General features: G+C 51.2%; 3 protein-coding genes across 9 annotated transcripts in view; 2 read left to right on the top strand and 1 right to left on the bottom strand.

The window, feature by feature from the left end:
- Positions 1-11756: 11756 nt before the first annotated feature.
- Positions 11757-36708, bottom strand: CNTROB (centrobin, centriole duplication and spindle assembly protein). 4 transcript variants are annotated; one of them, XM_066627750.1, is made up of 20 exons: positions 36655-36708; positions 35441-35915; positions 35262-35355; positions 34463-34541; positions 32559-32730; positions 28668-28784; positions 27351-27467; positions 27058-27156; positions 25969-26184; positions 21724-21870; positions 21230-21363; positions 19932-20057; positions 19354-19534; positions 18348-18705; positions 17591-17754; positions 15550-15643; positions 13783-13962; positions 13539-13674; positions 13017-13095; positions 11757-12213 (listed from the first exon to the last, which is right to left on the bottom strand). In XM_066627750.1, exons 2-20 carry the CDS (start codon positions 35780-35782, stop codon positions 12082-12084), a joined length of 2967 nt encoding a protein of 988 aa, XP_066483847.1. In that variant the 5' UTR covers positions 35783-35915; positions 36655-36708; the 3' UTR covers positions 11757-12081. The 4 variants fall into 4 exon arrangements, with proteins under 4 accessions (XP_066483847.1, XP_066483848.1, XP_066483849.1 ...); XM_066627751.1 differs by having other exon boundaries at positions 18348-18702; XM_066627752.1 differs by having other exon boundaries at positions 35286-35355.
- Positions 36709-36851: 143 nt separating this feature from the next.
- Positions 36852-44462, top strand: TRAPPC1 (trafficking protein particle complex subunit 1). 3 transcript variants are annotated; one of them, XM_066628475.1, is made up of 5 exons: positions 36852-36911; positions 38024-38122; positions 40511-40581; positions 40772-40910; positions 42364-44462. In XM_066628475.1, exons 2-5 carry the CDS (start codon positions 38024-38026, stop codon positions 42490-42492), a joined length of 438 nt encoding a protein of 145 aa, XP_066484572.1. In that variant the 5' UTR covers positions 36852-36911; the 3' UTR covers positions 42493-44462. The 3 variants fall into 3 exon arrangements, with proteins under 3 accessions (XP_066484572.1, XP_066484571.1, XP_066484573.1); XM_066628474.1 differs by having other exon boundaries at positions 36906-36978; XM_066628476.1 differs by lacking the exon at positions 36852-36911 and adding an exon at positions 37232-37298.
- A 17182-nt stretch (positions 44463-61644) lies between these two features.
- The window catches only part of KCNAB3 (potassium voltage-gated channel subfamily A regulatory beta subunit 3), a 25700-nt gene continuing 18023 nt past the window's right edge, over positions 61645-69321 (top strand). For both annotated transcript variants that reach the window (XM_066627680.1, XM_066627679.1), the window contains exons 1-3: positions 61645-61917; positions 67540-67583; positions 67861-67898. In XM_066627680.1, coding sequence (XP_066483777.1) covers positions 61682-61917; positions 67540-67583; positions 67861-67898 — 318 coding nt within the window. In that variant the 5' untranslated portion in view covers positions 61645-61681. The remainder of the gene's footprint in view (positions 61918-67539; positions 67584-67860; positions 67899-69321) is intronic.

The raw sequence follows: 69321 nt of genomic DNA, 5'->3' as shown, positions 1-69321 counted from the left end.
CACTGAGGTCCTGGACTAAGCCCTGCAACTCCACATTTGGGGGTTGGGAATATTTGGGATTTTGAGTACTCCCAAGTCCAGCTTACTGGCACCCCTTCCCTGAGAGCTATTTCACATGCCAACGTACTCTACCACACACCTCCCACGTGTGTTCAGATAAATGGGAATCCTTTCCGGGAGATGCAACAGGCTAGTCCCCACACCCACCCACACACACCCCTAGCAATTCTTGTTTTACCAAACCATCATACTGGTGATACCATCACCCTCTACCTGCAAAAACGTCCCCTCTTTCCTCTCTGCTGAGCAGGCAATGAAAAACTGGACCTGCTTCATGGAAGTCCAATTCCATAACTTCCAGGCAGACGAAAGGTATCAAGGCCCCTGAAGAGGGCTGCAAAATATTTAGCCTCCTTCTAGCACTTTCCCACCTTGAGAACAGACGTGCACTTTTGAGGATGTCAGAGTCCGGCAGCCCCTATTCCAGGCACAAAAGATCCACAGGCAGGAAAGAAGCAGCACTTTGAATTAACCATTTTACTTTGAAAATTCCCACAATTCCCACAATTTCATATTTTCCCACCACTGCCGTACTGCTCCGTTTTGCCTCCCCCCCAACTGGGAATGACTCCGAAGGGAGGGGCTGCTTGCCCGCCGCGCTGAGCCTCCCTGACAGGCTGAGTGCTCCGCCCCCCCCTCAGCTACACCACCTCCAGTGCCACCTGGAGGGCCCTGGGGCAACACAGTGCGGAACAGGATACCCAAATGGGGAAAACAGATTCTCTGGGCTGCAAAAAAACAAAGAGGCAAAAAAATCCATTTTAAACATCCTTGGGCAAGGCCTGCCATTACATCCCACGGAAGCAGGTGGCTGTGTGCAACTTGGCCACTATCCTTGCACTAATTTCCATCAGGCGTGGGAGACTCCGCCTTTGGGGAACAGGCAAGCCCCAGAGACACTCCACCCCATCACTCTCTGCTGCTTCCATGATTGTGACTGCTGTGATGCCAGGACTCCCTTGCTCTGCTCCAGGGGCTGCTGTGGGGCGGGGAAGAGAGATCTTCTCTGGTTCCTGCCAAGCAACAACCAGACTCTGAAAGGAATTGCTCCGTACCTCTCTCTGCTGAACAGCTCAGCAAGGAAAAGGGGGCATTCCCTGTAATTTTAGGGTCCAGCTAAGGAATTCCCAAGAATCTGCCTGCCTTTTCAAGGGTTCAAGGGCAGGAGGTCTGGTCTAGAGGGTAGAGCCTCCGTCTGCCTGAAGATAACATCCACAAGGTCGCCAGTTCGAGGCCACCGGCACCGTGCGACCTTGAAGCAGCTGACAAGCTGAAGCCGAGCTATTCCATCTGCTCTGAGTGTGGGAGGATGGAGGCCAGAATGTGAAGCCAGATCGGAATGAAACACCTGAATGTAGTGGTTCTTGAAAGAAAGAACCTTCTTTCAAATTGTAAAAATCCCTATTTAATAAGGGATTTAAATAAAGCCTGCCTATGTAAACCGCCTTGAATAAAGTCTTGAATAAAGACCAAGAAAGGCGGTATATAAATACCTGTTATTATTATTATTATTATTATTCTGGTTCAACCCATCAATAGTGTTATTTGGTGTAGAAATATGGGACAAATGCAGGCCTTGCTGACATACCTTGAGCTCTCTCTCTCTCTCTCTCTCTCTGTCTCTTACAACATTAATTGGCTCTTCTCCCCACCTTTCTTAATGTTTTAGCAAAGCATTTGGTGGTGGTAGGTAGAGGTGGTAGAACAGGGGGAGGCTAACAGAGGAGAAAGGTGGAAAGCGATAGAAAGGGCAACAAGAAAATGCCGAGTTTATATTCTGCCTGACAGCAAGGATGAACAGCAAACAAATTCAAGGCTACTGGTAGTAATAAAATTCTTCCAATTTTAGAACAAGTCACGGATCAATCCTTCCAGACTTAAGATCCCACTTATTAAGTATCTTGGGCTGATAATTTTTGGTCCAATACAACAAGCAAAAAGTCAAGATGACCCAAAGGAATGGCTTGGAGACAGGATGAGAGCAAGGAGATAGAAGTTTAGGGACACATACAAGAAGATGTCTCTTCAAGGTCCTCTGCTCACTGTGGCTACAGAACTACCAATCGACCTGTGAGAACAGAAGCAAACAAGGCACCTCTCCCGCATCTCGATGCGCATGTGCGCACGCACGCACACACACACGCACACTTTTCTCTTGCGATGATTTCCCACTGTTTGATTTTATTTAAGCCACACTTAGATTTGTCAGCTAATGAGAGGAAAACAAATGCAATAAATGAGGAAGACCAACAATTCTTGAGACTTCCAAGAATAAAACAGATTGCAAGTTTGCTTATGGCTGAGAGGACTGGTCACCTGGCCCGCTCTGTGTTTGGCTTCACACACACTACTAATGCATACTAGATCCTACAAGGGGAGGCAAGGGCTGACTAGAGCAGAGCCTCATATTTAGCAGCTGGAGCTCGCCTCCCTGGTCCCATGTCTCTCTTTAAATGGGACAAACTGGGAAAAATTGGGAAAGAAATTACTGCCGTCACCCCAAACTGAAAAGTCAGACAGGGCGTGGGTGCCTTAAGAAAGCCCCTCTGGCTGGAGAACCAGTCACCCTGGTTGGAGAAGTCAGGGGCTCTCAGCACCAACAGTAGCAGAGTGTAACTATCAGAGAGGCACTGAGTCTGTCCCAAGGGCACCCAGGCCAGGAGGGTGACACAGTAACATTTATTTGAGACAGTGATACGGGATATCAGGACAAAGTGTGAAGAACAGGTTAGTCACCGACTTAAGCCTGACTCCATCTCAGAAGCCTGGAGCCATTTTGTAGCAGCTGTGGGAACAGAGCTAGTTAAGAAGGCTGGGAAGAAGCCCTTTATCTTGAATCTCACTTTGGCCACGTGAGAGGCCTGATAATGGACTGGGAGACAGTAGTTGGCAACCTTCAGTCTCGAAAGACTCTGGTATCGTGCTCTGAAAGGTGGTTCTGGAACAGCGTCTAGTGTGGCTGAAAAGGCCGATTCGGGAGTGACAATCCCTTCCACACCGGGAGCAAGTGCAGTCTGTCCCTGGTCTGTCTCCCTGGCTATGGGCCTTCCTTCTTTGCCTCTTAGCCTCAGACTGTTGGCCAAGTGTCTCTTCAAACGGGGAAAGGCCATGTTGCACAGCCTGCCTCCAAGCGGGCCGCTCAGAGGCCAGGGTTTCCCACTTGTTGAGGTCCATTCCTAAGGCCTTCAGATCCCTCTTGCAGATGTCCTTGTATCGCAGCTGTGGTCTACCTGTAGGGCGCTTTCCTTGCACGAGTTCTCCATAGAGGAGATCCTTTGGGATCCGGCCATCATCCATTCTCACGACATGACCGAGCCAACGCAGGCGTCTCTGTTTCAGCAGTGCATACATGCTAGGGATCTTCTTTGGTCCAAGTTGGAAAACATGGGGATTGATAAAAGATTGTTGCTACTGATTAGGTCCCTCCATCTAAATACTTCATGCAGGGTTAGACGCTCCTGGAGTGGGAATCTAACTCATTCCATCGCTACCAACAAAGGGGTCAAACAGGGCTGTGTCTTGGCCCCCATGCTTTTCAATCTGTTTCTAAACGACCTTGCCCCATCCCTGAAGGAAATAGATAGCCATTGCCCGAAGCTTGGCGCAAGCCAAGTGCCGCTACTTCTGTATGCGGATGATGCAGTACTGATATCCCGTACTAGGATTGGCCTAAAACGTCTGCTGAATCGCACTGAAGAGTATCTTCTGTCCAACAAATTGCAAATCAACTATGCTAAATCTAAGATAATGATATTTGCCAATAGATGGAAGGCTTTTAAGTGGTCTTGTAATGGCAATAAAATGGAGCAGGTTAAGCATTTCAAGTACCTGGGAATCAACTTCCATTACAGGCTCACTTGGGCTTTTCATCGTAAGGCAGTGCAGAACGCATCCAAACTGGCGTCCTCAGCTATTTCCCGTTTCTTTTTTACCTGCGGCAATGGTTATGTTCCAGCTGCTCTGGAGGCATTTAAGGGAAAGATTCTTTCCCTGGTCCTTTATGGCTCTCCCATCTGGTATAAGGCTATTACCCAACCATTAGAACGCATTCAAGCCTCCTTTCTGCGGAGATTTTGGGTTTACCCAGGTGCGTTCCCTACTCGGTTCTGTGTCTTGAGGTGGGGTTAATTCGGCTAAAGACGACTGCTTGGCTTAGATTATTGAAATTTTGGTTTAGGACTTTATTTAACCCTACCCCCTCTGGTCTAATGCTCCAATTATTGTCGGATTCAGTCCTGCCATTAGAGATCACTGATCTTCTAACCAAGCTCAAGTCAATAGGGCTGGACACTGCAGAGCTAGGCATGATTGGGTGTGATGCTGCTTACAGAATCGTCAAAGAAAGAATTCTTGACATCGAACAACAAGAGCTGTTTAGTGCCGCCAGAACCACATGCTCTCCACTCTATCTCCATGTTCCAATCAGTTTTGGGAAACTGGCCTCCTTCTTTTATCACTTGGAGTGCCCACAGGCTCGGAGAGCATTCACACTTGCAAGATGTAATGCTCTTCCATCAGCCGTGTTATCGGGCAGGTTCAGTGGTATTCCCTACTCGGAGAGGAAATGCAAGTGTGGTAGGGATTGTATTGAGACCATAACACATACCCTTTTCTACTGCCCACTTCATGATGTCTCACGCAAGAAATATCTAGGCCCTTTGCTAACTAGGATGCAGGGCTGGGAGGACTCAATCATGCTTCAGTCTCTCCTTTCCACATCTGACTCTGAGACCCTTGATAGGGTCGCTGCCTTTTTATCTGGGGTAATTGCCAGGCAGAGCTCTGGAACTCTGGGCAGTATGTGAGGAAAAGACTGATGTCTATGTTGTGGTGTCTTTGTATATTTTTGTTTTGTTTTGTTCTTTCTCTGTATTTTATGCCAATAAAGGTCTACTGAACTGAACTGAACTGAACATGCTAGGGATCCAGCACGTTCCAGGACTGTGTTGTTTGGAACTTTGTCCTGCCAGGTGATGCCGAGAATACGTCGGAGGCAGCGCATGTGGAAAGCATTCAGTTTCCTCTCCTGTTGTGAGTGAAGAGTCCATGACTCGCTGCAGTACAGAAGTGTACTCAGGACGCAAGCTCTGTAGACCTGGATCTTGGTATGTTCCGTCAGCTTCTTGTTGGACCAGACTCTCTTTGTGAGTCTGGAAAACGTGGTAGCTGCTTTACCGATGCATTTGTTTAGCTCGGTATCGAGAGAAAGAGTGTCGGAGATCGTTGAAAGTTGTTTGCCCAAGTTGCACTAAAGAGACTCCAGGTACTTGCAGAGAGCGTTTATCCAGAATCACAGTGCGGATTCCGAGCCAACAGGTCCACCACTGATATGGTATTCTCCCTTAGACAACTCCAGGAGAAATGCAGGGAACAACGACAGCCACTCTTTATAGTCTTCATAGATCTCACGAAGGCTTTCGACCTGGTCAGCAGGGATGGCCTCTTCAAGATTCTCCCCAAGATTGGATGTCCACCCAGGCTCCTCAGCATCATCAGATCCTTCCACAAGGACATGAAGGGCACTGTTGTCTTTGATGGCTCCACATCAGAACCCTTTGACATCCGAAGCGGCGTGACTGGGAGACAAGGGCTTGCTAATTGGGAATTGGCTGAGGCTGTGATTCTACAGTTGGGAGGGGTCAGAGTGAGTGACTGGCAATAACCTCCACTGATTAAATCATTTCCAGAAGGTTCAGCTGGTCCAAAACTCTGCTTATCTAAGAGCTAAGCTTAAGGTGTATGAAACCCTGTAACTGGGAGGGGGCGAGCTGCTCTTTGCCATTTCATCATGGACAGCTGTTCATAGCAGTTGTGGTATGACAGGTAGAAGAGCTATGCTTCCGCTCAGTCGTTGGAAAGATCTAGGGGAGTATTAGGAACTAGTAAGCTTAGGCGCTTAGCTTGTTTTAGCATTCTGTGTGTGTAATGTATTCTCTGAAATATCCACATGCCTTTTAAGTGATATGTAACCTTAATTCTATCCTTTCAATAGCAAGTTGACAACCTTCAGTCTCGAAAGACTATGGTATTGTGCTCTGAATGGTGGTTCTGGAACAGCGTCTAGTGTGGCTGAAAAGGCCAATTCGGGAGTGACAATCCCTTCCACACTGGGAGCAAGTGCAGTCTGTCCCTGGTCTGTCTCCCTGGCTGTGGGCCTTCCTTCTTTGCCTCTTTGCCTCAGACTGTTGGCCAAGTGTCTCTTCAAACTGGGAAAGGCCATGCTGCACAGCCTGCCTCCAAGCAGAACGCTCAGAGGCCAGAGTTTCCCACCTGTTGAGGTCCACTCCTAAGGCCTTCAGATCCCTCTTGCAGATGTCCTTGTATCGCAGCTGTGGTCTACCTGTAGGGCGCTTTCCTTGCACGAGTTCTCCATAGAGGTCCAGGCCCACAGGTCCAGGCCCACAAAAGTATGAGATGCAAAAGGAATGATTAAAACAGAGAACAGACACAACCAACATAAAAAATAGAGGAGAAAAGAGAATCAGACTTCAGAGGCTCAGGTGTTTTCACTTGCTTGCAAAACGAGCTAGTAATGGTAGGAACCGAGGACTGGTGGGTTGTTTGGTTGGATGGAAAGCAAGGACTTGTTTAAGAAATTTAAGACCCAAAGTGACTTTCAAAGCTTTATAATCCTCAGAGTGTAAAAGTTGAAACAAGTCCCTAATGGTGGAGTTAGCAGGTGTCGTAGGACCCACTACCAGAACAGCTGAGTCGGAGTCCAATTCAAGACTAATACCATTGATTTTCTCTGCAAAGTGCTTTGCAGACTCAATGCAGAGCTCAGCTGAACACTCCATTTCATTTGCTGGTAGAGTAGAGTGAAGCTGATCGCAAACTCCTTGAGAAAGCTCCACCGAAGAACTTTTTGCCAATGCAACAGTGGCTGAAAATGACGCCTTCTTTGCTGCCACAGAATTGGCCTTAAAACGAGTGCCAGCTCGTGTTCAGTTAGACTCATCCTGAGTTTTCCTCCAGCGTTGTTCTAGGCATCGGCCAAGTTTCTTTATTTCCTGTAGGTCCTTGGAAAAACCAAGGAGCTGCCTTCACTCCGTGACAAGGCCAAAGCCGTTCAGGAGCAACGTGATCCAAGGCTCTAGCTGTCTCTTCATACCAGAGGGTGGTTAGAGCAGCAGATGAGTCAGAAGTCAGGGAAACAGGAGAAGTCCCCACAGCCCTTAAGAAATCACTCAGTCCATCAGTCTACGGGGGCAGTCCATACCATTTGGGCCCCTTGTTTTCCTGGGGTGATTAACAGTTGCCAGTCTAAAGCTCACCAGATAGTGACCTGTCCATGCCAAAGGAGAGTTCTTAGTCTCCAGTACAGCCAGGTCACTATCTCCATGCCTTCCTGTGAACGGCCCGTTCAAGCGACTTTTAAAGCCCTTTACAGTTCAGGTGCAGGGCATGAGGGACTACCTCCTTCCATATAATCCTGCCCATCCTCTCAGAACAGAGGGGGCCCTTCTAACTGTGCTGCCACTCCAGAGGTGAGGGGGATGGAGGCTACAAATAGGGCCTTCTCAGTGGTGGCTCCTCATCTATGGAATTCCCTCCTCCTGGAATTAAGAAGTGCTCCCTCTCTGGAGACCTTCCTGTGGGGCCATAAGACTTTTTTGTTCAAAGAGACTTTAACGGTTGACACGATGGGCTAGCACTTTGTAATGACTGATTTTAACAAGTGATCCATTGGGGTCCTATTTGTTTTATTGTTGTAATGGTTTAGATTTTAATCTTTTGCTTTGTATTGTGTTTTTACGTTGCCAGTCGCCTTGGGTGCCCCCGGAGAAAGACAGGGGAGAAATTCCTTAAATAAGTAAGATAAACTCAAACAAGTAAGAGGCTGCCATGTTGCTTCGTAGGAGTTTCACTGCACCTATTAATCCAAATCCAAAAGAAGCCCCTCATTCTGCTTTGAGGAGCAAGACAGGAACATTGTTAGTTCCCACTTTCCTTTTAATGCTTCATTTATTTCAAAATGGGGGGGGGGCACTCAACAACGCATTCTTACTATTGCTCCCTCTTGCCTCAGGACAAAATGGCTGCTATACTGACCCAACATCTCCTCTCAGGCAAATGGCTGGAGTTGGGGTGGGGCATGACTTATGTCTGAAGGATGGTCATCCATGTACACCTGCCCCTTTGCTAGGAAGCCAGTGGACAGATGAAGAAGTTCAGGCATCTGTCTCATGGGGGGGGGAGGAAGGGGGGGTTTGTCAACCTCCATGAGACTGAAGCAGGTGGGAACTCACATAATTAAGTACTCCTCCATATAATTAAAACACTAGACTCTGGGAAGAGAGTAACCTCCAACCCTCTGTGTGACATCTATCTTTTGATGTATTGGGAATTTTATTTTACAGACCAGCACTCAAACCTGCGAGACCCCAGGCCAACCCATTTCAATAAGAAGTGGACTTTAGTTAACATGAAGAAATGGGGAAAACTCCAGTTTGGTTTGAACCCAGGAGTCTCTCTCATACCAGACCAGTCCCTAAACAGTGGGCCTTGTCGCTAACAGTCTCTGTGCACCCCCACCGCCTACACTAATCCTTGCCTTTCTCCCACAGTGTGTCTCTCCTTATGGATCATTTTCCGCCAGTCTGTGGGGATGGAGGAAGAAAGGACAGCTTTGGCATTGAACCCGGAGCTTCCCAGTAATCAAGAACTGCAAATCCCACTTGTGCAATTGCCCTTCTCCTCCCTTCCCAGAAGAGCTTCTTATGTGAAGCTGGCATAGGTTTGATGTTTGGTTTAATCTTCCCCCCATCACAACAGATTAAAATACACAGCCTAGACCTGCTAGGGAGATTTACACCATGGACACTTTTCCTCTAGTCTCGAGGAGTAGAGAGGTTCCTTCCTCTTCCCTTACACCTGAAGACACAGTCCCAGAAGGCTGCTGTCTGTGACCCTCTATAACACTTTCCCAACTGGCCCAAAATTCCTGGAGAAGCCATACCTTCTTCTCTCCTGGCCTCACAGTATCCACCACTCCCAATGCTACATCTCCCGCTCTTGCCCCTGTCGCTTCCTCTTGACCCCAGTTCCAGCCCCACATACAAGTCTCTCCTTTCCCAAAGCACTCAAATTGGAACAACATTAGATGCATGTTGGGGGGACGACGACGACGACCAAATGCCACTGTCCCAGCTCCTGGTATCCCTTGGCCATACTCCTGCGCTAGCCAGAGGCAGAGCCCTAAACCAGCATGTCTCCAAACGCCTTCCTTTGTTTAGCTCTCTAGGCCAGGATAGGGGTCCAGGACCACTGAAAGTTGTTTCTTTCACAATCCCATTCCACAGACACCCAGCTATGCTGTGCCACAGACACCACACTCTTACCCTGGTCTGTTCCGTGAGGCTGCTTTCAGCGCTTCGAAAAATACTCCGATTGCTAAAATCCAGGGGAAAATTGTTGTAAGACAAAACACAGAAATTCAGCAAAAAAGAGATGAAGGGACTCCAACAAAAAACAATGCCCAAGAGTCAGTTCCAAAGTCCATCATCCATTTTAGGGAGACCAGCATGAAGGGGGGGTTATCCAGCACCACAGAGCTCCTTCCCCCCCAGATTTTCCCTGTGGGACACAGGGCATATGGGGCACTGGTGGCCACTGGGTACAGGACCCCCCTCCGGTCCAAGAGCAGCAGGCTGAAGCTGGAGACCTGGGCACTTGCAAGCTGTCAGGTTGGTGTGGGGGGGGGGCGGTTAGAAAGGTTTTCTTTAAACCCATAATCCATGTTCACAGTCTTTTCTAACAGCTAATCAGATTAGATCCTCGTGGAGAGGGAAGGTGGAGTGGAGTGATGGGAGAAGAGAGATAGCCACGTGTCCAGGTGTTGGGGAGCTTTGCAATCTATAGCTGAGAGCATTCAGATGTGATGTCTGTGCCCTGCAAGAGCGAGTGCACTCAGCTGAAGTCGACTGGAAGCTGCAAAGCAGCAAAACTCCGAACAGCAACAAGTGTGAAAAACTAAGTCTGTGAGCGATGAGGGTCTTAATGTGCGAGGGGATGAAGAGAAGAGGGCCAGCACACGGAGCACCATGAGAAGAGTTTCTCACTGGAAAAGAAGCAAAGCTTCCAATGCACAGCACCAGCCAGGATTTGTGTTGTAAGTTCACATTCATGTGAATGCACAGCACAGCAAGCAGGAAGGCTCCAAGGGGACGGGTACAAGAGTGCAGTACTGCTGCTGAAGGTGGAGAGGAGGTGCAAGTTGCCACTAAAGTCAAAGTATGAAGGAAGTTTCATGCAAACTGAAAATCGAAGAGCTGGCTCTGTACATATGAAAATCTGATAAGAGGGCAGGTCAGTGGAGGCTGGGGGGGGGCAGGACCACGCGATGCCCGTGAACTTTACAGTATAAAGCAAAGGGAATTTTTCCCGGCTCTGAAGTCATTTGTCAATTCTGTTCCCCCAAACCTTGGTATAGTGCACATAATTTGCTCTTCCTTTGGGCATCTCACCACTTGGCTTACACAAGAATAGGAGGCAGACATAGGAAGGGCCCCATCATGAAGATGGACTCGTCAGGGGTCCACACCACAACAATCCTATGGGGGGCAGCAGGGCAGCTGTATGGCTCTTCAAAGATTAATCTTGGCAGATCAGCAAAACCTGTCCCAGCAGCTTTCAAAAAGAATTATATTATGCTGCCATCGAACACAATCCTATGCTCAAGTAAAGAGGCACCGGGCTGCACTGCTAAGGCACAAATACCACCTTTCCACCCTGAAAGTGGTGCCCCAAGGCAGCTCTGAAGGAAGAGAGCTGTGGAAAGGATTCAGCAGGAAGCTGCAAGGTTTCAGGCTTACAAGCCATGGGCAGTGGTGCCAAGGCCATCAACAGCAGCAACAGTGGACAATGTGCATGGAAGCCATTACCCAGCCACAAAAAAATGCTCTGGAACACCAAGGCTCCTGCCAGAGACCAAAGTGGGGGACGCACAAAAAAAACAACAAAAAAAAAAACCCTCCACACTACAGGATGGGAGTCATGAAGTCAAGAAAGCCAAGCAGCTCCTCCAGCACACCTAAGAATCCAACCTCTCTCTGCCCTTGCATCTTCAAAAGCTACTCCTTTCCAATTTTTGGAACTCGAGAGAGATGAATGCAGCAGTAGAAAACTAGGAGACACCAAGCCAGACAGAGAACAACCTTCAGGGGAGTCGAGATTCCCTCCCAGCACACAACTTCTGAGAAAACAAGTTTTGCCCCCCCCCCGGGGGGGGAGAAACCAACAACAATAAAGCCCTTGGGAATGTAACCGCCTGTATTTAAAGGAAAACATGTGTTTACCAGGGTAAAACTGGATGTGCTTTTAACAGCTGCACATATTTGTTGTTATGGGTTCCAGTTTTTAACTGCAGCAGGGCATATGTGGTGAAGACAGCCGTACGAGGAAGAGGAGCCTCTGCCCCCACCTGCCTCTCGCACAGCCTGGAAACTCAGGTCAGCAGTTTGGCAGGTTTCCAAGTTAGAGCATTTAAGTGCAAGGATTCTAAACATCATGTTTAGAGGCAAGGAGACGCCTCAGGGATTTCAAAGGCAGCTGTGCCCATGGGATGGAAAGAAGGTTTTGATTCTGGACTTTTAAGCACTCACCACCTTGGACAGAGCAATTCTTCCACAGACCCTGGGGGAGGCAGGATGGCAGCAAAGAGAGAGAGACACACACGGAGTAGGGGAACCTGCTGCTTAAAAAAATAACATTCATTTATTTAGAAAATGATACAAAAACTCTGCTGAGAGAAAGCTAAGCAACAAACCCAGAGAACAGAGAACAAAAGCCCCAAAACGGTGGCTGCAGAGGGTTTCAAAAATACAAAGTGCTGCATCCTTGAAAACCTCTCTTATACGCGCATTTGGAACCAAAGTGCTTTACAGATAAACAGAACACCACCTTGTACCCAACTTTTAGCCTCTCAGCTGCAGCAAAGCACTGAGGGTCAAGGAGGCCAACTGGAGGTCCAGGCAGAACAAGTGGCCTGAGGCCAGGAGAAAGAGTCCCGCTGCGAAGAGGTCATCTCCACACACCTCCACCTCTGCTGTGGCGAGTGCTGGAGCCCGACATGCCAGAGAGTTTCTTCCCAGCCTTGGCAGAGGTGCCAGACTTCTCACGGCCAGGTCCTGAAATTCGGCGGGCAGGAGGCACCTGTGGAGAGAAGCAGCAAAATAAAATTTTAAAAAGACGAGGAACTGGTGAGTGAGAGAAAAAGCAGCCATGTCATGACCCACAGCCTCCAAGATCCCATCAGGCCATGCACAATGATTAAACCTTGGCTCCCTGCTTTGCAACCCCATCCTTGGGACCGCAGGGACTCGCTGCTCTAGGAGCCGAGACTGGCCCTTCCTTCAGGATTTCCACCCATGTGCATGTACTTGCACATTTTGCAAAGTTCCAAACAACACAGTCCTGGAATGTGCTGGAATCCCTAGCATGTATGCACTGCTGAAACAGAGTCGCCTGCGTTGGCTTGGTCATGTCGTGAGAATGGATGATGGCCGGATCCCAAAGGATCTCCTCTATGGAGAACTCATGCAAGGAAAGCGCACTACAGGTAGACCACAGCTGCGATACAAGGACATCTGCAAGAGGGATCTGAAGGCCTTAGGAGTGGACTCAACAGGTGGGAAACCCTGGCCTCTAAGCGGCCCGCTTGGAGGCAGGCTGTGCAGCATGGCCTCTCCCAGTTTGAAGAGACACTTGGCCAACAGACTGAGGCAAAGAGGCAAAGAAGGAAGGCCCACAGCCAGGGAGACAGACCAGGGACACACTACACTTGCTCCCAGTGTGGAAGGGATTGTCACTCCCGAATCGGCCTTTTCAGCCACACTAGATGCTGTTCCAGAACCACCTTTCAGAACACGATACCAGAGTCTTTCGAGACTGAAGGTTGCCAACAACAACAACAACAACAGCATGTACTTGCACTCCCATCGCAAGACAGCACACACCTCTTTCCTCACAGCTTCTGTCAGCTTGGGATCAAGGTTCCGTCGTGCATGCAGATTCCCACTGCTTTTCATGTCTGGGCTGGAAATAAAAATCCAAGTGGAAATAAGATGGCTGCTACCTCAGGAGTAAGATCCAGGAATCCTGATCCCCCAAACCTGACTCACTAGACCAGCTATTTTCAACTGGTGTGCCACGGCAGAGGGACAGACAACTCATTACTACAGGCAGCTGCCCTAGAAACAGAGCTGCAAAACCCAGAAGCGACATCACAAGAGGTGAAAACCACAGAGAAGACAACAGGGGTCAACGTGCTGCAAGAAGAAAAATGAGGACAATTGCTGCACTCGATCCTCCTCTCCTTCAAGGTTAAAAAAATCCAAACCCACTGGACATTGGCATTTCCCTAGCCTCACATATGAGATGGCAACATTTCTGGATGAGCCTTGCCCCCAAACGGAGCTCTGCTCAACAGCTTCTAAAGCAGGCTGTGTCTGGGATCGGTCCCATTGCTTTGGGCTTACCCATTTGGGTCTGTCCCATGCAAGTATTTATACAGCTCCTCAGTCGTAGGCACTGGCCTCCCACTGATCTGGTACAGTTTGAGCAGGTGTGAGACTTCGGCCACCTGCTTTGGAGACAGGATTCCACCCTCGTGCACTGAGGGACGAGAAACAAAAACGGGGAAAGGTCAGAGGAGCCCGGCTAACAAGAGCTTGCACCAGAGGCAGCCCAGCCACCTCTTGCAGGGCAGGGCTGGCCACACACCAGGATTCTGCTTTAGGGGGCTGGTTGTTTCCAGCGGACAGGCTGAGCCAGCTTTAGATAAAGGCACTTTGGTTTTGTGGACAGCAGCACTGCTGGACGGCTGGATACGGATGGTGTTGATGGGCGGCTGCGCTGCATCCCAGAGGGCTGTAGGCCGTTCGTGGTAAGAGAGGGAAGTGCCTGCAAAGGGAGCCAGAAAGTGTCGAATTGTAGAGTGGACTCGCCTCTCTGGCAGGGACACCACAAACCCGACACACACAGAGGTTGTACAGATTGTGGCGCTCAGTGGACTTAATTTAAACATCTAGTCCCTTTCTTACAGACACTAACCTCTTTGATTATACTTCTTAAGCACATATTACGAACATACCATTTTGTTCAAAGAAAGTTACAAAATTCTTTCCAAAATATGGTTGGCTTCCCATAAACCACCACCTAGGTCCTTTAAGCACATGAGAAGAGCCCTGCTGGATCAGGCCATAGGCCCATCTGGTCCAGCTTCCTGTATCTCACAGTGGCCTCAGGGAGCGCACAAGACAACAAGAGACCTGCATCCTGGTGCCATCCCTTGCATCTGGCATTCTGAGGTATATTCTTTGGGTCCTTGGTGGTGCCAATTATTTTTTACACCACGCTTCCTCCAAGGAGTTTAGGGTAGTGTACTTGGTTCCTTCCCTTCCTTTGTACTCACAACAGCTCTGTGAGGTAGGCAAGGCTGAGAAAGTGTGACTGACCCGAGGTCACCCAGGAAGCTTCATGGCTTAGATCTTCCACATCTAAGTTCAACTCCCAAACCACCGCACCATCCTGGCTCTCCCCATTCTGGGCTGCCAAATATGCCAGACAATCAAAGAGGAACTATCCTGTCTGCAGTGCTCTAGCATCCCCATTGCTAGAGTAACAAGGGCACTAGTTACATTACTGCCAAGTCGCTTTGGTGGTCCCCAAACAGCTTCCATAGCCTGTTCCAGGACCACTATTGCTGCATCTGCACAGGGGCTAGTAAAGTCGGGAGTCCACTTCCAAACTCGGTGTGCTCCTGGACAACATACAGCCAGCATTTTCATGCCAGACTATCAGGAGTGCTGGACAACTAGAGTTCTACGGGTATTACAAATGAGTTCTACTTGCCCACTACTGGCACAAATCAGAAAGACACAACTTCTTCCTTTAACATAATGTTTGCCCTCATCCACTGCAGCTGCTATGGCTTTCATTAGTCACTCACTCTTAGGGGGAAAGTTGCAGCTTCCCAAATTTCTCACCAAATACTCCTAGCTGCAATGGAAAGATGTACAGTGGGTCCTCTTTATTCACGGATTTGGAACCTGCAGATTTGGTCCATCACAGGTTCAGAACCCATGTCTGGAGGACCCACAGAGGACCTCCTGGATGCAACTGGAAGTGTCTTCTGGAGGTCCTATTAGACCCCGCCTGCATATTCCATTATCCACAAGTTTTGGTATCTGCGCGGAGGGGGGGCGCGGCGGCGTGGCAGTCCAGGAATGGATCCTCTGTGATACCGAGGTCTAACCTGTATAGCAAACCTCCCCCAAGTCCAAGTGACTGTTCATGGGGTAGAGGATCTCCCTATGTGCCTACCTATGTGGCTGGTGGCCCCAGCATGCTGAAAAAGCGCTCCTCTAAATGCATTATGTCCCAGCTCACCATCCATGCAAACTAGCACATAGGAAGTTTTATTCCCTCCCACCCAGCAAGGAGTTGTTACAACAGATCTGCAAAAATAATGAAATTAGGTTGAATTACCAAACTGCGCCTGGTTTACGGGGTGTGGTAGGCTGTCCATGGAAAAACCTTCCTGCTTCTGCGTACAGCCTTCATTAGAAGAGTGGTCCAGCAGCTAGGAGTCACAAGGCACAGAAGTTAGAAGTGAACCCCCCAGACTCTCCTGAGATTTACCCCCAACTGTCAGCATCAATGGAGAAGTAGAAGGTGCAAATGGCAAGAGATCTGGAGTTAAACCCCAAAGATTATTATTTCTATAGCACCATCAATAGCCAAGAATTCAGGGCGCATAAAAATCAATGATTTTTTTTAATTTAGATATTAATTTTGTGTTAAATTTTCATTGAAGGTGTGTCACTTTTTTTAAAAAAAGCCTCCTGATCTCAGCAAGATCTGGACATGTTACAAACATGCTAAACCCAAGACAATCTCTTAAAACCACTGCCTTCTACCCAAGTTAAAAACTGCTCCTCTATGTAAAAACCAGAGAGAAAGACACCTGGCTTCTAAAATTAAAAGCAATATAGGAACGAGCCTGCTCTGTTTCTCTTTGGGGGCCCTTTTGCCTGCAAAACACCCGTCTTTGCTCTCAAGAGATTCTTTGGGATGCTTCTGCCTGAACACACACACCCAGGACCAGGCAAGTCCTCCTTTGACCTCCCACATAAGCATGCACAAGATTTCAGCCTCCGCACTCAAAAGAAAGCAACCTCGCTGAACAGCCTGGCATGTGCGCCAGGCAAGGGAGGCAGAAACTCGCCTCTTGCTTCCAAGCACATCCAACTCTATAGCACACGTGGACTGCACTGCTACAGGTTTCAGAGGATTCGCTAAGGCCCAATGGCCTTGACTGTTATATTAACAAGGGATCTTACTGGATGAGAGCAAAATTTCATCCATCCAACCTCTGATTTTCCTGCAGTGGTCTCCCAGATGCCTCTGAGGCCCACAGGAGGGCATGAAGGCAGAAACCCTACTTCTCCATCTTCCAGTGCTCAGGTATACACTGCCTCTTGAAAAGTTGAAAGGTTATGGCTGATAACCATTGATAGACTTACCCTCTGTGACTTTGGCCTTGTAAAGCCATCTAAACTAGCAGCCATCACAGCAGACCACGTACCATTTATATAGTTCTTCTTGAACATGAAAAGTGCTTCTTGCATATTATTTCAATGCAATCTTTACAACAACCTTCTTAAGCATTAGTATCCCCCAGTGGAAGCTGGGGAGCTGAAGCTCAGGGGCTCACCCAAGGTCACCTTCTGAGTTCCTGGGGCAAAGGCAAGATTTAAATAAGGAACTTCCTCATGTGTGGGGCCCAGGCTCTCTACCCTGACATCACACAAACTCACTACAGGTCTTTTTAAAAAAAAAAAACAAGACTTAAAATTCAGAATGGGCACACCTCCTTCCAGTCACATTGAACAGAGATGAAACTCCAGCTCAGTGACATAGCTAGACACCACCTTAGTGCAAAGCACTAAGTTTTACAGGGGAGCCTCAATGTGGCGTGCAAACAGCCCCTTCCCCTCAGAGCCATTCTGGCATTCACTTCTGTTTTGCTCCCACTGCCTAGAATGGCTCCAAGGGGGAGGGGCGTTTGCACGCCATGGTGAGGCTCCCTGCAAAACTTAGTGCTTCCACTAACAGTCACCACATCCTGGGGTAGCAAGCCAGGCATGAATATTAATTGCATTTTACTCTATTTTTCTGAGCAAATCAGCCATCTCTTCTTCCCCACTCATTTTATCCTCAACCACCAGGTGAGAGAGATTAACGTGAGACACAGTGACTAGCCTTGGATCACACCCAGCAGGGGAGGCAGCATTCATGCTGGTTAGGAAAAGTGTGCATTTCAAAATGGGAAATGCAATCCTAACCATTCATTTTTCTTAACAATTTAACTCTTTAATCCACCCTTAAAAATTAATTTAACAATTTAATCCACCCTTGTGAGGGCTTCCATTACTGTTGCTTCCCATCTCTTTGCCGCCCCATCCCCACCCCTGCCAGACAGAAAGGAAGGGACAGAGGGAACAGAAACTAGCATGACAGCACATACCAGGTGCATGCAGAAATTTAAGTCAGGCTGGGGGGCCCGACCGCCACTCTCCAAGCTGCTGTGCTGGGGAGTCCCCCCCTCACTACCCACCACCTCCGTGGTTGTCTCATCCGTGTCATCTGTGAACGGGTGCTCTGCTAGGTTCTCAGGGTGGAAAGTCAAACCTGCAGGGGAGAAAGTGTGGAAGCTTCAGGCTTAAAACATCCATAGAAATATGCAGCTTGCCTTAAGCAAGTCACCTGCCACCTTTGATCTCTTTGCTGAGTGTGTGTGTTGGCAACCTTCAGTCTCGGAAGACTCTGGTATCGCGCTCTGGATGGTGCTTCTGGCACAGCGTCTAGTGTGGCTGAAAAGGCCAATCTGGGAGTGACAATCCCTTCCACACTGGGAGCAAGTACAGTCCGTCCCTGGTCTGTCTCCCTGGCTATGGGCCTTCCTTCTTTGCCTCTTTGCCTCAGACTGTTGGCCAAGTGTCTCTTCAAACTGGGAAAGGCCATGCTGCACAGCCTGCCTCCAAGCGGGCTGCTCAGAGGCCAGGGTTTCCCACCTGTTGAGGTCCACTCCTAAGGCCTTCAGATCCCCAAGTATAATTCACACAGGGAGGTGAGACATTACGCAAGTCATGCACTTGGGGATTTGCCCCAAGAAACCCAGGCAGGCAGAACCCACCTATTTCACTCAAAACTGCTGTGGCACCCTCCTGCAGTTCTGAGGAGAGGATGAATCGCCATTCCCGCCCCCCCCCACACACACACACCTGACTCCATCCTTGTGTGGTCCACCTGTGGCTCCAGCTGCTGAAAGCCCTGCTGGCTGAGGAGGCTGCAGCTGAGGATGTGGCTGAATTCTGAGGAGAGGCGCCCAGCATCGGGGAGCAGGGGGAGAAAGTTTCGGTAGGGGTCTTGCATGGATTTTTCAGGGCCCTCTGAGGGCCCATGCAGGCTGCTGCCTTGAGTCCTAGGATGGAGAGGGACAGCCTGGGTCCACCCAGGCCTCTCACAGTCTCCGCCGCCCTGGCTGCTCCCAGGACATTCCGCTTTCTGGTGTTTGTTGAGAGATTCCGAGGGCTTCCGAAACTCCGGGTCAGAGGCACGGTCTGGGTTCGAGGATGCCTGCTTTGGGAGAAAGGCAAAGATTTAGGAGTCCCACACCACTCTGAAGGGAACATCCAGCCAGTGTGTCCCGTGAGGCACAACAGAACAAGCAGAGGAAAATTATTCTTCTGGTAATTCGGAATCAAGCGGAAGGTTCTGTGAACTCATCACTTCTCTATATTTTCCAAGGGGGTGCACTTCAAGTAACAGAATCCTGTTTCAAAGCAAGTCAGATACAGGGTAGTCTACAGGCTACAAAATGAACATAAGGGCCCAATCCTATCCAACTTTCCAGCACGGAGGCGGCCATGCCAACTGTGCACACACTGCATCCTGCAGCAGGGAAGTAGTCACAGAAGCCTCCTAAAGATCAAGGAACATTTGTTCCCTTGCTTCAGGGCTACACTGGCACTGGAAAGGCCCTAAGTTAGGTTAACATGACCTCCATACCACCAGTGAAGAGCTGAGACAGGCAACAGCAAGGCCTCAGGCCACTGAGTTCACAGGTAAGATGTGAGCATGGGACAATCGGTGGCCTTTCCTCTGCCACAACAGCTCTTCCTGAGCACTTCAGCCAGGTGTCGGGGATGGAGCATGGAATTCCAGGAGTCAGGTCTGGAGCCCAATTCCAGAATGGGCCTGGAGCTTCTGGGCAGGAAGCCCACTCACCTGCAACTGGCCCTTGGCGGAGGACTGGGGGGAGGCACTGCTGCAGGTGAAGAGGTGCAGGGCCTCATTCCAGTGAGCCTGCATCATGGCCTGGAACTGGCTGACCATCTCGGCCCTCTGTGCCTCCAGGCGCCGCTGCTTGGCTTGCAGCTCCCGCATCTCTTCCAGCTGCCTGGAGAGCCTGGACAGAAACAAGGTCAAAAACCCACTGTGGTCACGTGACACAAGCCAGAATTCCTGGGGCATCTGCTTACACACACACAAAAACCCCCAAAGTCCAACACAGAAGTGGGGAGAAGGACGAACACTCCATGAGCTGGGGGGCGGGGCACTGCAAGAGAGAGAAAGGCACTCTAAGCCACATCTCCCAAAATCAATTTCACTGCAGAAGGATCCCCAAGGCCACTTACACACTAGTGAGCTGTTCAGTAAAACGTGCAATTAAACCCCTGCAAACATTTCCATAAAAAAGGACTGCAGTAGCTCCAAAGAGCTCCCTCTCGGCTCCTGCTTGGACTCTTTCCGACCTCCCCACCCCTGCCTGCCTCCCGACTTCCACACAACCCCCACTTCGATACCTGCGCTCGTAGTTCTCAGTCAGATGCCTCTGCCGCTCTTCCCTCTCCGCCAGGTCAGACTTGAACTGGGCCAACTGGCTGGCCAGCTCTTTCTCGTGGTGACTGCTTAGCTCCAACAACTGCTTCCTGCCAAGGGAAGGGGGGAAGAGGGCAGTTGAGACCCCTCCACATTACTCACCAGAGCCACAGAGCAAACCTGGTGACAGAAGCACAGAGCAAGAGCCTCTTCCCCTTCAGAGCCATTGGGGGGGGGGGAGCAAAACAGAGGCATACATCATAGGGGAGGCTCCTTGCAGAACTTAGTGCTCCACACCCCCTCTACCTATGCTGCTGCCACAGACTCCAGGAACGGGCAAATACCCCCAGGATACTTGGGGCACAATTCTGTGCACATTTTGTGGAGGAAATCATTGAACTGACAGGAACTGACAGGAATCATTGAACTGCTTCTTCCAAGCAGTCACGCCCAAGACTGGAATATTAGGTTTGCCCTGCAACAGGGCAGGAAATAAATCAAGTTTCCTTTACTTTGGCTGTCAGGAAGGTGCCCTGCCTGCTCATGCAATAAGAATAAAAGGGATTTCCCTGGTAACCCCTCCCGGGCAAGGAATACTGTACCATAGAGTGGGAGATCCCTCCACCTAAGGGCCCACCCACAATACTGCAGTCGAAATAGATTGCACCTGTTGTTATCTGTAGCTGCTTCAGAACACAAGGTGTAGGCATGAAGGAGGCCAGGGAGAGAAGAATGCAGGGAACACAGACACCGCCGTGCATTTTTTGCACGTGTCCATGGGTACCCACACGCTCTCATTTCCATTGATTGGCTGCTTTTCAGCATTGCTGTTCCCAAAATGGTACTCCATAAAAATGGAGCAACAGAATTCAACACCAGGCCAAAAGCAACACATACAAAAGCCGGCAGGAGACCGTATACACAGACCTAGCCTAAAGCCTTTTGTTTAATATTGACTGTGCCTTTTATTACAGGTGTGAAAAATCCATAATATCTTGTCTAATAAAGAAGCAATTACTAAAAGCCTGAAAATAATGCTAGAAGTCCCAACAGTGGAATCTCAGAAGCTGGGGTGAAGGAAGGGCCAGGATTTCCAGACAGACAGGGGGTTGAGAGGATTCTGACCCAGTAAAGGGAAGAAGCACCACCAGCTAGAACAGCTGGAGAAGAACCGATGGGGTGAAGCCACAGAACAAAGCAGATGGACATGGCACGTAAAAGGCTCAATGTGGTAATGGGGCCGCCCAGCAGCCGAGGTACAGACAGCAGGGGCCCCTCCCACCTGTGCTGCTCCCGCATGGCACTCATCTGGCGCAAGCTCTCCTCGTGCACCTCCGCCAGGCGCTCTGTCACCCGCTCCTCCAACGCCACCTTCAGCTCCGACTCCAGCTTCACCTTCTGTGCATCAAAACGTGCCTAGGAAGAGAACAGGAGGAACGGAGGAAGGCCACGTGCACCCCAACCTTCTAGTGCTGCATCAGGACTGGAAATGCTGCTGGTCTTTACGGAGTTCGCACAAGCGCAGTTAGGAGGCGCAAACTGAAGTTGAAAACCATTCAAGAGGCTGTATGTGGGTCAGCCGGGGACTCCAGATGACATTTGGGAGGATAATTCCATACTTCTAAGCACAGAAGGCAGGTGCAGCACATGGGGCAAGGCACCTTCTCCCATTAAGAGGCTGGAGAAGCAGCAGGAGCTGCTGTGAAACAAACTTACCACTCATCTGCACTTCTTCCCACCTCACCCCCCAGGAAAATGCCTCCTTCCCTCCGTTACCTTGACCAAACTCAGCTCCATCTTCAGGTTGTCCCGCTCTCGGCATGCAGCCTCCAGCTTGGCCTCCAATCCTTGCACCTCCATTTGCACCGAGGTGAGCGCACACTGGGCGTCAGCAGCCTTCTGGGCTTCACGCTGGGCTGCTGCCTGGGTGAGGGGGAAGAAGAGCAGAAGGCAGGAAGAGAAGCCGCTGGGAGACTTACGCAAGCCAAGGCTCCACACACACACACAGAAGTAGGGGGCTCTTGCAGAACACCTCTAGCCTCCACACCAACAGGGGCTGGCCGGTTTCTCCCTTGGCACAGGTGAAGGGAACTTCCCCACTGCTCTCCTGGTTCTAGAAATCAAGAATATGCTAGGTGCCACATGTATTTGTTTACCCAGTTTATATCATGCCTTTCTTTCCTAACCTGAAGTAGCCAATATGAAAAGTGAATTAGAGCCTTGAAAATAATATATAACATGCAACACAGTTAAAGAAAACCAAATGACTTCCTACCACAGATGCTGAAGGGTGTGTGAGTATATCATTACAGGTGTGGGTTGAATTTGGGATATTTTTGGTGTGCTAAATCCAAAAATATGGGTCTTGCCTATTTGGCTCTAGTTTGGGGCACACAGCATAGCCTATGCTGATTCAAGTAGCTTCCTCGTGAGGCAGCCATATTATCAGCTTGCTCACAAGGAAGCTGCTTGAATTGACATTTAAGATGGCTATGCTGCACCCCGAAGACAGAGCCAATCAGGCAAAACCCATGTCATTTTTTGATTCAGCACCCCAAATATACCCAAGAATAGGTCTAACCTTTAAGACAGGAAAAAGTGTGTCAGCCTGTGTTATGGCTTGGAAGTAAAAGCCACTGCAGGTATCTGGCTTTACTCCCAAGAATCATGGTGAATATTGCAGCGCAAGCCTTGTGCGGCACTGAAACAGCACCCAGGGCAAAATGCGGTCGGCTGTACTCTGAAAAGGGACAGAAGCTACCCCGGGCTCTGGTCTTGACTACCCCTGGATACAGGAGGGAAAAGGTAAAGGAAGATAGCTGGGTAAAATGAATGGAAAGGGGGAGATCAAAGAGCCAAACCTGTGTTGAAGACACCAATAGCAACCCTCACCCTTTCCCTCCCGAGACAGATTACACCGCATCTGAGCCATTTTTAAACTTTCATTTTCTTGAGTTTCCCTGTTTCTCCTAAAACCCAACCGGGGAGTTCCTTGGTGCTCCTTTCCACATGGCTATTCTCAATCTCATTTCCTTTTCTCTCTTCTCTACCTCCTCCCCCCCCCCCCAATTTGAGAGGAACAGTAAACTGGTCCAGCTGTTCAGATGTTGAGTTGTCCCCCTGGTGTGGCTGCAGTCACATGGGTTGTCATGAGAGCCTTGCTTATTATGGAGGAAGGGACAGCAGCTGCAAAAAAATGTCACATATCGATGCCTCTGCTGTCCCACCACTGCTATGGAGACCACAGGTACTTCCAACAAACTCCCAGAATGCTTTGGATGTGGCTTTTAAAAGTGTTTGCGTTGTACCTAGGTTATGCTCTTGTGCCTTTAATGGCTCTGTGGGTGAGAAATTCAGCAATGGCAGAAATGTAGAAAAGTTCTCCCTGTGGCATTTCTTGTCCTCAAGCAGATGGGGAAAGCAAAGAAAGACTGTTAAGTGGCAATGACCACATCTGCAAAGACTTCCAGATTATTACACCATGTCCTGTGAGAATGCCTTGACTCTGAAGTGATTTTCAGTGCTTAATTGAATTAATCTGGAATGAACCAAGAGCTGTTTGCCTGTGTGGGTTGTTTGCCTCTCCTTGGATTTTAGTAGGAACAGGGAAACTCAAGCAGGCACAGTGCTGCAGCTAGAAAGGGTGCAAAACACTACGTTTTGCAGGCACTTGAATGCACCTTTCAGAGCCATCAAAACAGGGGGAGCAGGACAGACATAAGAGACTTTCTTTTGTGGTATTCTTCTATGGCTTCACCTCCTCACAAACAGCATGTCTGAATGTGTTATGTGATTAAACTGTGAATCCAGAATAGCAAGACTAAAGATACAGAGATAGGAGAAGAAACTGGACTTTACTTACTTCATTTAAAATATTGCTACACTACTAATCTATTGGACTACATCCAAGAATAAATCCTTTTTTCCCTCCATTTCCTTTTCCAATGGAGCGTCTTTAGCTGCAACAACTGCCTCATAGGCAAAAATCCACCAGGTGAAGCTCTCCTAGTAAGGGGCACAGTGACTGGAAGAGTTTTAAAGGACAAGGTACACAGGAGCCTTGGAAGGAGAGTAAGTGGGTTCTCTCTCTCTAGTCCCCCCCAGTTTAAAGATAGCAGGCAAGTAATTCTGAACAGAACATGCCCCCTTTTGTATTGTGTCTCCACATCTAACCCTCAGATCACAAGGTCAGGAGTCAAGATAAAGGCTCTTATCTCAGGCAGAAGATTAGAGAAGGGAAGGCACTTGCCTCTGACCATCAGAAACATTGAAACTTACTAAGGACAAATTTTGCATACTTCGAGCTATTCTCTACATCGATGAGAACCCCGCATGTTAAAATGAATGCTGAAGGCAGAAAGAATACTGAGGAGGTGCAGAAGGTCACAGAGAGCTTTACTACTCCAGTGAGCTTAGATCAGATGCAACCCACAAACAGCTGTTCACACCACAAAGTCATTAGGATGGAGGTGAAACTTCTTGACCCCATAACTCACTGATCTGGGAGGTCTCTGCCTTTTCTTCACACAGGGTTGGTCAACAAATTGCAACTCTTCCCACTCTTGAGACCCCATAGCAAACTGCAGAGTAAGAGGTTGCAGCTGCTGGGCAAGGGCAGAGTCAGCCCCGCCCTTTAACCAAAAGAGGCCACACCCTTTCAACACATGCATGTGGACAGAAGAGGGAATAACAGCCCAATCCTAGGCATGTCTACTCAGAAGTAAGTCCCACTGGAGTCAAAGGGGCTTATTCCCAGGAAAGTGTGGCTAGGATTGGGCTGTGAGTCTTCTGGGTTCTCCAGGAAAAGAGGTTGGGTTGAAACCAAGGAAGACTAATGCAGACATTTGTAACAAGATGCCAGATAAGGTCTGCACTCCTTATCTTATTTCAAGAGTTCTAGAATAGTCTGATTCCTTGTTTATTGTCTCTTCCTCCTCAGGTCCATCTCCAGCAAACCCCAGTGAACAAGTAAGATGTGGAACAGAGGAGTCAGGACAAGGTTGGTCTATTTCACTGAGAGACAGTTTCTGGGAAAAGGGTCGAGGAAGCTGGAACGGAGGGCACAAGGGATGCTGGTGGGTGTCAGTGCCTGCATTTTTACATCTTGTACCTGAATCTTTAGGGCTGCTTCATTCTTATATCCTCATCAACTTTCTGCCTCATTCATTCATTAATCAACCCCATTCATCTACTTCCAAACCATAAGTTCCACCTGCTGGCTCTAAAGGTGAAATTTAACCATGAACTTCCTGCTTCCACCTCCCTCTGTGGTCTCCCTGTATCAAAGGTTGCATTGTTCAAGGCAGGGACCCTGAAGTCCTCCAGTGCTTTGCCAAGAGCCAAGCACACTGATAGCCTTGTAAAACATGAGCCTACACACATTTTGTTGCCCTAAAAGGTAGATCTATTCTTGGGTATATTTGGGGTGGTGAATCCAAAAACGGCACTGGTTTTGCCCAGTTAGCTTTAGTTTTGAGGATACAGCATAGCCACCTTATATGCAGATTCCAGCCGCTTCCTCATGAGGAAGCCTATGCCACGGTTACCTCACAAGGAAGCTGCTTGAATCCTTCACTAACATGGGTATGCTGTACCCCCAAAATATGAGTTAATCAGGCAAAACTGATGCCACTTTTGGATTTTGCACCCAATATCCTAAATTCATTCAACCATCCTTGGCAACTTAAAAAAGTTTGCTTTTTGGGGGGGTAGTCCTATGTAATAAAGAAGCAAATCTCACTGAATTTAAGGGACTTCCTCACTAGGACAAGTTCAGGATTGCAGCCCAGCCCAGCCCTCGGCATGTTCAGCTGAAAGCCCCAAGGTCAACAGCTGAGTGTGACTTGGTTGGCCAATTCAGTGGCACTCTGTGCTCCTGCAAACAGGCAGATGGGGGGGCAAGGTTCTATTAACTAAAGAGGGAAGAAGAAGGGCCCTCTAAGTCCTCCACAAGTGTTCTCTTCTACCCTTTCAAACTAGGCTTGCAGGAGCATAGGAAGGCCTGGGGAGCCCCACTCTTACTCTCTCCTTGTCCAGCTGGATGCGGCTCTCCTCCTGCAGAGCCTGGCACTGCTGCTCCAGCTGCCTCTCCCGCTGACCCCAGCTCTTCTGCTGCTCCTCCAGGGTGGCTCGCAGGGCCTCCTGCTGGCGGCGTTCCAGATCCCACTCAGCCTCCAGGCTGCAGGCGCGTTGATGTTCTGCCTCCAACCTGCACGACAGAGATGCCTTCTCCTCCTCCTGCCGGGGGGGGGGGAGTGAATAGATCAGGACAAGAGTGTCCGTCTGGACATGAAAGTGCCAGATCTGATGGGGCGGGGGGGGGGAGTTGCCAGCTAGACATCAGAAAGAAATGCTTATTGGTAAGAGCGGTTCAGTGATGGAACAGTGGCAAGTTCCCCCTTGCTGAAGGTCTTCAAGCAGAGGCTTGGTGGGCACCTTTTAGAGATGCTCTAGAGAGGATTTTCCTACTTGGAGCAGGGGGTTAGACTAGATGGCCTTGAGAGGCCCTTCCAACTCTATGCTCCTACTTCACTGTGTCAAATCAAAGGTCAGGCTAGCCCCAGCACAATGCTCCAGGAGTGGCACAAGCAGCGCACGATGGGAGACAGTCACCCCCCTGTGTTTGCCCTCAGGAGCCAGCAGTCAGGATCCTGGCTGTGAGAAGACTATTTGTGCCTATCACGGGTGCCAGTCACACAGTGCCAGACTTTGTCCACAAGAGCCATGAGACTCGGTAAGATAAGAAAGGCTAACAAAAGGTTAGGGCTAGGATCAGCTCTAAGGCCTTGCTGGAACAAACCACCCGCTAATCCAGCATCCTGTTTCACATGGTGGCCCACAGCTACGTTGGGGAAGTTCGCAAGTCAGGGAGGAAGGCGTGCTTCTCTCTCACCAATACTCCCCTGCAACTGAGATTTAGAAGCAACCTGTCACTGAACCTGGAGGGACCAGCAACCTGTCACTGAACCTGGAGTAGACATCAAGAAGATGGAAGCTCTTACATGTGTTTACTTCTAAGGCAAACAATTCCTATTTCACTGCTTCTTCACTTCACATGTATTGTAGCAGCTTTGAGGGACGATGGCAGACCAAGCTCCATCACCAACATACCAAGGCCTCCTTCTCCTTGTGATGCAGGCTGACGGCTTGTTGCTCCCGACTGAGTACGGCCCGGGCTTGCTGGAGGTGTCCTTCTGTTTCTGCCACTTTCTAAAAAAAAGAAGTAGTGGATGTTTTCTTAAGGGAGAAGCAGGCCTGGCTCTGAGCTGCCATTTGGGGTGCATGAGCCACACCACTGATCCGGCGCAGCTGCAAACCACAGAGTCACAAAGCCTCCGGTGCCGTCCATCAAAAGGTGATGGGAGAGGTGAGCAGACAGCCCTGAGGTCCTGCCCCAGTCGCACCTCCTTCTGCCTTCCCAGCGCCTGCTCTGCTGCCTCCTTCTCTGTTTGCAGCCTCCGCAGTGCTGCTGTTCGATCAGCTTCGTGCCGGTTCCAGCCCTCCACCACCTTGGCCAGAGTCTGCAGAGAGGAGGAAAAAAGGCTCTGTCAGATGCCTCCCACAGTGGCAGTCGGAGTAAACTGACTGGGGTAGATTGTAGGGCTGCCCTGTTTGGAAAGACCCCTTGCCTACTGGCCAAAGAGAAAGTTATAAATGGACTGTAGTTTGGTCAGTTCCCCTTCTCTCCTCCGCATGTCACATCTGCCATCAATGTCACAGTCCAGGGCTGCCCCCCACCCCACACACACACAGACTCTCTCTCTCTTTCTCTGTAAGACTCTGAGTAGTGTATTCCCTTTGAAAGATGTTTTGAGCACTGGAAGTAGAAACACAGGCAAATTCTTCTGATCTACACAGGTACTGATTGCTCATTTCAGGGGCTCTCGACCTGCTTCTGTTTCACTCTAGGAGTAGCAACAAGAGAGAAGTTACTTTTTCTGGTTTGGGGAGAGGAGGCTGGACCCCTTTGGAAATTATGCATGGGAAGGATAGATTGGGCAGAGAGGTGCTCTCTTCCCTCTCACACAACACCAGAACCAGGGCTCATTCACTAAAATTGAGTGTTGGGAGAGTTAGGACAGACAAAAGAAAATATTCCTTTACTCGGGGTGTAGTTAGTCTGTAGAACTCCTTGCCACAGGATGCGGTGATGGCATCTGGCCTGGAAGCCTTTAAAAGGGGATTGGACAAATTTCTGGAGGAAAAATCCATCACGGGTTACAAGCCATGATGTGCAACCTCCTGATTTTAGAAATGGGCTATGTCAGAATGCCAGATGCAGGTGAGGGCACCAGGATGCAGGTTGTGTCTGTTGTCTTGTGTGCTCTCTGAAACATTTGGTGGGGCCGCTGTGAGATACAGGAAGCTGGACTAAATGGGCCTTTTGCCTGATCCAGCAGGGTTGTTCTTATGTTCTTAAGAGGGAATCCTCTGAGGCAACGGGACTACTTGGAAGACCCTGGAGCTGCCCTCCACTCAGTCAAGCCAGCAGTCCATCTCAACCAGCCCTGCCTGCTCTGATGGACAGTGGCTCTCCAGAGCTTCAGGCAGAGAACTGTCCCAGTTCTGGTAACTGGAGATGCAGCTGTGGACTGCAGCAAAGCTAGCTCCCAATGGCGGGGTCAGCTGCTTCTCTCTCTGCCCCAGGACCCCCAATCCTCATTTCTCTCCTACTTCGCCAGTTCCAGCCCACTCGTGGTCATGCACCCCTCTCCTCTTACCTTGTCCAGCTGCTCTATCATGCCGTTTTTCTTCTTGTCGGCTGAGATGGCCACAGCCAGCTGCTGCTGCAACTCCAGGATGCGGTTCTGCAGGGTCTGGATGTGCCGTTCACAGTGCTAGGGAGTTTGGGAGGGGAGAAAGCAGTCAAGAACTCGGATGCACCTCACCCCAGCACTGTCTGTTCTAGTGGCAGTCTGCTGGTATTCATTTGCATCTTTTTAGATTGTGAGCCCTTTTGGGACAGGGAGCCATTTACGTTATTTGATTTTTCTCTGTAAACCGCTTTGTGAACTTTTAGTTGAAAAGCAGTATATAAATACTGTTGACTGATTGATTGATTGATGCGGTGGAAGGCTGGAGTGTCTGGGTGCTGGGGGGGGGGCTGAGCTATAGAGATAGGAAACTGCATTCACAGGAGAGGTCACTGTGCTAGAAACTCGAGACCCAGCTCTGCCCAAGGGCCCCCCAAACTTCATGTTTCCGTTTTTTTCCCTCCATAGCCATGAGGGATGGAAATCTTTTTAAGAAAATCTGGCTGTCAGGTTTGGGACAGACACTGATTTTTATGCCACGCTCCAGGTTGTCCAAGAGGGTGTGCCTTACTTCTCTTCTGCTTGCCTGAGCTTTGGTTACCAGAGCCCAGCTTCCACAAGGAGGATCCCGTTCAGTGACATTGGAGGGGTCAGTCTGTAGTTCACATGAACAAGCCTTTCCAGAGTAGGCTCATCAGACTGCCTGTCTCTCAGGTAGAAATGCCTAAAGCTGCTGCTTGTCCCTATGGAGACCACTGGCCTCCCTAGTGCAGTGACAAGGGTAACATGGGAGACCCTAGCACTGACACGACTCTCTTTCTGAGGCTGGAAAGGGGTTTGGTGGCATTTCCCACCCACTCCGGTTCTCACATGCTCCACTTATCTCCCTCCTCTTTGGTATGGCTGCAAGTCTCTCTCCCACCCCACCTCCATTTCTCACAAGGTAATTTCACTGAGCAAAAGCTGATGGGCAAAATCATATTGTGGCAAACCCTTGTGCCAAAATATAGCCTTTGTGAATTCACCTTCAGTGTCAAATGAAAAGGAGTTCAAGTCTGTTAAGCAGGATTTGGAGGGACTCAGGTTCCCCAAACCTTTTCAGTGCGAAGGCTCAACTTTGAAATACATGAGAGCATAATCAAGTCGCTTTACCTGAACATGTACCCTTTCCCTCACCACCTGACAGCCACAACCAGTCTCTGGGATCTGGCAGGAAGAAAGACTCCTTGCTCAGAAAGCATGACTGTCAGGTAGGCTGACAGCCCAGTCCTATCCAGCTTTCCAGCACCAATGCAGCTGTGCCAACGGGACACGTGCTGCATTCTATGAGGGGGGCAGTCACAGCGGCCTCAAGGTAAAGGAAAGTTTGTTCCCATCCCTTGGGACCGTACTGTGGCTTCATTGGCGCTAGAAAGTTGGTTAGGATCGGGCTGTGAGTCAGAGAAGATGCTTTAAATGTTCAGTTCTGGCGTTCAGGCTTGGCTGTGCTAATGTAACTCTTCATCAGAGTCAGGCTATTCTATAGGCCATGGAACGTAGGCGTCAGTGCAGCCCAGCTCTCCACTGCCCCCAAAGAACAGGTGTTTGTGCATTCTATTCCCCAGATTTTTGCACCAGCAGTCACAAGGACGCTTGGGAACGGCAGTCAGAGTCTCAAGGCAAAATGCCAGCTAGCTTTATTTGGGTTCCAAGCAGCACCTGGGCCAGGGAGGGCAGGCTACATTATAATAGGCTTAGTGGACTAAACTGAGCCTTTGGAGGGGGCTGGTCAACCCTCCACCCACCCCAGCAAGCAGCTTAAAGCCAGGCAAGGAGATTGGCAGCAGCTCCTGCAAGGTCAGGCTCATGTCACTGGCACATGGGTTGAGTCTGCAGCACGACAGCGTCCCCTTCTGGCCAGGGTTAAACTCTTCTCTGTGCACCACCACTCCTCACCCACCCTCTGGAAGACACTTGTTGTGACAGAAAGGAGAGATTAGAAGGACTGAGAGCTAGAGATCCTCTGCAGTTCTGAGGACAAATTGTAGTGGGGGGAGGTGTGTGTGGAGGATTTGAACACAGACCAGGGAAGACTGGAGGAGGACCAAGGACATAAGCACAATAATTTAATAAGATTTTGCCATGCCACACTTCAGCTGCCTGCCCCACCAGAGAATGGCTTGAGGCAGGGGTGGGCAAGGGGGATCTGTGTGGCTGCTTGGATCATTTCCTGAGAGCCCCTGATCATCTGCAGGCAGCTGCGATTCTTTCAGGGACTGCTGGGCTGGATGAGGCTTGATTTAACCGAACAAGAAATGTCCGCTGTTCTTGAACAAGAACTGTATCCTCAGGATCATGTCACACAGCTCCATTTTGCTTTTAACTAGTAAGAGAATGTGAGTATGTGTCCTTGCTTTGTAAACTGAAAACACATCAGTGAACACAGAAGATGTCTGGAAACCCTGGTTAGCTCTGAGATCACTCTGCCTCTATTTTCAAATTAGTTTCATATTGAGAATGGATGATGGCCAGATCCCAAAGGATCTCCTCTATGGAGAACTCGTGCAAGGAAAGCGCCCTACAGGTAGACCACAGCTGCGATACAAGGACATCTGCAAGAGGGAGCTGAAGGCCTTAGGAGTGGACCTCAACAAGTGGGAAACCCTGGCCTCTGAGCGGCCCGCTTGGAGGCAGGCTGTGCAGCATGGCCTTTCCCAGTTTGAAGAGACACTTTGCCAACAGTCTGAGGCAAAGAGGCAAAGAAGGAAGGCCCATAGCCAGGGAGACAGACCAGGGACAGACTGCACTTGCTCCCGGTGTGGAAGGGATTGTCACTCCCGGATTGGCCTTTTCAGCCACACTAGACGCTGTGCCAGAACCACCATTCAGAGCGCAATACCAGAGTCTTTCGAGACTGAAGGTTGCCAACACACATATGGGCTAAAAAATTCCTTTAAAAAAATTCAAGTTGCAATTATCAGACACTAGCTTCTACAAAGAGCATGATGTTCCCTGCCTGAAGGCACACGGAGACCTTGAACACGCATGCCAGACACTGAGGAAAAGAGACAGGTCTGGAAGTGATCAGGACTCCTGGACTCTCTTAGGAGCTTTAGGATGAACACAGCTGGAACACTGATTCCTCAGCCCTTTCCCTAATTGCTAGTGCTGGCTCTAACCTTTTGCAAAGTCTCTCAAGTTCTCCCCTTATCAGGCATTCGAGGAGAGCTGGCCCATGGAATGCCAGACAGGAACAAAGGCCCTTTGGCTGACTGGGATCTGTTCTTGTTTCCTTCCCATGGGCAGAGACGCCCACGATGAGGGTGAACGGGGACCACGTGGCTGGGAGGACAAAAAGCTCATTAAAAGCCATGATGCCAGCTAAGCCCAAGAGCTGTTGCTTAAAGTCGCAGATCACATGACATGCACCCCTCCCCCACATTAGCCCTATTGGTACATCCTTCAAGAAGCTTTGGCTGCCAAATGCAGAGCAGTAATCCTGACCCTTAGGAAAGGCTCAGGTGGGAGTTGTAGGTGGGAGCGAAGGAGGGAGGGGAAGAGCTGCCGGCCAACCTGCCGTTCTATCAATGCAGTCCTAGGCACTGAGTTCAGTAGGACTTACTCCCAGGTAAATGTATACAGGATTTCAGCCAGACACTGGCCTCCACAGGCTATTTTCCCTATGAAGGAGGCTTCAGGCAGCTAAGCCTTTTTTGGTCTGGGAGAAATATGTCTGAAAACAACTTTGGACATTATCCAAGCAAGCTGGCAGGCCAAGACTGCAGGCTGGGGCCCATTTGCTCCAGCAGAAAATCCTCTGCAAACCAATTATCTGCAAACCTACCACGTAGATGATCCCAGCAGCATTCTGCCACTCACCTTCCGCCGGGCCTGTTCCTTGCCCAAAGAGTCCTTGAGCAGGTGGGCATCGGCATATGAAGCATGCTCACGGACCTGGACCTGGCCCAGGCGCAGGCTGGTGTAGCGTGGGAACAGCTCCTCAAAGCCCATCAAGGAGCCAGGCGGAGACACCTCCTGTAGGGGCCGGGCACTGGGGCAAAGCAACAAGGAGAATGTCATTCATAGAGCAGCCCTCTCCCTGCTCCCGCTCCCCACTTCTTTTTTTCCTGCAAAAGCCATTAAGTGCAGATGAAAAACCCAGGAAATCTGGCCCCAGCCAGTCCCCACCTCTCCAACTCTAGTACGTGCCCTGGAGCTTAAATGTCAGGGTTAGCCACATTACCCCCTCGTTTACACAGTGATTCTGCCAGGGCCCCAATCCAACAAGCCATCTCTTCTTCTGACATTTCTTTTCCACTCTTTCTTTGTGGAACTGTGAATTCCACTCAGAAAATAAGCCTGCTAGTGTTGATAAGACAAACTACCACAGACAGGCACTTCCATTTATCCTCCGAATACGAGAACAAAGACAGAACTGAATTCAGAATAACTCAGGCCACAATCCTAACCAACTTTCTAGCACTGACATAAGGGCAATGCAACTCCAAGGTATGGGAACAAACATTGCCTTACCTTGAGGAGTCCTCCATGACTGCCCCCCAACTGCAAGACGCAGCACATGACTCACTGGCACAGCTATGCCAATGCTGGAAAGTTGGTTAGGATTGCGCCCTCACTGTGTCAAACAGGCCCCAAGTACAACCAACTAAAAGACAATCCGGAGAGCCCTGGCTAGCCCTAAAAATTACCCCCTGGCTGTTTATTTAGGGATCCCTTATCTAGCCCTTGACAAGGCAGCAACTTGTGTGTAACAGGAGCTCCTCACTTAACAGGGTGATACCAACTGGTCCAAGGTATAAAAAGGTTTTTAATGACCTGAAATAATATTCAGCAGCAGATCAGCTCCAGAAGGATCTCCCCAAACTCAGGGAATGGGCAGCAAAATGCTGGATGTGTTCCAATGAAAGTAAGTGTAAAGTAATGCCCGGGGGGGGGGGGTAAGAAATCAAAACTTCCCATATACAGTAATGGATTCTGAGCTGTCTGTGACGGCTCAGGAGAAAGATCTTGGGGTGCGGATGGACAGCTTTGATGAAGGCATGCAGCATACCGTGCATGCGGCAGCAGTAAAAAAGGTCAATTCCATGCTCATGACCATTTTAAAAGGAATTGAGAATAAAACTGCTGATATTACTGTGCCATTGTACAAATCAATGGCAACATCTGGAATATTGCATCCAGTTCTGGTCACATCTCAAGAAAGCTATAGTGGAAATGGAAAAGGTGCAGAAGAGAGAGACCAAAATGATTACTGGTCTGGGGCACCTCCCTTACGAGGAAAGGCTACAGCCTTTGGGGCTCTTCAGTCTCTAGAAAAATGGTGCCTGAGGGGGGCATGATTGAAGCATATAAAATTATGCATGGTGTGGACAGAGGGAAGTTCTTTTTCCTCTTGCACAATACTAGAACCAGGGGACATTCCCTAAAATTGACTGGCCGGAGAGTCAAAACAGATAAGATGAAATATTTCTTTACCAGTGCATAATTAATCTGTGGAACTCTTGCCACAGAATATTATAATAGCATCGGGCCTAAAGGCCTTGAAAAAATTAGACAGATTGATGGAAGAAAAGTCCACCCCAGGCTACAAGTAATGATCTGTTTGCAGCCTCCAGGTTTTAGAGGTAGCCTCTCTCCAAATGCCAGATGCAAAGAAATGGCAACAGGTTACAGGTGTTTTGTTGCCTGAGGCCTCTTCTGGCCAGCAGGAAGCTGGAATAGGTGGGCCCTAGGCGTGATCCAGCATGGCTCTATATTCTTACTTGAGCAGGGCTGCCGTGCTGTCGCTCTCAAAGGAATCGTCGTCTTTCCGCTCAAAGTTCCCCACTCCAATGGCCTCCCCTGCAGATAGACAGAGAGGGAGAATTCCCATGTGCAGATGTCACAGAGGGTGGCTGGGCAGACAATGGGAGATAGAACCTACTCCCTTTCCCACAGCTGAGTATCACTGGAAGAGGGCAGGCTAGCTGTGCGATGTCCATCATTGACTTATAAGCGTTGCTCAAAGAGTCCTGCCACATCAGAACTGAGAGCTGAGGACAGAGCAATTGGGGAAGTCTTGCTCTTCAGTTTCTTAGCATCAAGCAGAGCCTTGCTGAGAACAGACTAACACATGGTGCACTCCCAACTTCGCTGCAAGACTGGCAGATGGGAGAGAACTCAGACACTAGAAGGGGACTAGAACCTAGTGGGCTTGAGCACTGGTGAGAAATTCAGAAACATGAAGAGAAGTAAAAGAGCTCAAGCAGAAGGAAGGTTTTACAGAGGTGGCATTCCAAGTGGGCCAGCTCAGGCACAGAGTAAGGGTGCACAGCCATCAGAAGGCCTACCTGATCATAGCCTAAAGACCCCCCCCCCACCAGCACCCACCTTTGTGTGGTGACAGCAGTGGCGGAAGCCTCTCAGCCAAGAAGCTGATGCTGTCGCTGTCTCCTGCCCTCCCCATAAGCAAACAGGCTCCTCCCAGAGGACCCTGTGATGATAGGTACATGATGGGGCTAGGGATGTGGGAAAGGCTTCTCATTGCACCACAGGCCCTCCCCCTCTCTCCCTCACTCTCACCGTCTGCAGCATCCCTGGACTCACGAAGCATGCTCTGCAGGTGGCAGCGCACATTCTCCATCTCTGAGATATGGCGGGACTCAGCAGCACCGCCCTGCAGGAAAGAAAGAGAATGAGCTTGATCCTGAGTCTGGCTGCAGCCTGCTCCTCCAAAGTGGTCTGGTCTTTCAGCTCCTCACCTTCCTGTAAGCACTGGCCTCCACACTAGTTGAAAGCTGGAGGCTCAGCTCCTTGGCCAGAGTGTCCAAATCTACCTCGGGGTCCTCCACTGCCCTGGCAAAGCCCAAGTTATGCTGATTCTCCAGATGGGAGAAGGCCTGAGCCTCAGCATGCCGGCTCTGCTGTAAGGATGCATAGAGCTGCGCTGTCACCTTGGAGGCATAGGGGGTGGCCAGCTGGGAGTGAGGGGCCTGCTGCACTGGGGTGGTGGGCACTGTGGCCGGCAACAGTTCCATGTCGCTCAAGAAATCTTCGCTGTGGATGGAAGAGGTCAACGTCGGGCACGTCCTCTTCTCCGCCATGGCATGAGTTGGGAGGATGTGACGGGAAGGGGAGGCACACTCAGACGTGCAGAGTGCAGACTAAACTGTGCTGGGAGGAGACGCTTGGTGGAGCGCTGCAGGACACCATCCGAGGGCCGCTGAGGCTTCCCCACTGAAATGGCAAAGGAGGAATGAAGTGGCATTAGCGGGAAAGGAGCAAGAAGCAGGCACGGCACGGGGGAGGATGGATGGGATTCCATCCCCTCTGCTTGTCCTCTCTGCAGTGGCATAGCCAGAGGGGGGCAAAGCACAAAGTTTCTCAGGGAGCCTCCCTGCAGTGTGCAAGCGGCCCTTCCCCTCCCCTTTGGAGCCATTCCGGGTGGGGAAGCAAAACTGAGGCGAACGCCACTCCGAGGGGGAAGGAGAGGGTCTGCTTGCACGCCACAGGGAGGCTCCCTGCAAAACTTAGTGCTTTGCACACTGTGAAGTGACTCCCTGCAAAACTTAGTGCTTTGCCCCCCTCTGGCTACGCCACTGTCTCTGTGCTTTCCCTCCCAGAACTATCCCTAACACCTCTGTGTGGGCAGGGCTTAAGCGTCACTGGACAGGCCCCGCGCCATCCGTGGGCGGGGCTTAAGTCGCACCGAAGAAGCCCCGCCCACTTGCATTCCAAAGGCCCCGCCCCCGCTCCTTAAGCCCCGCCCACACCGCATAAGATAGACAGCTCCGCAAAGCCACGCCCCCGGGCCTCTAGCCCCGCCCAAGCACCTCCTGCCCGTTTCAGGCGCTGCCGCTGACAGGGCTCCTTCCACTAGGCCTCTCTGTTGCTTCCCCCCCACCTCTGCACGCCTCAGTCAGTCAGCGCCCCCCAAGCGCGTCACCCCCCCCCGCCCGTCACTCCTGCCAAGCACCTCAGGAGGGAGATGTGAGCGCAGCGAAGCCGTCGCCGCCATTTTCCTCGAGGGCAACAACCGCGCATGCGCGCTCAGCGCCAACGGACGGGTACGGCGGGCTGTGGAAGGGGTGGCACTGCGCACGCGCGGGACAGCTGAGGCGAGTACGGTCTGGCGCGCCTCTACGCATGCGCAGAACAGTTAACCAATCAGCGAGCGCGCAGGAAGTTGAAGGTGTGGGGCCGGGACAGGTTGCCATAGCGACAAGGAAGAAGGTGAGGCACCCCTTTCTCCCCGTAGCTGGCGCGGCGCTCCCCGCAGGCTCGGGGCGGCTGCTTCCAGGTGACTCGCGTCAATAAGCCACGCTCAGGAGCAGCAGCAGGGCAGGCAGCCCCGAGGACGCTTCTCTCTCGGGGTGCTTGGCCTGCGGAACTCCCTGCCACGGGGGGCGGGGCGGGGCCTGCCTGGCTGGCGAGGGCTGGACTGAGAGGTCCGAGCGCGGGTCCAGGCGCTGCTCCGGCTGTCCCGCTCCCGACGCAGCAGCTCTTCTGGCGCTCCTGCAGGGGAGGCCTTGCAGCGGTGGGGGGGGCGCGCGGGGCTCTCCTGCGGGTCCGCCTGCCTTTGGGTTGCCGTAGCGGGTCGCTTCGGACGAGCCCTGCAAGGTGACGAATCCCGCAGACCGCCTGAGAAGCCTCCAAGCTCCCCCCCCCCGACAGGCCGGGAGGTCTTACGGGCATCAGCGATGCGCACGGCGCCCGCAGACCCCTCCCTGCCCGGCAGTCTCAAGTTCACTGCAGGAGGCCCCGGAGGAAGGGCCAGAAGCGGGGCAGGGCCGGGATCGGGGCCCCGTCAGGCTCCGCAGGAAAGGGGAGCTTTAGGGAGCAGTGCCGCCAACCCTCCCTCCCTCCTGCAGTGCTGGGCGGGGGCAGAAGCACTCTGTGTGGGGGAGCTCTCCGTGGTCGGAGTCCCGGGATCAGGGAGCACCGAGAGCTGCGAGTGCTGGAGGTGGGCGACGCAGGGAGGGTGGCAGAGCTGCAGTAGGGACGCGGTGGGTGCCCATCTCCATCTGTGTGCCTAGAGGAGTAGAAACGCACATGATTTGGAAGTTGTTCTGGTGCTTATGCAGTTTTCTCAGGCTGCTTGATTGCCTTTCTGTGGGCTCTGTTACTGTTCTATGCTGTACTTTTATATTATATTTATGCTGTGTTTTTATCTCAACACTGTTGTTGTTGTTGTTCTCCTTGGCTGATTGTATGTTTTATACTGTAATTTGCACTTCAGTTTTTAATTTGTAGCCCATGTTGAGCACCCCATTAAGGGATAAAAATAGCCTAAAGAAAATAAGTATATACGAGTATGCATATTGGATGTCCTCCTTTTTTTCCAGATGACTGTGCATAATTTGTACATCTTTGACCGCAACGGCATCTGCCTACACTATAGTGAGTGGAACCGGAAAAAGCAAGCAGGCATCTCTAAGGAGGAGGTGAGACTGACTAGAGATATAGAGGAGCCAGGGTGCAAACCTGTGCTCTCGACTAGGAGCCCTGCCTGCTACTCCCAGGCACTTGGGAATTTTGGGTGAGGAAAAGACTTTGGATGAGTTCAGAGGTCCTTGTCAGTATTATCTTGTATGGTTACTTACATTTCAGTCTCATGGGGCCTACTCCCCAGGAAGCATATAAGATTGCAGCCAAAGATACCTTAACACTTTCCTTGTTCTGGAAGCTTTCACTTTCCTGGTCCGTTGAAAGGAGGTTCAGGCCACTGTTGAAATTTGCCTGATGGCCCAGGTCATCCTTTCCTGAGTTTCAAAGCTACTTTAACAGCTGCTGCTACATCCTTTGAAATTGTGAACTCTTAAAGAATGGAGAAATGGGGTGAAGGCCAGACAGGTGTTTGTGAATGTCAAATGTCCATTTAATCTGAATGCCCCTTTGCCACTACTAGTTACTCAAGTAAACGCAAGTGGCAAAGCAAGTGGCAAACCTGTGGTTTTGTCAGTGCTGCATGTATAAGGACTGTACAGAAGAATATGAATCTTTAAAGATCTTTTCGTTATAACTTAGAAAGTCTTCAAGATAGTAAATTTGTAGAACAGACTGATGCTCAAAAATAAGGGTGATAGTAGTTCACTTGTATGTATGTATGTATACAACCCCACAATGTCCATTTGCCAATTCCAGAAGTGAATACATGAAGGTTGTTATGCTTTTTCCTCACTGAGATTGTAACTGGAGACCAGCCCTCTTCAAAACATTTTCTCCTGTCAGTATAGTTACTACTTTTTAATATAACTGTCATATGAATCTGTTCATCTGGCAAGTTGAGTTTGGATAGAGAGATACGCTTTATACTCTTAAGAACATAAGAACAGCCCCACTGGATCAGGCCATAGGCCCATCTAGTCCAGCTTCCTGTATTGCACAGCAGTCCACCAAAAGCCCCAGGGAGCACACCAGATAACAAGAGACCTGCATCCTGGTGCCCTCCCTTGCATCTGACATAGCCCATTTCTAGAATCAGGAGGTTGCACATACACATCATGGCTTGTAACCCATAATGGATTTTTCCTCCAGAAACTTATCCAATCCCCTTTTAAAGGCATCCAGGTCAGATGCTGTCACCACATCCTGTGGCAAGGAGTTCCACAGACTGACCACACGCTGCATAAAGAAATATTTTCTTTTGTCTGTCCTAACTCTCCCAACACTCAATTTTAGTGGATGTCTCCTGGTTCTGCTGTTATGTGAGAGTGTAAAGAGCATCTCTCTATCCACTCTGTCCATCCCCTGCATAATTTTGTATGTCTCAATCATGTCCCCCTTCAGGATTCTCTTTTCTAGGCTGAAGAGGCCCAAACGCCGTAGCCTTTCCTCATAAGGAAGGTGCCCCAGCCCAGTAATCATCTTAGTCGCTCTCTTTTGCACCTTTTCCATTTCTACTATGTCTTTTTTGAGATGCGGAGACCAGAACTGGGCACAATACTCCAGGTGTGGCCTTACCATCGATTTGTACAATGGCATTATAATATTAGCCGTTTTGTTCTCAATACCTTTTCTAATGATCCCAAGCATAGAATTGGCCTTCTTCACTGCCGCCGCACATTGGGTCGACACTTTCATCGACCTGTCCACCACCACCCCAAGATCTCTCTCCTGATCTGTCACAGACAGCTCAGAACCCATCAGCCTATATGTGAAGTTTTGATTTTTTGCCCCAATGTGCATGATCTTACACTTGCTGACATTGAAGCGCATCTGCCATTTTGTTGCCCATTCTGCCAGTTTGGAGAGATCCTTCTGGAGCTCTTCACAATCACTTCTGGTCTTCACAACTCGGAAAAGTTTGGTTTCATCTGCAAACTTAGCCACCTCACTACTCAACCCTGTCTCATAAGGTCACTTATGAAGTGGTTGTAAAGCACCTCTTATGTTCTTAAGACTGGCACTAGGTGGTCTGGGTAAGAAAGTAGGTTGAGAATTTTTTTTCTTCTCCCAACTTCCATATGACTGTGTAGCACCAGGTAGGCGCTAGGAGGTGCTGTGTAGGACTGGAACCCTAAAGTGTCAGGTCTCAGGTCCTCCTAGGGGAAAGGACAGCACTGCTCTTGAACTGATGCATGGTGCAATGTATAAAGTTTGTAGAAAAGTGAAATTAGGGTTTATGTATGTGGAAAGCAAAGTTCAGAACTGTTTTTGTTCTGAACTTTGCTTTCCAGCCTTTCCACATACAGTCAACTGTTCTAGTTTGACTGTTGCCTGAGTGTTCTGATGCAACTGGCCACAAGGTGACACCAGAGGGTAGGAAGTGATTGTCACTGACTTAGCCGAGCATTGATTCCTCCTTCCTCTGTGTCTTCTCTCTCCTGCAGGAGTTCAAGTTAATGTATGGCATGCTCTTCTCCATCCGCTCCTTTGTAAGCAAGATGAGCCCAGTGGACATGTATCCTTTCACCCCAAGAGCAGTAGAGTCCTTTTGGTGGTGCGGGGCGGAGGGAGGAAGTTTGGTCTCTTGCTTTTTTATTTGTGCTACACAAAGTAGGTCTGGACGGAAGGCTGTTTGGAAGCAAGCGTGGTGGGGAAGGTGTTTGTCTGCTCCCTCCTTCTTGGTTTTCCTTAATCCCTCTACCCAGGAAGGATGGCTTTCTCTCCTTCCAGACCAGCAAGTACAAACTGCACTACTATGAAACACCTACTGGGCTCAAGGTGGTGATGAACACTGACTTGGGGGTGGGGAACATCCGGGATGTGCTGCATCAGATCTACAGCTGTGTGAGTGAGGTCTATGTCCCCCCATCCAGTTTTCCCCATCCCTCCCATAATCCTTGGGGTTGACTTCCCATCCACCTTCTGCATGCCAAAAGAGAGGGGCTGGGTGTGGCTGTGCATTGGGGAGGGGGCAGGAGAACTATTTTGAAATGCTACCACTGCCAGGTGATCTCCATTAAATCTGAAGCTGTGTTCTCATGAACGCAAGCTGACAGCCATCTGCACTCCAGAAGGAGTTGTGCTGGAAGATTCCCAAGGTACTGATGACATGCATTTGGTCTACAGCAGTTCGCAAGAAGGATCATGTTGAATTAAGTCATGGGGAGGAACTTCCTGGGTTCTCTGCTCTGCAGAAAGGACCTAATGTTGCTCTTGTGAACAGAGGCACCGAGGAAGGTCTGAGCATCCCCTGCTCCTGCGGTTTTCAAACTCTCTGGGAGTTTGAAACCCGCAAAAGTCTTTGCGGGGGGAGGCAGCAGGGGCAGGGGGAAGGCAGCGAAGTGAGCCCCAGGATCGCGTCACTCAGGGGGCTGCAGGGACTGGGATGCACTCACCAGTCCATGCAGCAGCTGTCCCTTTGTGCGGGGAGCCCTGCGCAAGCACCTGCAGGGCGCCCCAGGTCTCCCCACTCTCCCTTTCCCTGGCCTGGGGAGCCCTGCAAGCGTTCATGCAGGGCTCCCGGCACACAGGGATGGCTGCTGCAGGGACTGGAGGCTGCACCCCAGCCCCCGCAGCCCGATCAGAAGGGAAAGTGGAGTGATTGTGCTCTGCTTCCGGTTTTGCGGAGCGGGGCGCAATCGCTCCGCTTTCCCTTTTCCTGACCTGGGGAGCCCTGCCGAAGGTTGCGCAGGGCTCCCTGCACCCCCGGGAGGCTGCAGGAGGCTTGGGCAAGTGCACCCAAGCCCCTGCAGCCCCCCTGAGTGGCGCGATCCTGTGGATCATGCAGCTGCCTTCCCCGTCTCCTGGCTGCCCCCACCCCTTAAGGGGGCAGAGGCCAGGACCCACAGGCTGGGGCATCACGACACCCCAGTTTGAATACCACTGTCCTACTCTAATAACATGTGAACCAGCAAGTCAGGAGTTGAGGTGCAGCCTGTTCTTGAAAAAGGAATCCAGACCCTTCTCTCAGAAACATACTCAAGCATTCCAGCAGTGACTTCAGTGTATTGAATTTTTCAAGTTTGTGGATCAACACCTGGCTGATTTGGCAGCGGGAACTGAACAGAAGTACTGTGCTACCAGAATATCTCCTGGCTGTTTGGTGGGATAGAGTGATTGTATCTGCGTAAGGATAAACTTAAAAGAAGAAGTTAATGTGAAATTGGGGGGAGGAGTCAGAACAGGACCAGTCATTTGGGAGGCAAGGACTCCAGAGTTCTGTTCCCACCTCCCAAAGACTGCTCTGAGGAGTCCTACCACAATAATTTTGTGACTTGTTCTTCTACCTCCTCCCCAGATCTACGTCGACTACGTGGTCAAAAATCCACTCTGCAACCTGAATGAGACTATCCAGAGTGAGCTCTTTCGGAGCAAGTTGGACAGCTTTGTGCGTGGCCTGCCCTTCTTCTCGGCCCGGGCAGGCTAGTTATTTCCCCCCAGGACTATGTTCCTCATGATGCACACAGACTGATGTCAAGTGGTGAGCTTGGCAGCATCTTGCAGGGAGTGCCACCCTCTTTGGCATTACACCACAATGTGCTTGCCCCCCAGCTCAAGAGGCTGCAGTTGGGTTGCTTTGGACAGGAACTGTTCCACAATGCTCTTACGTCCACTCTGGCAGGATGCCTGTGTTTTGTACAATGACATACCTCCTTCAGTCCTACCCCCTAGTTGGGATCCTGACAGCCACTCATTTTTTTTAGCCCTCCCCACAGTCCTTTGCAAGCCGACCTGTTCCTTCCTGTGTATGGAAGCTACCATTTTCTTTGCTTCATCTTCTTCCCCAACCCCCCACCTCGCTATTTATAGCCAGTCTCTTCTGCTTTTCCAGCTCAGTGCTCTCCAGCCTGGGCATGACATCAAGTAGCCCAGTGGCTGTTGGGACGCAAAGGAACGTAGCAGCAGAAAGTCCCCCCCCCCAAGCGTGCATCATAGAAAGATAGCTCAGCAATATGGTTTCTTATTTATTTCCACTGCCAGGAAGGACCAACAAGTATTGGAGGTAGAAAAACTGTCTGTACCTCTTACGGTAACTGACTTTCATGAATTAAACATCAGTGGATGCATTCTGAATTTAAACCTGCTTTGATTGGCTTCTCAGAGTCCCAGTCCTCTCTTAAGGGCCTGAGGGTCCCCAAAACTCCCCGAGCTTAGCTGACCAGCTTGGTAGGCTGCCTGTTGCTGGCTGTTCTGCTAGCACACCTGCTGCTGTTCCTCTAGCAGCACTTGTACTGTATGGCAGATCAGAGGGTTACAGCGCAATCCTATCCCACCTAGCACTGATGGGACAAGTGTGCACACTGTTGAAATACGCTATAAGGCATGTTGTGGCTGCTTGGAAACGCGTGGCACCGGCACAAAGGCCTGCACCAGTCTAGGCCTGTGCCCGCCAGAGCAGGTAGACACTCTATGGCAGTGTTATTCAAACTGCGGTGCAGCTCTTTAGGGAGGCGCCAGGAACTCAAAGGGGAGGTGCGGGATGTCCTCTTGCAGCGATACAGTCATGCCCCCTGGGCAGAATACAAGCCTGTCTGTGCTTTTTTTTAAAGCAAAAGAAACCGGAGTTGTTCAGCTGTGAGAGTGGCTGCTGCCGCCCCGCCCTCTTCTCCCTCCACTCCGGGGCTGCTGCCTTCTGTGTTCACTGCATGTTGTTTCCAAAGCTCTTTGACTCCAACCCCCATCTGGCAAGTACCGAGCATGCTCAGCTTGCAGTCCTTAACCCTCGCTGATTCTTGTCTGGTTGGTTCCTAGTTCCCAGCCTGGGATCGCTTCTCATCAAAGTGAAATCTCTTTTCAACCCCCTCCCTCTTCCACTCCCCCCCTTTCAATCTCCAAACTTTCCCACTTTCTTCCCCCTCCCCAAATAAAACGCTTCCTATTTTACCAGTCACCAGGGGTCTTAAAGTTGTTTCCTTGCAGTTGGGAAAGGGGGGGGGGGGAGAAAGAGAGAGAAGCACACACTTTACTTGGCCAGGAGCAGAAAAAGGGTACTGTTTTTAAAGTGATTTATTCATCTTGAAGAGGAAAGGCTGTATTTTTAAAATGATGATTCTTGCTATTTGAAGGGAATACTTATCAGCCATTGCTGAAGTGATTGCCAGTCCAATCCTATCCACACTTTCCTGGGAGTAAGCCCCAGTGACTCTAATGGGACTTACTTTTGAGTAGACATGCATAGGCTTGAGCTGTGCATCTTCTAGTATAGGAGACAAATCAGCTTCCTAACCAGACCCTTATCAGCTCTGATATATTTTCATGGTCTGTTTTTGTTTTCCCCACCAGCTGCTGGAAATATGTAATTTTATTAAATTAATAAAGGGTTCAATCCTATCCAAGGAGAATGGGAGAAATGACAGTTGGATTGGGGTCCGGGGGGGGGGGTGTAATGTTGGTCAGACTGGTAATTAATATTAATATATATTTAACATATTATAATAAATATAATATATTTAATATAGTTAATATTTCTGGCCACTTCCTGTTTAATGATGTCACTTCCAGCCCTCAGGAACACGAGGGGGAGTCATGGCCAACAGCCACGGGGGTCAAGGGAGCCACTGGCAGGAAAAGTTTGAGTACCGCTGCTCTATAGGACAGGTGAGAGGGAGGGCAGAACAGAAGTGAGAAGGGGAAGTAAAGGGGCAGGGGTGTGATGGGATGGGTGGATGGGGCCTTGGAGAGGGATGGGAGTAGAGGCAGCAGCTAACCCAATATCCTATCCTCCTTCCTGCGCCTGATTTCCTGACACAGTTGCTCAGACATGCGCTTGCCTTTTTGCTGATACAAACCTGAGTAGGCCCATAGAGGCTGCTGGGACTTATCCTGAGGCAAGTGGACAAATGCCTCTTATATCGGGGAGACCTCCTGCATTCTCTATTCCCATGCTATGGTGGAGTGGCTGCACCAGCGTCGTCACAGCACAGGATCGGGCTGCCCTTCACACTGGTCCCAACCAACAATACTGGCTCCCTGGGCTTGGAGATGGAGATGAGCGCCATCTCCTAGAGTTGGACACGGCTGCCTTTGCCTTTACCTTTTTTACATCTATCTCCCAAATGCAAGCTGTTGCTATGGGCAGAGAAAGGAAAAGGAAGTTCTCAGGAAGGAAAGGGACATGCGATGACTCAAGCACAGTGGGGGGGGGGAGAAAATTTTCTCATCTCCTAGGTGGGTTGTGGGGGGGAGGGCTGGGGCTGGAAGTTTTGGACTAGTAGTGGGAAGAAAGGAGGCTAGCGGGGAGGGGGGAAGGAAAAGGGAGAAAAGGTTCCTTATACACAGGGCATACGCAAATAAAAGGATGGCAGCCCTCAATGTGTCATCACTTTCAGTGCACATGAGTTGAATGAGGAAAGACAGGAGAGTTTGTGGGTGGAGGTGCCAAGGACCAGAATTAAAAGCCTGTTTCTACTGGATGCAGTGCGTAGGAGTCTGGAGGCGAGAGTGCCTGGCAATTCTCCTGTTCTTAGAGCAGAGTTTAAAAGGCTGTGAAATAAGCCCAGGAGCCAGGCGGCCGCTTTAGTGGGCTCAGGGGAGGAAAGTCGGGCATGAGGGCCAGACCTCTTCCCAGGGAAAAGGGCGTGTTGTGAGGGTGTTCACAAGGGCGACTGGCACAGCAGCTTCCATCTTTAGGGGCCCATGGACCACTGAAGGAAGAGTTGAAATTGTCATGAACCATACTCTTTCCCCACACAAAAAATACAACTCAATTTGGAACAATGAGAGAAGTTTTGTAGGTTGCTGCTTTTGTTGCTGGCTGCAGGCGGCCTGTTTTCCGCCTTCTCTGGTGGTCCGTGGGGAAGTGTCTCTCCTGTGGGTGCTCCCCCACAGACCACTGGAGGGAATGGAAAACATCACCCATATCCACAGCGGCTACTTCAGAGCTGGCTGAGGCTGCAGGCGGTCCATTCTCCACCCTCTGGTGGTCCATGGAGGAGCACTTGCTCAGCAAGTAAGTGATCAATGGTGATTTTTTTCCTAAGACCTTGTGGACCACTTCTCCGGGTCTCACGGACCACCTGTGGTTGGAATCAGTGGCTTAGGGGAAGAGGTGGGGGGAATGCTTGGAAAGAAGAAGGGAACAGGAGTTACTGATCCCGGCTGCCAGCTCAGCACTGTGGTACTTGAACTGTGGCTGGATTGGGGGGGGGGGGGCTGGACACAGCACCAGCCAGTCAAAGCACAAGGAAACCAACTGCAAAGCAGCCATAGGAGGAATGTTGGGGGGAGCTCTTGGGGTCCTGCAGCCCAGTTTGTTCCCTCGTTTTCTTCCATGGGGTCTCTTGTGTGAGCTTCTTCAGCAGATTAAGGGTCCTGGATGACCTCTCCCTGTTCTTAAACAAGTCCTTCCATTGTTCTTGCACCTTGCAGAGGGTACCCCAGTCAGCTCAGGAGGCACAGCTCCTGCTTGAGGGTGGCCATGGATTTGGTGAGGGCAGCTGGGATTGAGGGACCCGTCTTCTGCGTTGCTGGCCGCTTGCTTGCTCCCGTCAGGAAGCTCCTGGGACAGGACACTTGGCCCGTGTGTGGTGCAAGCCAGGTGTGGTGGCCCATGGTGTTTCTCAAAGAGCAGGCGAGGCTTCCCCCAAGGCAAAGCTAAAGTGGGGAGGGGGAGTGATGCTGCTGGCAGAGGGGTTTTCTGGGCCCATGAACTGGAGGCCTCTTGCCATCAGTCCACCTTCTGAAGCTGTGTTACTGCCCTGGGCTGTGACCTGATTCTCTGGCAGGCACCCATCACCTCGTACCTGTCTATACACACATGTCTTTCTGCATGCTTGAAAAGCAAAGCAACAAAAAGACATGTCAGGCAACACTAATAATCTCCGAGGGTGAAGGGCCTATTCAGATGGTGTGTCTCTGGGAACTGATGAAACTGCATGGATTCCTGAGAGTTCTGGGGGATTTTTCTGCTGCTATGACTGACAGATCTGCAAGAGGGATCTGAAGGCCTTAGGAGTGGACCTCAACAGGTGGGAAACCCTGGCCTCTGAGCGGCCTGCTTGGAGGCAGGCTGTGCAGCATGGCCTCTCCCAGTTTGAAGAGACACTTGGCCAACAGTCTAAGAGGCAAAGAAGGAAGGCCCATAGCCAGGGAGACAGGCCAGGGACAGAATGCACTTGCTCCCGGCGTGGAAGGGATTGTCACTCCCGGATTGGCCTTTTCAGCCACGCTAGATGCTGTGCCAGAAGCACCATCCAGAGCGCGATACCATAGTCTTCCGAGACTGAAGGTTGCCAACAAATGGCTGACAGGCCTGTTGACACCTTGATTGACCTCTGGACTGGGACAATTACCAGCGCACTTAATACGATCATGCCCTAGCCTCCTCCTCTGACTCCTGTAGCCAGGCGGGCTCCCTGCCGCTTGGGAGAGTTGCTTGGGCTGCTTGAAACCCTAAAGTCTCAATGCATATCAGGGACGTGCGGTGGGTGGGGAGGCAGAGTCTCCCCACCAGAGCCCTTCAAAAAGCGCTGCCACCATGTGAGGTATGCAAGCACTCACAGCCATGTGGGAAAGCATGTGGGTTGTGAGTGCTTGCACGCTTTACATGGTGGTGGTGCTTTTCGAAGGACTCTGGTGGGGAGACTGTGCCTCCCCAGCCCACCGCACATCCCTGGTGCATAGCCCTTCATGCTGATCCATTTGGGGCAGTTTGCCCCACTGAGGCGAGCACCTGGACCTCGACCACCCTCCTGCTCCAGAGAGTTCTCATCTACAACAGAGAGAAGGGCCACAGACCTGCCGTCAAGCCAGCTGTCAGGCTTCCACCACGAAAAGGCAGGGCGCCTGCCTCTCCTCTGTGCTGAGCTTTAGTGTCTGGTGGGGATTATCCTGGCTTAATCCTCCAGGACATGCAGGTAGCAAAGTGGAAGAGGGCTGGGGGAGGAGGAAGCAGCCTGTGGGTGGAGGACCCAGAAGTTCTGACTGGATCTGCGCTACTCTCCAAAGTAGGGTGTCAGTTTTTTCCCCTCCTCTCAAGAGAAGAGCCTGCCAGCCCCCTGCTTAGTGCAACTGGCTAAAGTCTACCAAAGCACACCTGAAGTCCTAGCCATGCCACTGAACCCAGACCCGCTCGTTTACAGGACCCCAAGGCACTGCCTCTCAATCTTTTTGTACTGCAACCCACTTTATCAGGTTGGTGGAGGCCCGATAGTGCCCCAGAATGCCTTGCAGCACCACAGCCAACACTGGCCTGCAATTTTTTCACAACTCGGCTTGCGACCCACAGTTTGGGAACTGCTGCCCTCAGGGTTTTGTCTAGGAATCCTGCTCTCCCTCTGTCAGAAGTTTGGTTTCTGGGGCAGTAGAGGAATGAGACAGGCCCCTGAAAGCATCTCCACTGTCAGCCAACCAGCCAAAGGCCTGACTGGATTCGGATCTTCAAAGAGGCTCACCCAGTCCCTTTGCCACCCGCCAGCTGTCAGCAGCTGGTTTCACAGTTTTCCAGCAACCATCTTTACTGGCTGCTGAAAAAACCTCCCTGTGCCCATTAACTGGCATTTACCAATAACAAACAACCATCAGGTGCCTTCAGCTCCACTTCGGAGTGCTTGCACAATCAGGCTCAAGCGTGTGCGACGTCACAAATCTTCCTGTTGCCGTAGAGGCTCTAGTTGCAAGGGGAACTCCGAGGTGTCTCTGCTCCATTCCTCTCTCACGTTCATGTCCACAGCGCTGCATAAAGGGTTGCTTTATTTCTATGCCAGGGGTGTGCCCATTTGTTCCAGGCTGGTTGTCCCATGGTTTATGGAGTTGAGGTTTATGGTCAGGGCTGGAGGTATTTGGTGGAGGTGAGGAATCTGGTGGGCTGGGGCTTCCAGGTGGGTTTGTCTGCTTGACCTTCACAAAGGTGAGGAACTCTACATTCTGCCCTTCTGGCTGGACCAGGCTGCATGCTGACCCACACTTTCCCCCCTTTCCCACCCCCCACCCCAGCTTTCTGCTAATCCCAGCAAACTGACCAGGTGGCATTAGGCTGGTTGCTTGGATGCTTTGGGTGCGTTGAGAAGCTTTAATTTTTGCACGGTTCTCAAGCTTTAATTCCTGCAAAGCCCCAAATAGGACTGGAATTCACAGACACTGCCAAGAGTTGGCCCAGCGAGCTTTTAACCCTTCAAAATCTGTGCCTTCTAACCATTGCACTCCACTCCCAAGGTGAGGCCTCCTATTGTGACAGATTTGTAGAAGCCAAAGCCTTCAGTCCAGCAAGCCCCTTGTCTGGGAAGGCCACTGGGGAGTGTGGGTTGGAGCCCTGCAGCCTCTCATTTTCCACGCCGGTAAACAAGGCCATCACCCAATCTCCATCATGGTCTTCGTCTTCCTGCTGCTACAGACCACATCTCCTTTTCTGCCAAATGCGAGGAACTCTGGCAGCTGCCTTCTACCAAGTCAGATCTGTGGTCATCCTTGTGTGTAGTCACTCATTGTTAGTGGCTGTCTGAGCTTTCCGACCAAGAAGAGTCTTTCCCATCACTGTCAGGAATTGGCCCTGGGACCCTCCGTGTGCCAGGCAAGGCTTGGCAATTGAGCTGCAGCCCCTCCCCATGTTGTAGGTGCTCTTGCAGCATTTTTCATGCCAGATCATTCAATCAATTACTACTTGTACTGGTGTACAGTGTGGACCTCTGGCCTAAATTGGGCAAGAATGTAAACCAGATTTGTCTTCTGCTTTATATCCTGCACTGGCCAGAAGGGCAAACGAGGGAAGTGACATGGGAGGAAGTTTGAAGGTCATTTTCAGTAGTGTGCGTGTGAGTTACCTTCTGCTAAAGAATTCAGCCCTGAGTCGAGCTCCTTGAAAACCGTTCTGGTCACCACCTCTCCTGCTCAGCCAAGACTTTGGAGCCATTGGATTGCCTGTTCCGGGTCTGTGGAAGTGCCGGGGAATTTCTAGTTCTTCCAACAGCAGGCGTAAGCAATGAGGTGACCCTCAAGCCTGGTGCTCACAGAACTGCGCCCCAAAACGAAAGAGAGTTGTAGACAGAGTGGTTGCGACTTCCTGCTCTCTCCGGGGTGTCTCTAAGCAGTGCCTTTTTCCCCTACAAAAGGAATGACCAGGGTGTTCACTCCTCCTGGGAAACTGTTGGCAGACCAGAGCAGAGGGACACCCAAGAGGAAGGGCGAGGGCTTGCAAAGCCTTTCTGAGCCGGATGTGGGGGCAGTTTTGGATGATTTAGGGGGCACAGAGCAAGGAAAGAGAGGGGCTTGTGGAAAGGGACAGGCTAGAGGCCATGCCTCACCAGCTGCCAGCCCTGCAAATCCCCCACATGTTCCCTCCCTAATGGGGGGAGCGAGAAGGGAATCTCCGGGCATTAAGCACCCAGGCTCCGGCTAAGCCGCCGTCCTCAACTCGGGTCTAGCAGGTGCCACAGGCAGGCATCTCCAGCAGGCCCTCTGCAAACCCTCGGCAGGTGGCATGTTTGCCAGCTCTTCACGGGGTGGCCCGGCCCCTGCAGGAAGGGGGGCTGCAGGAGGAGGAGGGGGAGGCAAGTTCAGCGTGGATGAACTCTACGGACTGCCCAAGAAGGGCAAAGGATCCAGGGGAGAGAGCTTTCGGCGGCGGAGCCAGGTGGCACAGGGGGGCCCGGCGGGACGTGATGGACAGACTCTGACCCCCGCTCAGGTGCTGGAGGCAGCCAGGCACCTGCTGGAGAAGCGGCGGCTGGAGAGCTACCTCCTGGAAGCTGGGATTGCTGCCGAGGAACTGGAAAGCAACCGTACCTGCATGGTGTATCGGTATGTGTGGATGCAGCGGGGTGCTGGTCTAGGCAGAGGGGAAGCATGGGGCGGAAATGCCAGCAGGAAGGTGGGGAGGAAGAGTGCTTTTTGGGTGCAGAATGAAATCTGACATCCATTCTGCAGGACGCAGATTTCTTAAAACCAAGCTCCTTGCTCTCAAGGTGTGCCCAGCAAGTTTTGGAAACATTCATTAGCGTCTGTCTACTGAAACCCTGAAAGGACAGGAGGCCTGGTCTCTGCAGTGACTTTCTTCCCGCACCCCTCCCTCTCCACGTCCAGCCTGACCTGCAGCTCTGATTTGTGCCGGTGGATTCCAAGTTGTGAAAACAGGAGCTCGATGGTAGAGCATCGCACAACCGATTGGTTTGGGAAAGGGGCAGCAGCTCCTGGCCTTGCAAAGGAGTCAACAGCTGCCAGGGAAGCAGGAGAAAAGCGAGCCCAGGAGGGCTCCGGGTGGCTTGTAGATCCGCCTGGCTGGACAGGGGCTGCCGTGTGCAGATATGGTCAGAGGATCCAGTGGGACCGGGAGTCCTGCAGGAGGCATCGTGGGGCTGTGACAGAGGCCAGGGAAGTCCTGGGACGGGCCCTTCTGCCTGCCTGTTCCCTCAGAAAGGGGGAGTTGCTGTTGGATACAGGTGGCAGGTCTGGGGATGGTGTCCTTGACTAGATAGCAAAAGGAGCTCTCCTTTTCAGCCCAGGGCTGGGTGGGGAGACAAGGGCCCTAGCAGGAGCCCGGCTCAGACTGCAGGAGGTCCCGGGCGCCATTCCTGGCACCCCTCCAGGTGAAATGCTTGCTCCCTCCCTCCCTCCCCAGGAAGCAGGGCTGGGAGGGAGAGACCCTAGTCCGAAACCTTGGAGGCTTGGCCTTGCATGGGAGGTCAGGGGCTGCTGGGGCAACACGTAGTCAGCCTATTCCTTCTGGCCTCTGTGTACCCTGGCAGTGCTGCCCCCTTTAGGTATCTGCTAGTCCTGCACAAGGGGGTTTGGGACACCCAGCAAAACCGCTTCCTTGCGACAGACTGTGCCTGGGCTTCTCTCACACAGTCCATTCTGAGGAGGAGGAGGAGGGGGCCAAGGCTTGAATGAGGCAGAATTCTGGGAAGGAGCCTGCGGGCCAGCCAGGGGTTTAAGGCATGGTCTGTTCAGCATCTCTGGATGCAGATCAAGAGGGTGACCTGATGGCAGTGCAGCTGCCCTCCTGGGGGAAATGGGGCAAAGGAAGTGAAAAGTCAGGCAGAAGCTGGCCAGGGAATGTGAAATCTTCATCAAGGGCATTAGGTTTCTCCCCCCCCAACCACACACACACCTTAAGGATTTTTAAGGAACTGGCATGCAGGAGCCTTCTGCCTGCTTCAAGGTGTGTCCTAATTACACTTCATCGTGCCTGTGTCCACTCTGGCACAAAAGGACCCAAACGGATGGGACCTGGAGAGGGCAGAGTCCGAAAAGAATCCAGTTCCTTGGCTGAGTGAAGGCATTCCTGTCTCTGATCTCCTGACCCTTGTATGGGCCTGTTGGTCAGCTGTACTAACCCCTTCCTCCCCACCGCATTCCCCTCTCTCTCAAGTCAAGAGGATAATAGGGATCAAGCTTACTCCCCCTCCCCACAAATTCCTAAGCCTTTTGATCTACAGAGAAAGTTCCAAGCCAGGGAGCCTGATCTCCCATCGCTAGTGATGGGTCATCTTTCCCCTCCCCCCATCTTGCATTTTTTCTTCCACCTTCAGCACAACTAGGGGATTCTTTGAGGCTGACATTTAATTCAGGGAATCTCCGGAATTCAAGGATACTGGCATGAGTAACAAGATGGCCAGCACAGCCCAAGGCATTTGGAACCTTCCCAATAGCATAGCCAGAGGGGGGCCTCACGCTAAGTACTGCATGTGTCACCACACGCTGTGCAAGTGGCCCCTCCCACTCACCATCAGAGCCATTCTGGGCAGCAACGAATGGCTTACACGGTACATTGTGGTTCCTGCAGTACTTACCATGCACCCCCCTCTAGCTACACTCCTGGGCCTTGCAGAACATCGAGGCTGGTGCCGCCTCCCACCGTCTAACATGGGGCACAATCTGGGAGGCTGTTCCGCACATGCCCCATTGAAATGAATGGGAGCCTCCTGACAGCGGTTCTGATTTGAGCATCCAGATTAAAAAGTGCCATGATACCAGCAGTGTGGCATTTAGAGGACTGAGGGCCAAATCTGCGTTGGGCCCAGCTGGCCATCTCTCAGCTCCATCTTCCCAGCAGATACAAGATGTCTGGACGCCTCCTCTCTGTTGCTGGCCACAGGGAAGCCAGGGATGTTTCCAAAAATAAGCAGGCCCTCCCACAAGTTCCTGACCATCTCTCCCACGAGGAGCTGGATTTGGTTTGATTTCTGTGTTTAAGATGCACGTGTCAGGTGGATGCGACTGGAGTCTTGCTTTATTTTTGTCATTCTAACAATGCAGCAACGAGAGCAACACATCCACAGACCACACGCAGCCAACAGCGCTGCCGGTGCTTCTCGGAATGGGCCTGCGCATTCAGGCACCAGTTTTGTGCATTTTGCCTTTTCCTACGTGGAGGAAGCGCAAAACGGCACATACGTTGTGTGACCGCAATGGCGTCACACGCCACAAAATACCTGTGTGCAGTCGTCTTGTGTGACAAGCTACAAGCATGTCTCATTTTTTTTCCCTACATGCGCAGAAAAGTGTTTTCTGAATGGACATAATGTGTCAACTAAGTTGAGGAGGGAGGCAGAGCACAGCAGCTGCCTCAGGCTTCAGCGTCAGGTTGGATGAGGCCGTTCAGGGACTCTGTCATCTCCCAGGATCTGCTCAGGGAGGGAGACGACCCTGCCTGCCTGCCTGCCTGCCTGGGCACTCCCACTCAGTCCTGGTTGCTTCCACCTCCTCCCAGCAATACCTGCCCAGCTCACAGCATCTCCTGGGAGACTGTGCAGATTTTAAGCAGGAGCACGAAAGTCTCTGGAGAACGGGGGAGGAAATGTTCAGCTTGCAGATGTGGATTCATTTGCAGCCCAGACCTGCCGCAGACCACAAAGATAATACTAATAGGGGGAGATTCTCTGAACACACACGTTTCATTTTTAATTCCGATTTTTTTGCAATGGTCTCTGCAGTGGCATAGCTAGAGGGGGTGCAAAGCGTCAAGTTTCACAGGAAGCCTCACTGCAGCGTGCAAGCGCCCCCTCCCCTTCAGAGCCAGCCATACACCTCCGCTTTGCTTCCCCTGTCTGGAATTGTTCCGAAGGGGAGGGGGGCTGCTTGCACGCTGCCGTGAGGCTCCCTGCAAAACTTAGTGTTTTGCTCCCCCTCTAGCTATGCCACCTGGTCTCTGGCTACTCCAGAACTGTTCACAGCTGCATGCAAAATGCTAAACTGCCCATGGCTAAGCAGAGAGCGTTTGATTTTTTTTTTTTTAAACGGATGTTTAGAAAAGGAGGAAAAGGCTTTAAAAAAAAATTTATATTGTTGTACACTCCCCACTTTCCTGAGCGATGAGAAGTTAAAAGGAGCAGAGCTCCTGGATTTATATGGGTGTGAGAGACTTATGACATTTTTGTAAGAGCTGCTTTGTGACCAGAAATATACAGGTAGAGGCCAAGAACAGGTACTCCTGTCAAATGGGGACTGATGCTGGTCACCATTCCCCCACCACCATCCAAATTCCAGAGGGGGTACCCTGCACTCTCAGGCATCTTCAATCAGTTTTCCAGCTGCTTTTTCTTTGCAGGGTACACCTGCCTCCTCTTCCTCAGCTGGCAGGGGAGTCTGTGCTCTGTTGCCTTCAAAACATTTCAAGATAGATCTCCAGGTTTTAGGATGCCCTAACCACGATCCCCATCAGTGGACCATTTCTGGGCTATTTACAAGCAACCTCCTAAACACAAGAATGGTTTTGAACAAGGCGAGCCATGTGGGAGTTCTGCTAACTGAAGAGTTCATGGAGTGCCCAGTCCAGATTCATTTCTTAAAAAGGAATCCAGGCTGGAGAGTGCCTTGAAGATAACCTAACTGAGAGCTAATCCAGAACTTGCCCATAGTTTTTTGCCCGGTCACCTCTGGTGAGCAGCAATTGCTTCCCAAGTGACCAGACAGTGAAGGTGTTACAATTTGGAAAGGGGTTATTCAGGCAATCACTGCTCCAGAAATCGTAGCACGTAGGTATGCATGGGCGGGCAGGCAAGCCAATAAACAGTTTTGTGAGTTGTGAGTTGTGATGTTAGACTCACTGCCTGTCTTGTTCTGTATTTTCCCTTCTTCTCAATAACCGTTCACCTACCGTATTAAATTAGGCTATGTTTGGAATAGTGACAGGACCATTGCATCCTGGGCAATCATGTCCTGGTTCAATGTGTCCCAGTACTGGACATTTGCGGCCCTTCTTTTTGTGTCCTGGACATTTGTGTCCCAATTTATGTATACAGGCATGCCCCATATCCACAGGGGATCCTTTCCAGGGGCTTCCCATGGATACGGAAACTGTAGTTATGGTGGACACCTGTATTAATAGTGACGCTTGCATGCCCCTGCACATGCCCCCACCCATTAGCATTGTTTAAAGCAAGTGTGTCTTGCTTTAACAGGTCGCTATAAGTATTCAAGCTTATAGCATGAGGTGAGCAGGCTGCCGGCAGCCTGAAAACTTGAAAAAAACTAAGACACTAATGGAAAGCAGTTAACATCCTACTTCCTGTTAGCTTTGATATAGTTTTTTTCTCTCTCTCAAGCATTCAGGCTGCTGGCAGCCTGCTCACCTCACGCTATAAGCTTGAAAGTTTATAGTGAGCTGTTAAAGCAAGACATACTTCTCCGGGAAGCTTTTGATCCCGAATGAACACACACACGGTTCTTTGGATTTTTGGAGAGGCAACCAACAGATGACAGGAGAATTCAAAGGACTTCTAACGTTTACTCGTTTGCAAATGGGACACCCCCCCCCCCCCACACACACACACACAGGTAGAGGACCCCAAAGGATTACAATGATGCAGGTTTTATAGGGTCTTTTAGATAAGGGAGGAAGGACAAGAGCACACAAAGAGAGAAAAAAATCCATGGGAAGGATAATAGACCAACAGGCACACAAACAACATTTGGCATTGTTATCAGATCAACATCTTGATCCTCAGGATGTTGATCAGGAGGGCAATTCGATACGCATCGGCAATTTGTTTACAGAGATATCCATTACAGGGGGTCTGGTACTCTAACTCATCCCTTTTACCCTAACCCTTTCATCCTCATTTGTTGATTGCCCTTTATTTATGACTTTCTGTTCACCCTTGGAGGCCCATACCACAGCTAGCTTGTTCTCTGAGAGGGATAGCTTTTGGTCAGAGAAGAGCCTTGTGGGTGAACTGGGCATCTTGGGATATTTCTATATTGTGAGCTGGGCATATTGATATCACTTTCAAACAACACTGTTGGTTGCAGGCACACGAGAGCCTCCCAGATTTGCAGATAACTGAGTCTGTGGATTCTGAATCTGTGGATATGGGGGCCTGCCTATATTTGTATTAGATGTACTTTTTTTATTTTTAAAATGCAAAGGCAGTGTTAGGATATATAACACGGGGTTTGTTGCCCAGTTATAGTTTGTTTGTTGCTCAGTTATAGTGGGATGCAAATGACCAGGATGCCAAAAAAGAAAAGAAAAAGGTACAAATGTCCACACACCAATGACCAGAGAACAGAGGTCATTGGCCAGGACACAATCATCCAGAATGCAAGTACTCTACTACCATTTTAAACAGAATGCTCTAAAATGGGGACGGGGGCAGACCCGGTTTGTGGGATCCACTGTGGACCAGGGGGGGTTACTACGTAGAACCCCAAGATTCAGCAACTGGAACCAGGTCCAAAATAGTGTTGGAGGTAGAGCCACATGCAAAATGATAACTCAGAGTCCATTTCCAGGACCAAATGTCCCATAAACTGTAATGGCTTGCATGCACGACTACAAAGCTACTCTGTAGTCATGACAGATCTGGGAGTCTAGTACAGAACTGGCCAGGAGAGCTAGTATGTTTCAATTTGGAAGCACTCCAGCTGCAAAATTAGCACAAGGCCTGCCATAGTCAAGCTCTTTTTTTAACTTGAAGTTTGCAGGCACTTTTAAGCAGAAAGTTCTGTGTTACATTCTGGGGAGCACTCAGGCTCTGAAATACAACAACTGTTCATGGAGCTGGCCAGGAGGTGTGCAGAGGACTGCAGCCTTTTTTGGTCTTTGCTCTTGTTAAGCAAGCGGGAGGCAGAAACACTTGCTGGCTCTTTACTGAAAATCAACAAGATTAGAGATTTACCAGGAGATTCGGCTCTCTCCATTTTGCCTGACTTGCCGTGACACATATGCACCAGTTTCCCAAGATCCCTAGAGGGCCCCAGGTGCCATGCCTTTCCAGAGACATGACAATAAAAAGGCATCTCTCCCCTTCACCTCAGAAACCCCTATGATATTCCCCCTCCCCAAGTCACATGCAGCCCTAAAACACCAACCAGAGCTGCTGGCACAAGGTGCCAACTGTGGACACATCCCTTGCGAGACCGAGCCAGAGCACAGCATAGAGCAGTACGCCTGGGTGAGGGGGGCTGAGATTGCTGGGATCCCACCAGGATCAGTCTCCACCCACCTTGGCTTCCAATTCCCCCCTGGCCTGCTCAGCTGACGCCTCGCATCTCAGAGAACAGGAGGTGATGGGGACTCCAGGGCTGTGCCTGCCTTCACAAGGCTTTGTTTGTCCTCTCCTCTCTGCATGCGTGGGAGGGTGGGTGTCACATCCTTGTCATTTGGGTGTCTTTCCCTCTGCTGCTCCCCTGCACCTCCCTTCTGCCTTCCCCTCGCTCACGCCCTGGTGAGAGCGCATCCGCCATGTACCCCTACAAACCCCATGGCACTGACGCTTTTGGGACTCCACTGCGGCGCACCCCACCAAGAGCTGGAAAGGGGACCCCAAAGAAGAAGAGCGTGGCCCCCCTGCAGTCCCAGAACCACACCCCTGAAACGGGACTGGACGAGTTTCTAACCAGCCACGGGATCGGCCTCCTCCCTGACCCTTTTGCGAGATGCAGGTAAAAGGAAAATTTAACGTCTCCTTGTGTCTAGGGAAGAGAGACGTTGGACAGTGAGGGGCTTGCTGACTTTTCCCAGGTCTGGGAAAGGGGGCACCCGCTAGTAGTGGGTTAGAGCAGGAAGCTGGTGGGAGAGCCAGAATTCCTGGGATCCACTCTCCTGCCAACACTTACTGAAAAGCTTCTCGCCGTTCATGGATCAGGTAGTACTTGACATTTCTGCATAAATCCATCCTTTTGTCCACAGCCTCCCTTGTCAGACGCAGTCCTAAAAATGCCTCCTGATATTTGCCCCGATTCACCACAAATGCTTTGCTCATTTGTTTGCTGTGCCCTTCTTTGCAACAACAACCCCAGACTGGAGCCCAGCTTATTTCCATTGGAGAGACACACTGTCTTTGCCGCTTTCGCTGCCATCGCTTGCCTGGGAGCAAGCAGTGGCAGGCTCCGGGAGACTGCTAAGAGTCCCACAGTTGCCTTTTCAGTTTAAATTAGCTTACAAAAAAAAAAAAAAAACCATCAGCAAGGATGGACAGGGAGGACCTGCAAGATGGTGCCAGTCTTGAGCACATTCACAAGGTCCCCAGAAGCTCTTGGGCAATTCCCCAATTAGCAGAAGGGTTTGGGCTGGCTTGGGAGTGCTCTCTGTTCCCCAGAATTGCAGCCTTGAAAGGGCGGAGGAGTTTGGGACTAGCCCGGGGGCTGTGCAGCCGCCCCAATAATCCTCTTTTTTGTCTAGTTTTGCTTGCTCTGGCCCATGTTGCTGCTTGTTTATTTTGGGGGTGTTCCTTTAAAATCTGATGCATTTTTATGTCATTGTGTACAATGTTTTTCTTTCATTATATTTTTTATCAAACACTTCCTGAATGAGACTAGCAATGCCACCAGTGGTTCTCCTCTTCCCAGTGGCATAGCAAGAAGAGGGTGGGGACAGCCCTCCCCAGGTGCCAAGCCAGAAGGCAGTGTCATGACGCATAAGTGTGCATGCTCAGGAAGCAACTGCAATGTGTGTGTACTCACAGTGGTGACTGTGGCAATTTTTGACAGGGTCCTCCTCTCTGTGTCTGCAGAACAGGAAGAAGAGAAGGCCACCTCCTCTGGGAGAACCCAGAGGTGAAGTTACAACTTTGCATGATGTCATTACATCAGAACAGGATGTAATGACATTGTAATGTAATGTAATGACATTACATCAGGATTGCCACTCCGGGCATCACAGCCCCTGGTTATGTTGCTGCCTCTCCCATTTTATCCTCATAGCTAGATGAGGCAGACAGAAAGTGCCAGGCTCGAGGTCCCCCAGTGAACTTTGTGGCTGGCAGGATTTGAACCTGGTTCTCTCAGCCACAACATGACTCGCAAGGCAGGCAATGAATGCATTAAGAAACTCCCTAAACCACACAGGATGAGGCTGTCTATTACAGCTTGGTGCATTGTGAGTCAGAATACTCTTCTTCAGGGGGGCCTCCCCCCCCCATAGTGCCTTCCCCAGTAGCATAGCCAGAGGGGGGCAGCGTGGTGAGTATTGCAGGTGGTGCAACATGCCCTGTAAATGGCCCTGCCCTCTTGCAGTTGGAGCCACTGGGGCAGCAGTTGCCACTGGGCCAGCTGCAGCAAGCCCTTGCACACCTGGACATTTTAAGGAGATTTGCTCATTGGCTCATTTTGAGGAGATTTGTATCACTTAGGGCCCAATCCTATGCTCACATGGTACAGCAGCACTGAAACAGCCACCACTGTATCCTGCAGGGCCAGAGAAGCAGCTGGAGGTCTCCTCAGGGTAAGGGAACATGGATTCCCTTACCCCATGTAGAGCCCCAGTGCCTTTGATGGGTCTATTCGGAGCTGCCAGCGCACAGAACCTTCTGCTGTACTACAACCAAGGAGGTTGATTGTGAGATGCAGCCTCCCAACCCGCAGCCACCCACCCGCCCAGCTGAAGGCAGTTTCCCCTCTGACTTCGGAGGTTCTGCCAAGCCTTCCCTGTACATAGCCTGCTTTGAAGCTGATCGTAGCGACTGTAAACAAACCTGTTTTTCTTCCAAAGAGAGGTTGTTGACAACCTTCAGTCTCGAAACACTCTGGTATCGCGCTCTGAAAGGTGGTTCTGGCACAGCGTCTAGTGTGGCTGAAAAGGCCAATCTGGGAGTGACAATCCCTTCCACACCGGGAGCAAGTGCAGTCTGTCCCTGGTCTGTCTCCCTGGCTATGGGCCTTCCTTCTTTGCCTCTTTGCCTCAGACTTTGGCCAAGTGTCTCTTCAAACTGGGAGAGGCCATGCTGCACAGCCTGCCTCCAAGCAGGCCGCTCAGAGGCCAGGGTTCCCCACTTGTTGAGGTCCACTCCTAAGGCCTTCAGATCCCTCTTGCAGATGTCCTTGTATCGCAGCTGTGGTCTACCTGTAGGGCGCTTTCCTTGCACGAGTTCTCCATAGAGGAGATCCTTTGGGATCCGACCAACGCCCATTCTCACGACATGACCGAGCCAGCACAGGCATCTCTGTTTCAGCAGTGCATATGTGCTAGGGATTCTAGCTTGTTCCAGGACTGTGTTGTTTGGAACTTTGTCCTGCCAGGTGATGCCGAGGCAGCGCATGTGGAAAGCGTTCAGTTTCCTCTCCTGTTGTGAGTGAAGAGTCCATGACTCGCTGCAGTACAGAAGTGTACTCAGGACACAAGCTCTGTAGACCTGGATCTTGGCATGTTCCATCAGCTTCTTGTTGGACCAGACTCTCTTTGTGATCTCTGCGCATGAACTGGAGGTTGTCCATGACTTTGTGTACCTTGGCTCAATGATCTCTGACACTCTTTCGATACCGAGCTAAACAAACGCATTGGTAAAGCAGCTACCACGTTTTCCAGACTCACAAAGAGAGTCTGGTCCAACAAGAAGCTGACGGAACAAAGAGAGGACAACTGGAATTTTCAGGGTGCTGAAAACCATCAACCAGCAGCAGGAACTGAGCCCTGAGAGGACACGTGGAAACGAGGATGGCCAAGGTTTCAACCAGCCTCTGCAGGGGTGATTTTTAACAGCTGCTGGATGCGCAAACATTAGCAGGAAGAACATTTCTTACCATGCCGTAGAACACTTTCCTGCTAATTTCTGCAAATCAAGTGGCTGTTAAAGACATAAGAGTAGATGACCTTGTTTTTGTTGGTCAGTTGGCAACCCTGTTTAAAACCCACTGAAAGTATAACGTTGCAACTGCTTTTCTGTGTCGTTCTAGAGCAGCCATTTTCAAGCACTGTGCTGTGGCACACTGGTGTGCTGTGAGCGGTCCACAGGTGTGCCACAGGAAGGTCATTTATTAGTAGGGCCACTGGCAGCATGGTGTGCCTTGACCATGTTAGTGCCTTGTCAGTGTGCAGTGAGAGGCAAAAGGCTGAAAACCCCTGTTCTCGACCTTCCCTGTCATACAGGCGACGCTGTCCCTGTTGCTTCAGCTGCCTGACAGGGAAGGCTGCACCTGTGTAACTTCTGCCCGTCACGGAGCTGTTTCAGGAGGAAGGGGTTTGGAGAGCCTGGTGGCAGGAGACGAGCAGGTGGTCCCGGCAGTGGCGTAGCTGGGGGGGAGCGCCGCTTTTGGCAGGGAGCCGCCCCCTTCGGATCCACTCCGGGCGTGGGTGCCACTGCATTAATCCCCTGCGGCCGCGCTCCCCCCTCCCTCCCGCCCGGGGATCAGCCGGGGGTGCGGGGCACGTGCTCCCTCCAGCGCGCCTCCCCCCGCCGCTGGGCGGCGTCAGAGCAGCGCCGCCCGCTGCATCCCGTCTCCCGTCTCCGGCACGCGGCGCGGCCATGCAGGTGTCCATCGCCTGCACCGAGCAGAACCTGCGGAGCCGCAGCAGCGATGACCGGCTCTGCGGCGGCGGCGGCGGCGGGGGGGCGCGCGGGGGCCAGGGCAACGGCGGCTACGCGCCCCCCGGCAAGGGCGCCCGGCTGGTGGCGGGGCCGCGGGCGCCCGGACAGGCCCTGCCGCACATCGCCTTCCTGCTGCGCGAGTCCACCGGCCGCGCCACCGGCATGAACTACAGGTGGGGCGCGCGGGGGGCGCCATCCGGGGGGGAGGCTGGGGGCGCCTGCACCTCCTGGGGCCCGGGTCGTGGGCGCCTCCAGCCTGGCCCTGGCACCGGGGCTCGCTTCGGGCTTCCGGCTGCAGCGCCCCGGGACCGAAGGCTCTGCCACGGGAAGGGCAGCTGCGCCTGGTGGATCGTCTGGGGAGCAGCCCACGGTCGCAGCCATTTTCAGCCGCTGTGCCGTGGCACACTGGTGTGCCGCGGGAGTTTCGGGGGGAGAGGTCATTGGCTAGTAGATGCGAGCCCCTCCTGGCCTGGTCAGTGGTCCAAAAACGGGTGGCGTGCCTTGACCATTTGAGAGACTTGTCAGTGTGCCATGAGATGGAAAAGGCTGAAAATTGCTGCCTTAGGCTGAAGGCAGCGGGAGGATGGCAGCCAGCGGAGGGTGATGCGTAAGCAAGAAGCCAGGACCCCCGAGAGCTCTGGGGCAGGTGTGGGGCCTGCTGGTGGTGGCTGGGATGGGAGCCAGCAGGACTCCAGAGTCCTGCTCCCCAGCGCACTCCAGTAAGAGTGTTGCTGGAGCTGGCTGGCCTCCAACCTGCCTGGCAGATGCCATAATTGCCGCTCTGCGTCTCTCTCTAGGCTCAGGTTCCCCTGGGCCCTGGCCAGGCTGCTCTCGGAGCACAACAGATTAAAAGCAGAGATGGTGCACTCAACAGGGGATCATACTGGACTCTCCAAGGGGGCTGTGTGCGAGGAGGAGTGGGGGGGCAGCCTGGGACAGTGGGGGAGGCAGGCTCTGGGCAGCTCAGTGGTACAGGTGAAGGGCAAGCGGGCGGAGAGCCTGTGGCCAGGATTGGTGGGGCAACGCTTCTGTTTCAGGGCACAAAGTGTCTTCTGATCTCATTGATCTTAAAAGATGTAGATGAAAATATGATTCATTATTTATTATTCTTGTTCAATATTTATATCCTCCTTTCTGTCTAAAGAGGTTGCCTGAGGCAGTCTGCAATATATTAAAACGTAAGACACAAACACCAGTAAACGCAGAGAGAGTCGGACATCCTAAGAGTGATAAGACCCCAAGAGTTCCCAGCCAGCTGTTTCCACCACTCCCCACATTGTAGACAGAGCTTCTGAGCTTGCAGCTGAGAGTGGTTTCATTGCTGCCAGTGGCAGGGGCTGGGCTTGGAACCTGTACTCAGCAGTGCTCCTGAGCAAGCACAGAGTGCTTCTTTGAACATAAGAACATAAGAACAGCCCCGCTGGATCAGGCCAGAGGCCCATCTAGTCCAGCTTCCTGTATCTCACAGCTGCCCACCAAATGCCCCAGGGAGCACACCAGATAACAAGAGACCTCATCCTGGTGCCCTCCCTTGCATCTGGCATTCTGACATAGCCCATTTCTAAAATCAGGAGGTTGCGCATACACATCATGGTTTGTACCCCGTAATGGATTTTTCCTCCAGAAACTTGTCCAATCCCCTTTTAAAGGCGTCTAGGCTAGATGCCAGCACCACATCCTGCGGCAAGGAGTTCCACAGACCGACCACACACTGAGTAAAGAAATATTTCCTTTTGTCTGTCCTAAACCAATCCTAAAAGGGGGGGGCTAACTATCACCACACTTAAAAACTGAAAACTAAAAATAAGAACTAAAACTCAACCTAAAAAGCAAGAACTAAGAACTAAAACCAGGCTGAAAGCTCTAAAAAACTGAAAACCAAAACTACACTTGAAGCAAAAATAATTTAGGATTAAAACTGAAAACTAAGCATCAAATAAAAACTAGAACCAAAAAGACTGGAACGAGAAGCTCAAAACCCAAACCTGAAACCTGAGGTTTCACCCACAGCTCTGGTGAGCTTCCTCAGAGGCCACAGTTTCCTCAAGGCGCCTTCTCTCTGTTGAGCTGCTGCACAACAGTCATGCCCTCCTGCTTCATGTGTGCTGGAAGGGGGTGTCCCAGGCAGAGTGTGCCATTTCTGGCACCTATTCTGGCACCTCCATTTTAGGTGTTGATGAAATCAGACGGAGTGGAGGGGATTGCACCCCAGAAACATTTCCCTTTGGAATACCTCTGCCAGTGAGTTCTGTTCAGCCTGGGGACTGACTGTGATTATAATGGGGAAAGCGTGGGAAGAGGCTTCCCTCCCAGTCCAAAAGTCTTGGGTTTTTTTTACCTCCTCCCTCTTTGAAGTATGGCTGGACCTGCTGCTTGATATGTGCTGCAGCTGCAGCTCTGCACCCAAAACCAAGGCACGTGCGCATCAGCAATGTAACCTCTGCCCAGCACCTTCTGCTCCTATTCACTGACATGCAGGAGGGCACTATCCTGCCAGGAAGGTCTCCTGTCCAAGTCACACTGAACAGGAGCAACCTTCACATAAGCCTGCTTCCTTATGAGGAAAGGCTATGGCATTTGGGCCTCTTCAGCCTAGAAAAGAGACGCCTGAGGGGGGACATGATTGAGACATACAAAATTATGCAGGGGGTGGACAGAGAGATGCTCTTTACACTCTCACATAACACCAGAACCAGGGGACATCCACTAAAATTGAGTGTTGGGAGACTTAGGACTGACAAAAGAAAATATTTCTTTAGTCAGTGTGTGGTTGGTCTGTGGAACTCCTTGCCACGGGATGTGGTGACGGCGTCTGGCCTGGACGTCTTTAAAAGGGGATTGGACAAGTTTTTGGAGGAAAAATCCATTACGGATTACAAGCCATGATGTGCATGTGCAACCTCCTCATTTTAGAAATGGGCTATGTCAGAATGCCAGATGCAAGGGAGGGCACCAGGATGCATGTCTCTTGTTATCTGGTGTGCTCCCTGGGGCATTTGGTGGGCCGCTGTGAGATACAGGAAGCTGAACTAGATGGGCCTATGGCCTGATCCAGTGGGGCTGTTCTTATGTTCACCTCAGTAGGGCTTGCATAGGAGGCTTTCCCAGAGGGACTAAACTGGCCTCCTCTCTTGGTGCTCCTGCAGCCTCCTGCCTGCTCCCTGTTCAGACCGTGTGCACTAACCAGAGGGCTCAGTGAATCAGTGGCATAGCCAGAGGAGGTGCAAAGCACTGAGTTTTGCAGGGAGTCTCCGCCTCGGAGCCATTCTGGGTGGTGGGAGCAAAACAGAGGCGTAATCCTCCATTTTGCTCCCACTGCCAGGAATGGCTCTGAAGGGGGAGAGGAGCTGCTTGCACTCTGCAGTGAGGCTGCCTGGAAAAGTTAGTGCTTTACACCCCCTCTAACTATGCCACTGCAGTGAATCATTCTGTGGTGATCCTATGAAACTTCCCTTCTCCTGAGTAAGACCACAGTGGGCTCCTCTAGCACAGTTCTGGCCATATTGATGGGCAGCAGCTCTCGGGGGGCTTCTTCTCCCAGGACTGCCCAGAGGTGCTACCAAGTCCTGAATTGGGGCCTTCTGTGACCAGAGCCCTTTGGGGAGGGCTGTCTCCCTTTGTAGTCTTTTGATGCAGCACTGATTAGGGGAGGGGGATCACTCTTCTCTAGACTCAGTTTGAGGGGACATACTGAGTGGAGGAAGTTGTTCTGGTCCACTGGAGCAAGATTAGAATCTGGGGGGATGGGGGATTGTGTTTCTGGCCCCTCTCCCACCACGGCTGGTTATCCACATATCCCTTATGGTTTAATTATGAGGCCAGGTCATGATCTGTATCAGTGGAGCAGCTGGTGTGTAGGGGACTGTGACGCTTTTCTCTGGCATGAGAAAAAGAGAGGAGAATGGGGTGGGCACAGTCAGCCACCACCTCTTTTGCTCTCTCAGGAACACACACACACACATGCACACAAGTCAACATCTTGAATTGCTCTGCACCTTTAATAGCAATCCAAGAAAGGTAGCTTTTCCAGGCACGGGGAGACAGTGATGCAGAAAGCTTCATTGGCTTATTTTCTGTGTGCTGATTGCACAGGAGCAGAGCCACGTAAAAAAGTTGGCAACACACACACACACACACTCACACAGGGTTATGTATACTTATATATGCAGATTTACATCTTCTAGGACTAAGCACCTTCCTTCTGAAGAGGTCAGTTTTGGGCATACAAGGAAGTGTTGGGCTCTATACCATGTTCCAGGACCTGCTTGCACTTGGAGGTTTTGTGCTCAAGCCTGAGGGGAAGGGGGGTTATACTGTATTAGAACAGGGCCTCTAACAAGCCTGTGACCAATTCGAGCACAGCAGGTGAGGAGCCTTTGTACAGTCACCTGTGCTCCACCCCAGAAGCAGCCACATCTCAGTGGCAGCTGCAGAAATATCCAAATCCTGACCTCCTTCTCTCCGCTCCCCTTTCTCTCGGAAGCTCTGTCCCCCCTCCTCACTCCCCCTGACCTCAGTCGCAGAAGCTCCCAGCCGTCAGCAGCAGTGACCCCATTTCAAAGCCCCAAGCAAAGCCTCCCATCTCTTGTCTATTTTTATCACCAGTTATCGCTCACAGCAGCGGCTGCGCTCGCTAATGAAGCTGCGAGAGGCGCACTTGGCGGACAGCAGCGCGGTGCTAATGAACACGAGGGGGGAAAGTGAGGCAGGAGGAGAAAGTCAGGCACCTCCAAGGCACTCCTGAAGCTTGAGAACAGCGTCCACGAGAGGACACGGGGCTGGGGTTCCTGCGTCCTCTCGACTCAGTCTGAAGCTCATGCTTCACATGAAGCTCATGCAGGCATACGGAACCAGCCAAAAGGCATTGTTTCTCCCTACGTCTTTTACATTAGTTATTCCAGAGCAACGGATGCAGATGTGTGTCCATGTTATAGTGGCTAAAAGGTTGATGGTTCTCTCTTCCCAGCACTCGCATTTGTCCAGAGCACACCAATCAGTGGCAGGGACTGTGAATCAAAGAGATGCATTTTGGATTGTAGGGAATAAGGTAGGTAGTGATTCAAGCATCCTCTGGCAAGGACTGCTTCGAGTGGCATAGCTGGAGGGGGTGCAAAGCACTCAGTTTGCAGGGAGCTTCAGTGTGGTGTGCAAGGGGACCTTCCCCTTCAGAGCCATTCTAAGCAGGAGGAGCAAAACCGAGGTGTATGCCTCCGTTCCCCCTCCCTGCCTGGAACGTCTCCAAGGGTGAGGAGCCTCTTGCACGCTGCAGTGAGGCTCCCTGCAAAACTTAGTGCTTTGCACCCCCTCTAGCTACGCCTCTGCCTGCCTCAAGTCCTTGAAGAAGCGCAGCACTGTTTGGATGGCATATATCTCCTAGGTAGGGTATTACTCTAAGCTCAGGCCACAAAGCTCTGGATTCAAATCCCCTCTTCAGCCCTGAAGCTTGCTGGGTTACCTTGAGACTACTCTGTCTCTTTCTCACAAGATTTGTGAGAGGATGAAATGGGGTGTGGAGGAGAAGGCAGATGTGTCCTTAGCTTGCCAGAGGAAGAATGAAATTAAACATAAGTGTGATATAAAATGGAAAAAAATGTTCCTCCTGTGAAATGTTGGATACGCTGCCCTTGTGGCATCATCTGTTTGATGTGGACTGTAAGGCCTTTGGGGCAGAGCCTGCATCAATCCCTCCCTGAGGCTAAACCCTGCATTGGTTACGTGAAACTGTAGATGGAGGTGTTGTTGGATGCTGAGGGACTCCAGTCTGCCAGAGCTTGAAGCTTGCTTTCTCCCCACAGGAACCTGGGCAAATCAGGGCTCCGTGTCTCCTGCCTTGGCCTTGGTAAGTTCCCCAGAGAATACAGAGAGGGGGGCTGGCAGTGCAAGTGTGTGTGGCCTTTTGGCTGTACTGTGCAAAGGGGGATAGTTTGAGCATGCTCAGAGGTGCTTTTTACTGCCAGCCCATAAGGGCATGCACCTGTCTGATGCCGTCTGCAGTCCTTCAGACTCTGCTCTGTCCCTCTGCATGAGGGACCCTCGCACTGGAATTCGGGGACTGTACGAGGCGCAGTCTGGTTGCAAGCTATGGCTCCATCTCATGGTTTTGTTTCTCCCTGCAGGTACATGGGTGACTTTTGGGTCCCAGATTTCAGATGAGGTAAGTATTGGCCATCGTCCACCTGCTTGCCCATCCACTTCTGTCCCCACACAGGGCTTGTCTATATGTCACAGAGTTTAAACCACTAAGACTGCCGCTTTGTTGGTTGGCACATCTGACTCGGAAGGGGGAAACCTGAGTTCAGCCATGGGCCATTTTCTCTGCACCCAGTCTACCTCTCAGGGTTGTTGTGAGGAAGTGTGGCGCAAAAACACAATGCACGTTCTCTGCCACCACCTTGCCCAACCCCAGATGCTGGATGCCTGTTGGAAGTCTGCAGGGCCCCTACCCGAAGAGTGACAATTCCCAGGTGGCTTGAGAGAGTGGCACAGTCAGTGAAACCCCTTTAAAACTGCAGGGGGCATAGGCAGACCTATGGTTGCTGTCATATGTGACACTGAGATGTATTTTTGAGGTGTTCCTTATGTGGAAAGAGCCCCAGCTAAAAGGAGGAACACGTGCACTGCTTGGTATGCAGAAGGTCTTGCTCGATCCCTGGCAGCATCTCTGAGCAGGTCTGGGAAAGGCTCTTCCACACCTGCAGCATAGACAATGCTAAACGAGGCAGGCTGGAGCCTGGTTCAGTGGAAGGCAGCAAATGCAGGTGGATGGAAGAGAAATCAGTGGGCAGAGGCCACGCCTCACATGATATGTCAACGCAAGGAAAGCCCATTGCAGCCTCACCACGGGGTGATGCTGTGATTGAGTTCCAGTGTTGGGCAGGGGTGAGCAGCAGCTGCCCTCTGCTGAGTCAGACCCTGGGCTATCTAGCTCTGCAGGGTTCCAGGCAGGAATTGTTCTCTGCCCTGCCTAGAGGTGCTGCCAGGATCTGCGCCTGGGACCTTCTGGCTGCAAAGCGGGGGCTTGAGCAGGCACTGAGAAATGTTCCTTTCCCCTGAGTGGAACAGCCCAGCTTTCAGTCCAGGGCTTGCTTGCCAGCTTCACCCAGCAAGGATGAGGAGCCTTTGGGTCTTGTTTACTGATCCCTGCAATGATCCACTCTCTGCTCATTCGAACACCCAGAAGGTGGTGGTTTGGGAAACCAGAAAAATGTTGCCACCCTACAAAGTGTCATCAAAGACCTGCATCAGCATCCTGAGCCTCTCTAGTACCTGAGCTGGCATGTGAGTCCTGGGGGGGGGGCTTTCTCATTTTCTCCGTCTCCCAAGTGGGCCAGCGCCATTGGCAGCTGCCCACTGCCTGGTGCCTCACGCTTCTTGTGCCTGCATTTGCTTACATGCGCACTAGAGGGAGGATCCACCCGTTCCGCTACTGGGGACTCTCTGGGGAGGTAGCCAAGCCCTGACGGATGATACGGCTGGCAACCCTCACCAATAAAATGTTAACATGGTGCCCGTCTCCAAAAGCAAACGTGGAGACACAATGAGCACCAAAATGTGCCAGGGACAGGAAGTAAGAACTA

Source organism: Tiliqua scincoides, chromosome 5, assembly GCF_035046505.1.
Source record: "Tiliqua scincoides isolate rTilSci1 chromosome 5, rTilSci1.hap2, whole genome shotgun sequence".
Classification (NCBI taxonomy): domain Eukaryota; kingdom Metazoa; phylum Chordata; class Lepidosauria; order Squamata; family Scincidae; genus Tiliqua; species Tiliqua scincoides.
This window is presented reverse-complemented; position numbering and strand designations above follow the sequence as displayed.

Coding starts and splice junctions, on each gene's coding strand:
- CNTROB (XM_066627750.1), bottom strand. CDS start 35,782: ATGGCGGAGAAGAGGACGTGCCCGACGTTGACCTCTTCCATCCACAGC. Junction 34,542..35,261: donor GTCCAGGGATGCTGCAGACG/GTGAGAGTGAGG, acceptor GTCTATCTGCAG/GGGAGGCCATTGGAGTGGGG. Junction 18,706..19,353: donor CCGCCAAGGGCCAGTTGCAG/GTGAGTGGGCTT, acceptor TTTCTCCCAAAG/CAGGCATCCTCGAACCCAGA.
- TRAPPC1 (XM_066628475.1), top strand. CDS start 38,024: ATGACTGTGCATAATTTGTACATCTTTGACCGCAACGGCATCTGCCTA. Junction 40,582..40,771: donor AAGATGAGCCCAGTGGACAT/GTATCCTTTCAC, acceptor CCCTCTACCCAG/GAAGGATGGCTTTCTCTCCT. Junction 40,911..42,363: donor TGCATCAGATCTACAGCTGT/GTGAGTGAGGTC, acceptor CCTCCTCCCCAG/ATCTACGTCGACTACGTGGT.